This window comes from Panicum virgatum, unplaced genomic scaffold (assembly GCF_016808335.1).
Source record: "Panicum virgatum strain AP13 unplaced genomic scaffold, P.virgatum_v5 scaffold_1235, whole genome shotgun sequence".
NCBI classification, from domain to species: domain Eukaryota; kingdom Viridiplantae; phylum Streptophyta; class Magnoliopsida; order Poales; family Poaceae; genus Panicum; species Panicum virgatum.
Genome location: NW_024376265.1, coordinates 140,831 through 207,773, shown reverse-complemented (window position 1 = coordinate 207,773; position 66,943 = coordinate 140,831). Strand labels below are relative to the sequence as shown.

At 45.5% G+C, this 66,943-nt stretch overlaps 4 protein-coding genes, 3 long non-coding RNA genes, 1 other non-coding gene and 2 pseudogenes across 12 annotated transcripts; 6 read left to right on the top strand and 4 right to left on the bottom strand.

The window, feature by feature from the left end:
- The first annotated feature begins 6,898 nt into the window (after positions 1-6,898).
- Positions 6,899-7,881, top strand: LOC120693966. Its single transcript, XR_005683262.1, has 2 exons — positions 6,899-7,133; positions 7,426-7,881. It is a non-coding gene; the product is annotated as an uncharacterized LOC120693966 (long non-coding RNA).
- A 10,961-nt stretch (positions 7,882-18,842) lies between these two features.
- LOC120693970 (ubiquitin-like-specific protease 1D) lies at positions 18,843-28,710 on the top strand. 4 transcript variants are annotated; one of them, XM_039977134.1, is made up of 11 exons: positions 18,845-19,217; positions 19,323-19,563; positions 20,705-20,745; positions 20,832-20,861; positions 21,308-21,403; positions 21,812-21,920; positions 23,914-24,008; positions 26,039-26,167; positions 27,219-27,291; positions 27,971-28,078; positions 28,186-28,710. In XM_039977134.1, the coding sequence occupies exons 1-11, from the start codon at positions 19,132-19,134 to the stop codon at positions 28,279-28,281; spliced, it is 1,104 nt and encodes a 367-aa protein (XP_039833068.1). In that variant the 5' UTR covers positions 18,845-19,131; the 3' UTR covers positions 28,282-28,710. The 4 variants fall into 4 exon arrangements, with proteins under 4 accessions (XP_039833069.1, XP_039833071.1, XP_039833070.1 ...); XM_039977135.1 differs by lacking the exon at positions 20,832-20,861 and having other exon boundaries at positions 18,843-19,217; positions 28,186-28,606; XM_039977137.1 differs by lacking the exon at positions 27,219-27,291 and having other exon boundaries at positions 18,844-19,217.
- A 3,068-nt stretch (positions 28,711-31,778) lies between these two features.
- Positions 31,779-33,622, bottom strand: LOC120693959 (annotated as a pseudogene).
- Positions 33,623-35,019: 1,397 nt separating this feature from the next.
- Positions 35,020-36,939, bottom strand: LOC120693968. Of its 2 annotated transcripts, none has more exons than XM_039977130.1 (4): positions 36,654-36,939; positions 36,354-36,550; positions 36,082-36,280; positions 35,020-35,597 (listed from the first exon to the last, which is right to left on the bottom strand). In XM_039977130.1, exons 1-4 carry the CDS (start codon positions 36,712-36,714, stop codon positions 35,257-35,259), a joined length of 798 nt encoding a protein of 265 aa, XP_039833064.1. In that variant the 5' UTR covers positions 36,715-36,939; the 3' UTR covers positions 35,020-35,256. The 2 variants fall into 2 exon arrangements, with proteins under 2 accessions (XP_039833064.1, XP_039833065.1); XM_039977131.1 differs by having other exon boundaries at positions 36,354-36,490.
- A 3,811-nt stretch (positions 36,940-40,750) lies between these two features.
- On the bottom strand, positions 40,751-42,281 carry LOC120693958. The gene is made up of 4 exons (XM_039977123.1): positions 41,998-42,281; positions 41,109-41,443; positions 40,873-40,929; positions 40,751-40,777 (listed from the first exon to the last, which is right to left on the bottom strand). The coding sequence occupies exons 2-4, from the start codon at positions 41,433-41,435 to the stop codon at positions 40,751-40,753; spliced, it is 411 nt and encodes a 136-aa protein (XP_039833057.1). The 5' UTR covers positions 41,436-41,443; positions 41,998-42,281.
- Positions 42,282-42,596: 315 nt separating this feature from the next.
- On the top strand, positions 42,597-42,752 carry LOC120693971. Its single transcript, XR_005683263.1, has one exon. It is a non-coding gene; the product is annotated as a 5.8S ribosomal RNA (ribosomal RNA).
- A 1,188-nt stretch (positions 42,753-43,940) lies between these two features.
- LOC120693960 lies at positions 43,941-46,151 on the top strand. Its single transcript, XR_005683258.1, has 4 exons — positions 43,941-44,102; positions 44,183-44,281; positions 44,415-44,456; positions 45,848-46,151. It is a non-coding gene; the product is annotated as an uncharacterized LOC120693960 (long non-coding RNA).
- An 845-nt stretch (positions 46,152-46,996) lies between these two features.
- LOC120693965 lies at positions 46,997-51,805 on the bottom strand (annotated as a pseudogene).
- Positions 51,806-56,691: 4,886 nt separating this feature from the next.
- LOC120693967 (pentatricopeptide repeat-containing protein At3g06430, chloroplastic-like) lies at positions 56,692-59,008 on the top strand. Its single transcript, XM_039977129.1, has 2 exons — positions 56,692-57,363; positions 57,525-59,008. Exons 1-2 carry the CDS (start codon positions 56,848-56,850, stop codon positions 58,632-58,634), a joined length of 1,626 nt encoding a protein of 541 aa, XP_039833063.1. The 5' UTR covers positions 56,692-56,847; the 3' UTR covers positions 58,635-59,008.
- Positions 59,009-61,661: 2,653 nt separating this feature from the next.
- On the top strand, positions 61,662-62,427 carry LOC120693962. The gene is made up of 2 exons (XR_005683260.1): positions 61,662-61,848; positions 62,084-62,427. It is a non-coding gene; the product is annotated as an uncharacterized LOC120693962 (long non-coding RNA).
- Positions 62,428-66,943: the final 4,516 nt, after the last annotated feature.

Below are 66,943 nucleotides of genomic sequence, written 5' to 3'. Positions count from 1 at the left end.
AGCGGCGGCTCTGGGCGCCGGGAACTCACCGGCGTGCGACGTTCTGGTCCCTAGGGTGGTCGATAGTTTCTAAGATCTAGCGCAAAAGAACCGTGAAGGCCTAGAGGTGCTTACCGAGGCTGGGATTCGGACGGGGAGACCATGCAGGGTGATCGGGCGGCGAAGACCGGCGGTGGCGCTCGACGGAGCTCGCGGAGGAGGGTGCTGGGGGTTGCGTCTGGCTCCTGGATCTCCACGGGCAAGTGCGGAGGTGCTCTGCAATCCCAGGAGAAGGGTTAGCATGGCTGGAGGATCACCGGAGTTGGGCAATGGCACGGAGCCAGGCTCACCTGCGGCGGGGTTCGGGCTGAAATTCGGCGCGCACACGGGTCGGGATCGGAGGTGAGGGCTTCGGGGCGCTTCCTGGTGCGAGTCAAAGCCGGACAGAGGTTGGTGGAGGCTGGGATGTCGGGGCGGCGTGGCCACGTCGGCGCAGAGGCGGGCGGCACGGCGGAGCTGCGCAGGCGAGGCGAGCTAGGGTTACGGTGGCCGTGGAGTGGATAGGAGGAGGAGGGGGCAGGGGGTTTAAAGGAGGGGCACCGTAGATCTCGCGTCCACACCCCGGATAAGGAAGCTCGCCGGGATTGTGGTCGGGGATCTCGGGGCCGTTGTGCGAGCGGTGGATGCGGGAGGAGGGAGAAGGGGCCGACATGCGGGCCCGGGGTCAGCAAGAGCGACGCGCGCGGGCGACGCGGGGGAAAACGCTGCGCCGACAGGTGGGGCCGGGCAGTCGGGGGGGCGACGGAGCTGGGGCGGCGGGCGCTGGCTGGCGAGCGGGGGCGGCGGGGTTTTGGGCCGGGGGAGTGGCACTGCTGGGCCAAGCGCGGGGTGAGGGAGGGGGGAAAAGAATGGGCCGGCGGGTTGGGTTGCTGTTGGGCTAGGTTTCTGGGTTTCTTTACTATTCTATTTCTTCTCTCTTTTCTATTTCCAAATCAAACCAAGTTTGAATTCAAATACAAATTTGAATTCAAACCACACTCAAATAATTAAAACTATGCACCAGCATGAATGCAACACCAAAATTTAAACCTATGATAAAATTTTAACTACTTAAGGAACAAAAAGTAGATTAAATGCAAGTCTAACACAATAAACCTTAGAAAATTAAATAAAGCCAATTAAATTTATTATTAAATACTGGAATTTAAATTAGGGTGTTACATACGCGCAACTAGAATTATAGACAAAACCGATAAACGGCACTTTCAAAACTACGGTCCAAAGGAATGGTGTAGTGCTGAGATGGGGTTTCGGTTGCTAATTCCTTTTAGCCTGAAGTGTTTCCTATCAAGCCAAAGTTACTAAACTCGCTTCGAAGAATTTAAACACAACCCTAGCAACATGGATCAAAATAACCAGGACTTGTTTTGTTGCAAAAACACATGCATGAAAGAATTAATTACAACAATTATAAAAGAAAAGAGCCTAGCTAGGAATCAATAAAAGCAAGCACCTAACTTGCAGATATGATCAAGCCACAAGAAATTATCAGAAAACATGATTTTGATAAAGCATGCCACATAAAATTTCCAACATTTACTGACGATCAAAAGTATTTATTTTAACCCTAGAAACGAAATCAAACAACAATAGATCCACAAATATGCACATAGGCTATGTACTTGAAATTTTTCAGTGAACTACACATGCAAAGAGTAGGTTACCATAAAATTTTCAGGATTTTTAGACAAACAAAACAACTGATACAAAACAAACTAGCTTAAACGCAAACTATAATTTTAGCAGGGGCAAAAGTGACATTTCATGCATGACTAGCCCCCGGCTTGCTGATGAGGTCATAAAATGACTCGGCAGTAAGCCTAGCTTGATCGAGTGATGACTATGAGCCAAAGGAGATAAAAACTCGTATGAAGAGGTCAGCAAATTCTCAAGTTCTGAAAAAGAAGTGTACTGAAGAACAGAAATTAAAGGGAGCTGACTTGTTATTCAACACATCTCTAGCTATTATCAAAAAGTATCATAAATATGGACTCTACTTATTAAAAGGCTTAGCTAATAAGAAGATAAAAAGGTACAGAAGCTTGGGGGGCGGTAACCCTCGAGCCCGGAACCAAAGGCAGTCGGCAAGCCCCCGGTCGAGTTAATTTGGCCACTCGGCGATGGAGTAAACCTGTGGTATACTCTATTTCAGCACGGACCGGCCTCTTGGAACGGCATCACCGGGTTAGGGGTAGCAAGGCCGCTAGATATGGCTTCGCTATCTTGCTAGGCGCTTCATCCGAGTTGGGAATAGCAGCAGCAGTAAATGAGCGGTAGTCAAGTTGGCTGCAGCTATTGCCTCATAGCCAGTTCCACGCTTTCCTTGACGCAAGCATAGGCCTTCTTCGGATCACACTTGATGGTGATCGGACCCTTAGGGCCAGGGATCTTCATCATCATGTAAGTGTAGTGTGTGACACCCATGGATTTGGAAATTCCGGGTCGCCTGAGGATTGCGTGATAAGCCATCTCGATGTCGGCGACCTCGAATGTGAGGAACTCGATACGGTAATGGTGATCTCACCAAAGGTAACCGGTAGTTTTGATACACCTGAGTGGCATGACTGACTTTCAAGGAACAATACCATGGAAGGTGTGTCGGAGGGGGACAGTTTGCGCTTGGATCGTCCCATGGCGTCAAGGGTATGGGCGAACAATATGTTCGTCCCTGCTCCTCCATCAATCAAAGTCTCATAAGGACCACCCTGCCAATAGTTGGGTTCAAAACTAGAGGGAACCTGCCGGGGAAAAGTATGTGATGAGGGTGATCCGCCCGACCTAAAGGTGATAGGGTGCTCAGACCACTTCAAGTATTGAGGTGTGTGCTGGCTCGATCGAGTTGACCTGTCGGGCGGTCATCTGATCATCCCGTGGGGGGCCATCCTCTTCCGGTTACCTTCGGTAGCCGGAGAACTTCCGCACGAAGTATATCTCCTTCACCGTCGCCGCCTGAACTTGCCGTACAACGCCATCTTCCGGTGTCCTCTCCTCTATAAATTTATGGCGCGGACCACTACGGGTACCTGTGCATGAAGATGCCAGGGCCCAATGGGGTAATCACCATCCCCGGAGATCGACCGGCGGCTGTCGCCGCCCTCGAGAAGCTGCACGCAATCGCTACGGAGGGGTTCAAGGACTTGCTCTAGGTGAAGAAGCCCGCGACCAGGGGATCCCGACCATCAGTTTCGGGCCCCTGGATGCAAAAAGAAGACGGACAGCCCCGACGCATCTCCGTCAAGCTCCCGCGGTGCCACGAAGCCCGACAACGCCGAGCAGGTCCCGGCGAAGATGGTGCAGATCGGCGCGAAGCCCTCCCAGATCGCCCGCATAGGCGGAGGCCTGGGAGCCAAATAGGAACTCGTGCTCGTCGCTTTCCTCCGGGCGAATGTCGACATGTTTGCCTGGCAACCTTCCGACATGCCCGGGGTCCCTAGGGAAGTGATTGAGCATCACCTCACGATCCGTCCGGGCTCCAAGCCCGTCAAGCAGCAGGTCCGGAAGTAGTCTCTCGAGCGCCAGGAGTTCATCCACCCTCGAGATCGAGAAGCTGCTGTGCGCCGGATTCATGAGGGAGGTCCAGCACCCCGAGTTGGCTGGCCAACCCTATCATCGTTCCGAAGGCCGGAGGCAAGCTACGCATGTGCATCAACTACACCGACTTAAACAAAGCCTGTCCAAAAGATCCTATCCTCTCCCTAGAATAGATCAAATTGTGGACTCCACCTCAGGTTGTGAGCTTTTGTCATTTCTGGATGCATACTCTGGTTTCCACCAGATCCATATGGCTAGGGAAGATGTGGAAAAAACTTCATTTGTCACACCTCATGTCCTGTATTGTTATGTCAACATGCCGTATGGTCTCAAAAATGCTTTAGCGACTGTGTAAGAGCTACACATATAACTCTGAAACCCCACATCGGCAAACCGTGGAGGTATATGTAGATGACATTGTTGTAAAATCTCACCAGAGCGATTTGTTCCTCCAGGACTTGGATGGCGTTTTTCAAAGCCTCCGCGCACACAAGATGATGTGAACCCCGAGAAGTGCGTGTTGGGGTCGCTGCAGGCAAGCTCCTCGGTTTCCTGGTATCACACCGGGGGATTGAGGCCAACCTGGAGAAAATCCGGGCCATCGAGAACATGCGTCCCACAACCAACATCAAGCAAGTTCAGCGCCTTACGTGGTGTCTAGCGGCACTCAGCCGCTCATCTCCAAGCTCGGGCACCGGGCTCTCCCATTCTTCAAAATTTTGAGATGGGCAAACCCGATCGAGTGGACAGAGGAAGCAGAGGCGGCATTCAACGACTTGAAGAAGTATCTGACCTCCCCCTTCGGTGCTTGTTGCTTCCAGAGCAGGGGGAAGCCCCCTGCTCCTCTACATTGCTGCTACGGACGATGTCGTCAGCATGGTCCTTGTTGTAAAGCGCCTGGAGCTATCCCCCAGAAGGAGGATCCTCCGCTTGGGGGCCGCCAGGGGACACCTCCAGGCGGGCGAGAGTTTTGGGGATCAAGTCCCACCACCACGGGGGAGGGGGGGGGGTGCAACGGCCCATGTACTTTGTCAGCAAAGTCCTACGGGAGGCTCCGAGCAGGTACCCAGAGGTCCAGAAGTGTTGTACGCGGTCCTCGTTGCATCAAAGAAGCTCCACCGCTACTTCCAAGCGCACAAGATCTCCGTTACCATGACATTTCCACTCGGATCTATCCTTCGCAACCGCCACTCAATTGGGCGCATCGCCAAGTGGGCTGCAGAGTTGGAGTTTTGAAATTGAATTTGTCCCCCCGCAACATGATCAAGAGCCAAGTCCTGGCTGACTTCATCGCGGAGGGGACCCCCGGGCAGTACCACCTTGACAGGCTTCCGATGCCGGAAGGTGCACCTCCCCGGGGCTATCCTCCCACATTCACAGGGAAGCCCTGAGAGCTATACTTTGATGGCTCCAGCCGGCACCACGTTGCCGGTGCACGCGTGGTACTAAACTCCCCCATTGGAGAGCAGCTCTGGTACATTGTCTACCTCTTCTTCCAAGCCTCCAACAATATTGCGGAGTACGAAGGCTTGGTGACGGGGCTTACCCTGGTGCTCAGCCTTGGCGTTCGAGAACTCCTGTGGCCAGCTACTGTGATATTCATGCTCAAGAGCGCACTCTATTATCACATCTCATCCATGCTTCCGAGTAGTTGGCCTGGACAGCAGAATCATGGCCGGTGTGATTGATTGCCCTTATCGCTGTGGTGCAAACTTAACTCCAGCTAACTATATGAAACATACCCGGTCTTGCAATCTCTGGGAACTCATGTGTCCGATGGCTATGTGTAGACAGAAGCCGTTTTTTCTGGAATACGCTGGCCTCTTATCTGATAAACCATCATGGGGTTTTTTATGAGAATATATCTTATGAAGGTTACAAAGAAGATATCCCCTTGATCCGTTGTGGAACAGGCGTTGTTTTAGAGGGTCAAGAGGAATACTTTGTTTTCTTCGTTACAGAATAGACCTATACTTCATTTGGCTCGGTGATGCTGAGGCTAAACCTGATCTTCCAAGTTTCTTGCTCAAGGTGTTCTTATATCAGGCTGGTCCGGATGGGCGACCACGGGAGGAACTTGGGCACTACTTAAGTCCACATCCAGCTAGGATTATGGACGTTATTCATCTCTGTGTGATCCCAAGTGTCGCCAATATCAATATTACACAACAAAGCTTCTACTTGCGGGTGTGATAGAGGATAGAGCCTGAGGCCTGATGGATTATGAACTCTAGTTGGTTGTGAGGATGTTTTGTGGTGCGTGTGCTAATGGACTATGATGGACTATTATGTTTGTGTAATTTGAACAACAATATTGTGTAATTTATTGTAACCTACTAATCTTCTACAAGAAGATTTTTTTTAGCCATCCGTGGAGCTCAGCTGTTGTTTTTGGGTTTTAAAAAAAAAGAGAACGTGCGGAGGATGGATTCGGATATTTATTGGAATGTCAGATTTTTGGTCATTTTTCTTCGATTATGGACAAATAAGATATAGAATTTACTATGTAAATTCATAGCCTTATATTTAACATTGATCTTGTAAAGATTCATAAAAACTTAACCTCAAATTTATCATATATATTCTCAAATAATAGATATAAAAATTCGAATACGGATCGGATACGGATTCAAATATTTTTTCACCTTTTTAATTGTAGGGAGCAAATAATGCATAAAAAAATCTATACAAAATTTTATTTTTATGTGTAATAATATGCTTGATAATATAAAAAAGATTAATATAAAATTTCAAGTATATGTATTTAAAATATCAAATTTGGATGTTTAGATCCACCCTGTGGGCCCTTGCATACCCTTCTGCTGATAGCTGTCCGGCTGCTCATCCGTCCCCGGCTTCTCGGCAGTCCGCATCCATCCGCCGCCGCTCTCTCCTCCGCTCGCCCTCGCTCGGCGCATCCTCCTCCCCAAGCCCAGCGCGAGCCGCCGCCGCGAGGATGGATGTCTGCTGTGATTTGTGCGGGCGCAATTTCTCCGACTTAGTTCAAAATTTTCAGGCTCATTTGCGCGACAAAAAAACCCGGGTATATACTAATCGCAATCGCAATAGTCTTTTTTTTATGGTTTTTTGGTTGTGTCGTAGCGCTAATAGTTTCCTCTAATCCATTCCTTTATCTCCTGCTTCAACAGGCGCGCGCAGGAAGCGGCTGCAAATGGATGTCATCAATGTGAGCATCGTCTGGGCCGCATGCCGCTATCATCATCAAGCGCCGGACCATCAACACGGACATCAACAAGGCGGTCAACAGGTCCAATCTCCGGGACATCAACAATGTCGCAAGACAACGAGCCATTAACAATGCCTTATTGACCTCTTTTCCTCTTTTAAGAATCGAAAAGGTAGGCTGCCAAACACGAGCGAGAGAAGGAAGATCATTACTCATGCTGTTTTTCAAGATCAAAGATGTTATGAAGATGGGAGAGTTTTAAACAAAGTGAAGTCATTAAAAAGACAAGGCAAAGATCTGCACAAGAAGAGAAGACGTCTTACTCCCTCTGAATCTCGTCTCTATGAACGTCTGAACCAAATCTGGCCAGCCTAAAGTATGTATCTTTTCTCCCCCTTGTTGCACCTTGAATTAAGCACAACAAAGAAATATATATTACTTAGGTGGCAAATTAAAAAGCTCTATTTTTGGCATAAAAAAAGAAGTGAGATGGACATAGACTAGATCCTGAGTCGTACTACTCAAAAGTATGACCCTTCATGCTTTAGTAATTTATGCATTGTTCACTACTGCTCTTATTTCCCTTTTAGCTCATTCGCCTTTTAGTATCTGTTTCGTGTACTATTAGGAGTTTTGAACAGTGCATTCTTAACTGTTTACTTGAACAGGTTTATTGGACGAATTGGAGCAACTTCTTAAAGGAATTGGCTATGATGATAGCCGGCCCATCAATTGCATTGATGAAGGAGGGCTAATCAACATAGCAGGTTTATTTTGGGTGCTGGGCTTCTTTGGAAACACCGAAACGCTTGTGTGTTTGAAGGAGACCGCCCAAATTTGGACAGGTTACTGCAGGCGTTCAAGGATGAACACCACTTGTGGTGTCTGGCAGGGGCTCGAAGCCTCAGCTCCTTGAGTGCTGGTCAAGTGTTCGGACTAGGCTAGTTCCTAGTCCTTGTTAGTGGTCTCGGGTCAAGCTTTTGTTTTTTTCTTAGGCAACAACATCATAGTGTATCACAGCCCCTCACAGCTCGGCTCGGAGTGAGGTGTGCTAGTTTGTAAGGGGCCGGTTTATTCTCTCTATTAATACAAAGACACGCAGCTCTCCTGCGTATTCGAGAAAACATAGCAGTCACAACTTTAGAAGGTAGCATCATGAGGTGCTCAGTTTTTCTTGAGAGCAATAATTAAATGTTTTGATAATTGATACAACACACTTCTACATGGTTTGACTATACTTTACCTACTGTATAAATATTCCAGTAGAGCTATTGTAAGTCCTTACGATTTTCCAGTAATATTGTTGCTATTCATGGTTAGGATGGAGTAGCGGGTTGAAATTCCTTATACCATGCCTATACTGATATTTTGTTTAATCATATGGAACTTTATGATGTATTTACCATTATATGTGGCATCTTAAAGAATTAGTTTCAGAAAATATCTGTATTTTAAAATTTTAATGTAAGCAACCTCACTAGCTTCTTCAGTTTTCATTCAGCAAGACCTCTCTCTTCTTAACTGATTTACCCTGATAATGTTCCCTGTCATATCTCTTTCTGTTTACAAATTTATGCGATGTTGGTACATATATATTTTTCTCATATTGCCTTTTGTGTACATTTTACCCTTAGTTCTAAAAAATGGAAGTGTGCCTAGTTAGATTCCTGAACTTGATCCATTGTGAGTAGGTCCCACCAGTTAATTGAACTAACTGGCACATGACAAATCTGGTGCACCTGATGAAAATGAGACACCTTGTCAGACATCTTGTTAACTTTCGTACAGTCTTGTTGCAAATAATGTTTGATTTGATGAAGCTTTCTAGCAAGTATTATTCTGTCCCACTACAGTCACATTATGTCCACAAAATGCCTGCCATTGGTAATATGGCTCATTTGGACCAGTTGTATTCACCATTTTGGATCCTTAGAAGTAGTATGTACATTTGTGATTTTGCTGTTCTATACATGACGCTTATGCTTAGGACTCTTCCTGATTATAGATACAGAACTTCAGTCCTGTTCATATAGAGATGTGGACCAGGTGATTGACCATATAATTTCAGTAATGAAAAATACAGGGCCATTTTGCTTATTTCACAGTAACTAATTCAAAGACGATGCCATAATCGTAACAATAACAAGATATTATAGTTTGTGAACCCGAGACTTCGGCATCATACCAGCCCAAGGTGTCCGCAACCTTGTAAAGAGCCTTGAGGTTGTGAACCCGAGACTTCGGTAGCATCGCCATAGTCCAGGCACGGAGGTGCGAGCTTGACGACATGGCGATGCAAGAAAAGGTTCAAGCTAGCAGGAAGAAGAAGGGGAGGCAAGAAAGCGCTCAAAGAAGAAGAAGGCGAGAAGATGATGAATGAGCAAATGGCAAGGAAGGCATAATGGGGGGAAATAGCATTTGGAGGATTTAAGGGTCACCTCGATCCACTCCCCCATGTGCTATGGTTGAAGCGATGTGACGCCACTGAACAGGCGCAGCGGTTCCGCTCCCCGAGGAGGAAACGGTTCCTTCTTGGGGAAGATTCAGGCAACCGGGGCAACATGGCGGCTGAGAGGTGGGCCTACCGCGCCGAAAACTCCGCCACGTCAGTCCCGGGGGCCACTGTCAGCGCCCCGGGGGTAGGGTACCCCTGGCTCTGTTAGAAATCTAGGCAATTTTCGGTATATTTTAATTCCAAAATTAAATGTATAAACTAGCAATATTTCTATGACTTTAAGGAGTAAAATAAAACATGTGAACATGTTTATACTTATCACACATATAAGCATAAACAATATAAATAACCAAAGTTTCAGGGAGTACCCTAAAGCGGGGCCGTTGCCGGAGGCATTGGCTGCGCTGTTACCAACTGGAGTAGACATCTACTCGGTTGGCCTCAGTCGAAGTAGTCGAACTAAATCGGTGCAGGAAGAAGTTCGCAGTGCAGTCCCACGAACGGTCACCAAGATGTAGTCGACGTAGTCGTTCGGCCACCAGAATGTAGTCGACGTAGTCGTTCGGCTCGTCCACCAGGAAGTAGTCGTACAATCGGGCAAAGCCTTAGTATTTTTGAGCAGTCACGCTAAAGCGTTACCCAAAAACCTGATTGCCCGCCTATCCCGTGCAGGATCTCAAGGCGAGCAAGGTTTCGGAGGCCTGCTCACGCTAATTCTGTGCGCGCAGAAATTAGCGTTGGGGAACTCAGTTGTTGCAACTGGAGAGGGAGAAGAGAGGAGCCGAGTTGCCTCAGTGCTCTGGTGCAGGATGGATGAGGGGAATGGCACTCCTTATATAGTGACTCAGGTGCTCAGGATCGTTGAACCTGGACACCATCAGAGTCATTTAGGTGATGCGGTTATGGCCATTAATTACAGATTTAATTGCATGTTTAATCGCACGATTAATTGCTGTCAACGGCAAAATAGCCATCACATCGCACCGCGCCTCGGCCACGGCCACGGCCACGGCCACGGCCACGGCCACGGCCACGGCCCGGCCCGGCCCGGCCCGGCCGGCGAGGCGAGCGAGCGCGCGCGCGCGTGTGGTTCACCGTCCTCCTCTTACCGGCTTCACAAGTGGTGTACAAGAAGTCCACCTTTTAAGTCGGTTGAGATCCTCCTCAATTCCCGGTACGGAATTAAACATTGATTCCCTAGCATTAATAGTGGGCTTTAAATTCTTTTAATGCTTTAGAATAAATGGGCCAAGCCCATTACTCCAACAATCCCCACCAAGAAATTCAAGCCACACTAGAAATACCCTCATTCTCTCATTGATATACCAGTATTCGACAGAGACTGTTAAGTTGAACTTCCATCTAGGACAAAGGCTACACTTACTCACAACTATGCAATGGACTATGCCTTGAATTGCCAGTTTTGTGCAAACAAGTTTGACCAGAGCCCTACACTGGTACTAGGCTGCAAAAGCATCCCCGCGGTTTGGAGCTTATAAGTCATACTCCAGGCCCTTCATGAGTTTCTATAGAATACCCAATTCTCATAGACCATGACCAGTGGTCAAACTCATATAGGTGTGTTCCTTTCAGATGTTCTGTAGGACAACATCTTTGTTTCAAGAAAACAACTCATTTGTTTAAAAGAAACCACCTGGCACACATTAAGGTATAGACCAACCTGCCATACAGATTAGAAGAGAAATGCACCTTATACACGGAATGAGCCCTTTTCACAAAGGTTCTCTTCTCACAGTCAGACTTTAGTTTGTTTCACCATCCTAATTCACGGGATCTCCGATCACATAGGACAGGTTTCCACTATAGAATGACTCACGTGGGTCTCAAGCCCAATTCCATAGATGCATTGTCTATCACATTTCGTGAAAGACCCTTTGTAAACTGATCTGCCAGATTTTTAGCCGTCTGAACATAGTCCAGGGCTATAACTCCGGAGTTTCTCAATTTTCTGACAGATTTCAACCGCCTTTTCACATGTCTAGATGACTTCATGTTATCCTTTGAACTATTCACCTTGACAATTACCGTTTGATTGTCACAGTTCATTAGGATTGCCGGTAACGGTTTTTCAACTATCGGCAAGTCCATAAGGAGCTCACGAAGCCACTCAGCCTCAACAGTGGCGGTATCTAATGCTGTGAGTTCTGCTTCCATAGTTGACCTTGTTAAGATGGTCTGCTTGCAAGACTTCCAGGAAACAGCTCCACCAGCAAGTGTAAACACATATCCACTTGTGGCCTTTATCTCATCAGCATCAGAAATCCAATTTGAATCACTATACCCTTCTAGTACCCTTGGGTACCCGGTGTAGTGAATTCCATAGTTCATTGTCCCCTTCAGATAGCGCATTACTCTTTCAAGACCCTTCCAATGATCATCTCCCGGGTTTGAAACAAACCGGCTCAGTTTGCTTACAGCAAACGAGATGTCAGGTCTTGTAGCGCTCGCTAAATACATTAATGAACCAATGATCTGAGAATATCTCAGCTGATCTCGCATTATCCTTTTGTTCTTTCTAAGAATTAAACTGGCATCATATGGTGTTGAGACAGGTTTATAGTCACTATAACCAAAGCGACTTAACACCTTCTCCACATAGTGAGACTGTGTAAGAATCACCCCACCATTGATCTCTTTTACCAGCTTTATATTAAGGATAACATCAGCTTCTCCCAGATCCTTCATCTCAAAATTTTGAGATAAAAACTCTTTGACTTCCTTAATCACATTAAGGCTAGTGCCAAAGATCAGTATGTCATCCACATACAAGCACAAAATCACTCCTTCAGCCCCACCATAGCGATAGTACACACATCTGTCAGCTTCGTTCACAACAAAGCCGGCAGAGGTCAAAGTTCTATCAAACTTTTCATGCCACTGCTTAGGTGCTTGCTTGAGACCATATAAAGATTTTAACAACTTACAAACCATTCCTTCTTGACCCTTTGATACAAACCCATCCGGCTGATCCATATAGATCTCCTCTTCTAACTCTCCATTGAGGAAAGCCGTCTTAACGTCCATCTGATGAACGAGAAGACCATAAGAGGCTGCCAAGGAAAGTAACACTCGAATTGTGGTCAATCGGGCAACTGGTGAATAAGTGTCAAAGAAATCTTCTCCTTCTTTTTGTGTATAACCCTTGGCCACAAGCCTAGCCTTGTACTTTTTAATAGTACCATCTGGCCTAAGCTTTTTCTTGAACACCCACTTGCATCCAACCGGTTTACATCCATAAGGACGTTCAACGACCTCCCAGGTTCCATTAGACATAATAGAATCTATCTCACTCCTTATTGCTTCCTTCCAATAGTCAGCATCAGGAGATGAATATGCCTCTTCAATGGTTCTGGGTGTATCATCTATGAGGTATACAATGAAATCATCACCAAAAGACTTTACAGTCCTTTGTCTCTTGCTCTTTCTCGGAGCATCATTGTTATCCTCCTCAGGATTTTCTACAAGTGTATGTTCATTGTGTTCTATCGGCTCAGCAGAGCCATCATCCTTGATGAACTCTTGCCTAGATGAACTTGTTTCATCTCTCATGGGAAAAATGTTTTCAAAAAATGTAGCATCTCTGGACTCCATTATAGTACCAACATGCATGTCAGGTACTCCAGATTTCACTATTAAAAATCTATATCCAACGCTGTGAATAGCATAACCTAGAAAGATACAATCCACAGTTTTAGGTCCAAGCTTACGTTTCTTGGTTATTGGCACACTCACTTTTGCCAAACAACCCCATGTACGTAAGTATGACAGTGTTGGCCTTTTCTTCTCCCATTCCTCGAAAGGAGTTATCTCTTTATTCTTTGTAGGAACACGGTTTAGGACATGACATGCAGTCAATATAGCCTCACCCCACCATTCCTTGGAAAGTCCCGCTGTATCTAACATGGCGTTAACCAAATCCGTTAGAGTGCGGTTCTTTCTTTCGGCAACCCCATTTGACTGAGGTGAATAGGGAGGCGTCCTCTCATGAATAATACCATGTTCCTCGCAGAATAAAGTAAATAAATTTGAGAAATACTCGCCACCACGATCTGACCTAACTCTTTTGATCTTTCTCTCAAGTTGGTTTTCTACTTCAGCTTTATAGATTTTAAAGTAGTGTAAAGCTTCATCTTTTGACTTCAACAAATAGATGTAACAAAATCTAGTACTATCATCAATCAAAGTCATGAAATATTTTTTACCACCTTTTGTCAACACTCCATTCATTTCGCACAAATCGGAATGAATTAATTCTAAGGGTGCCAAGCTCCTTGCCTCCGCAGTCTTATGAGGCTTACGAGTTTGTTTTGATTCAACACATACATGACACTTATAATTTTTGACAAAAGTGAACTTTGGAATTAAGCTCAAATTAGCTAAGCGCATCATACAACCAAAATTAACGTGACAAAGCCTCGAATGCCAAACATTTGTTTCATCAACGTTAATAACATTGTATGCAATTTTATTACAAACATCTGACAAAGAAAGACGGAACAAACCTCCGCTTTCATAACCTTTTCCAACAAAAGTACCAAACTTAGACAAGATACATTTATTGGACTCAAAGATTAATTTGAAACCATCTCTACACAGTAGAGAGCCGCTGACTAAATTCTTCTTGATGGTGGGGACATGCTGCACGTTCTTCAGCTGCACGGTCTTCCCCGAAGTAAACTTCAGATTTACCGTACCAACACCAAGAACACGCGCATGTGATCCGTTCCCCATCAGCAAGGAGGAAGTCCCGCCGGTCTGGTAAGAAGAGAACAAAGAAGCATCAGCACAAACATGAATATTAGCACCAGTGTCAACCCACCACTCGGGTGAACCAAAGACTGAAAGAACAGTAGGTAATAAATTACCGTACCCCGAAGTTCCTCCAGGCTCGCTAATAACCATGTTGGCGGAGTCGTTGTCTTTGCGGTTCGGACACTTTGCAGCAAAGTGATCCGTACTAGCACACACATAGCAAGCTCCCGTCTTCTTCTTCTTCTTAAAAGTGGTTGTCTTCTTAGTCTTTGGTTGGTTCTGCGGTGGCTTTTTCTTGTTCTTATGAGAGTTGTTCTTCTGAACAAGATTGGCACTTGAAGCACCAACAACTCCTTTCCCACGTATGTCCTTTGCTCTCGCCTTCTCCTCAACATCAAGAGTCCCTATGAGTCCATCTATTGTGAACTCCTGTCTCTTATGTTTTAGAGAAGTAGCAAAGTCCCTCCAAGAAGGTGGCAGCTTAGAGATTATACCTCCAGCCACAAACTTATTGGGTAACACACATGGGGACTCTTTGCTGCAATTTTTGAGATCTTTTGCCAGAGTATGTATTTCATGAGCCTGTTCCACTACAGAACGGTCTTCGACCATCCTGTACTCAAGGAACTGCTCCATGATATACAACTCACTCCCGGCGTCAGATACTCCATATTGAGCCTCAAGAGCATCCCACAAAGCTTTGCCAGTTGGCAGCCGGATATAAGAATCCACCAGGTTATCACCAAGAACACTAATGATCAAGCCTCGAAAGAGGATATCAGCCTCATCGAACGCACTCCCTTCCTCTGGAGAGAATTGTTCAGGCTTACCCTCTTTCACATGGATCACTCTCGATAGTGTTAACCACAGTATAAGCCGCTCTTGCCAACGTTTATAATTTGAACCATCAAAAGGTGATGGTTTGATTGATGCAGCAAAGCTAGATACCGAAAGCCTATTAACAAAATCAGGTTTTTGGATTGTTAGAAATCTAGGCAATTTTCGGTATATTTTAATTCCAAAATTAAATGTATAAACTAGCAATATTTCTATGACTTTAAGGAGTAAAATAAAACATGTGAACATGTTTATACTTATCACACATATAAGCATAAACAATATAAATAACCAAAGTTTCAGGGAGTACCCTAAAGCGGGGCCGTTGCCGGAGGCATTGGCTGCGCTGTTACCAACTGGAGTAGACATCTACTCGGTTGGCCTCAGTCGAAGTAGTCGAACTAAATCGGTGCAGGAAGAAGTTCGCAGTGCAGTCCCACGAACGGTCACCAAGATGTAGTCGACGTAGTCGTTCGGCCACCAGAATGTAGTCGACGTAGTCGTTCGGCTCGTCCACCAGGAAGTAGTCGTACAATCGGGCAAAGCCTTAGTATTTTTGAGCAGTCACGCTAAAGCGTTACCCAAAAACCTGATTGCCCGCCTATCCCGTGCAGGATCTCAAGGCGAGCAAGGTTTCGGAGGCCTGCTCACGCTAATTCTGTGCGCGCAGAAATTAGCGTTGGGGAACTCAGTTGTTGCAACTGGAGAGGGAGAAGAGAGGAGCCGAGTTGCCTCAGTGCTCTGGTGCAGGATGGATGAGGGGAATGGCACTCCTTATATAGTGACTCAGGTGCTCAGGATCGTTGAACCTGGACACCATCAGAGTCATTTAGGTGATGCGGTTATGGCCATTAATTACAGATTTAATTGCACGTTTAATCGCACGATTAATTGCTGTCAACGGCAAAATAGCCATCACATCGCACCGCGCCTCGGCCACGGCCACGGCCACGGCCACGGCCACGGCCACGGCCACGGCCACGGCCACGGCCCGGCCCGGCCCGGCCCGGCCCGGCCCGGCGAGGCGAGCGAGCGCGCGCGCGCGTGTGGTTCACCGTCCTCCTCTTACCGGCTTCACAAGTGGTGTACAAGAAGTCCACCTTTTAAGTCGGTTGAGATCCTCCTCAATTCCCGGTACGGAATTAAACATTGATTCCCTAGCATTAATAGTGGGCTTTAAATTCTTTTAATGCTTTAGAATAAATGGGCCAAGCCCATTACTCCAACAGGCTCGCTAGATAAGCCACCACATCACATTAGACGAGGCTAGAAGCTGGGCCATCCCTTGCGCAGCCCGAAGCGCAAGATGGGCCGAAACATGGTCATTTCAAGCCCAACCTTGAAGTCCACTCCCGCAGGTGAGCCGCAGCGGCGGGGACCCCCCGGAAGTAGGCGTGACGAAGGCTCGGGGCCGGAGCTTACGTAAGCTCCGACGACCCAGGTTCCGCCAAGACGACCTGGGCTTACGTAAGCCCGGAGGGAAGCCGCGCGGGAGAGCAGCCCAAGCTTTTGTAAGCTCGGGGCTCCTCCGTGCGTTAGCCATGACGCCAACCACTGTAGGGATGCTAAGGTCAAAAAGGGGGACGTGGCTCTCCTGCGCCATGTCGCGCCCTGTAGAGACGTACGCCACCTACCCCACGCCGCTCGCTGTGCACGCATGTCCCACGAATCGTGCGACGTGTATCAACAGTTAGAAAAGACATAGCGCTGTACCCACGATCATGACGTGGTCTAATTGTACTTCCTACCTGCCCCAGCATGGTCTGATTGTACCTCCCACCTGCCCCTTGCTCTATAAAAGGGGAAGGTGGGCAACCTTAGAACAAGCTGAACCCATAGGTCCAACAGGTCGGTCTCATATAGAGTCGGTCGAACTCATCGAAGTCTGGGCAGTTCACCTAGAGCTCTCAGCACTTGTAACCGTTTCTCGTCCATAGTCAAGAACACTCCAAGAGGACGTAGAATGTTACACTCCGGTGGTCCGAGCCTCTCTAAACCTCCGTGTGCTTTGTGCTTGAGTCGCTACCATCCTGCTTGTTAGCGAGCACCAGTCCCTACGCTCTTCAGTATTCTACTCTAACTTTCTTGGTACTTGCATACCACTGTGTCGCACCCGTCGACATGTATGAAAAGATATGGTACAGGGAGCATTATTAGAGAAGATTTTGATATGGAAGATGAAATTGATTTAGAGGGCAAAATCTGCTTGTTCTTTGAATTAATTACTCCGTTGTGGTAAAAATATAGAGTAAATTCCCTCCATGCCACTGTAAAATACAACTCATCCCTTACATACCATTGAAAAATATTTAATCCCTTCAATGCCATCGTTTATAATTTTTGATCCCCTCAGTGCCACTGCCGTTTGTTTTCACCGTCAAAGTACTGTAGCGCAGTTAAAAACACCCTCGCCTTACCGTACCAGGGAGAAGCTACTGGAGGGCGTCAGAACGTCGGCGTGAGCAGGTTGAGCAGGAGACCCTGGCGCTCACGAGCGCGCGGTACAGCTCCTCAGCCGGCCTCGGCGGCGTCGACGCACGCCTCGAGCCCGCACACCCTGCCCATGGCCGCTTTCCACTCCTCCTCCTCCTCGTTACACGAGTCCTCGAACGACACGGCCCGCCGCCGCTGGAGTAGGTCGGTCACCTGCCACTGTGCCACATCGGGCTGGCAGGCGTGCAGACCGGGGTGTAGGCGTCGGCGTCCGCAGGGACGGCGCGACGCTGGCGGCGGACTCGGCAGACGCGGCCGACACGCCGGCGAAGACCGCGGATGAGGCCCCGGACACGGCGGCCGTCGCGGCTGCGAAGACGTCGGCGAGCGTGGCCTCGTCGGCCGCCGCGCAGATCCTTCAACCTTCACCCCTTCGGATCCTTCCACCGCGGCGCGCGCGGGGGAGGCCTGTGCTGCCCCTCCGCCGCACCACAGCCGCGGCCGCCATCGCGCGAGCCGCCGCGTGCGCTGTGCCCTCCGCCGGGCCCCTGCCGCCGCCGCTGTCGCGCGGGCCGCCCCGCCCGCTGCGTCCTCCGCCACTGGCCGCACCCTCTGCCACACCCCTACTCCGGCCACCGTCTCGCTGGCCGTCGCGCGGGCCGCCGTGCGCGCCGCGTCCTTCGTTGCGGGCCACGCCCTCCGCTGCAGCATGCCCCAGCCGCCGTCATGTCGGCCGCCGCGCGTCGCGCGGGCCGCCGTTGCGCAGGCCGTGCCCTCCGCCATAGCATGCCCCGACCGCCGTCGTGCTGGCCGCCGTGCGCCGCGTGGGCCGCGCCCTTGCCGCGGCCGCCGTCACGCGCGCCGTGCCCTCTGCCACCTAGGCAGGTTCCAGCGCGCGGCGCGGGGTCCAGCCTGCCGCGGCCGCCCATGCTGCCCCTCCGCCTGCATGCGAGCCATGCTTGCTGCCCGATGGCAGCCGGCTGAGGGCGCGTGCGGGCACGGGTCGGCGCTCGCACGTGGTGGCCGGCGCGACGGAGCCACGGCAGGGGCGCTGCGAAGGGCGGCCGACGGAGGTGCAGCATGGCACGGACGGCGTGCGACGGAGGCGCAGTGTGGCAGCTGGCGGAGGGGGTGTGCGGGCCATGGGTCGGCGGCGCGACGGGGCCACGGCAGGAGGAAGGAATTTGGCGCGGTTAACTGCCTTTTGACGGCAATGGCATAGAGAGAATTGGAAATTAAAAACGATTGTATTGAAGGGATATGTTAATTTTTAATGGCACATAAAGGATGAGTTACATTTTCCAGTAGCACACAGGGAATTTACTCAAAAATATACCCACTCCGTTGATGTGAAAGGGGCACGTGAAACAGTAGGAATCATTGAACCTCTTGATTTTAGGTTGGTTGAGGACGTGCCGTTGAAGAAGATTTTTTTAGCCATCCGTGGGGCTCAGTTGTTGTTTTTGGGTTAAAAAAAAAAGAGAACGTGGGCCCTTGCATCCCCTCCTGCTGAGATAGCTAGCCGGCTGCTCATCCGTTTATTTTACAGAGCCGTTGTCGCCTCTCTCCCCGGCTTGGACACCACACCACCTCTTCCGTCCCGTTCCGTTTCTCCTTCCCCCTCCCATCTCCAAACAAATCCCCAGCGCACAAGCACGGAGCGTCTCCACCCACACCCCGCCCCGCCGCGAATTCCGAGGCGCCCCTCCGATCCGCCCTCCCTGCCGCGTCCCTGGAATACTCTCGAGTAGAGATAGCATCAGTGGTTTCCCCGGCTTCTCGGCAGTCCGCATCCATCCGCCGCCGCTCTCTCCTCCGCTCGCCCTTGCTCGGCGCATCCTCCTCCCCAAGCCCAGCGCGAGCCGCCGCCGCGAGGATGGATGTCCGCTGTGATTTGTGCGGGCGCAATTTCTCCGACTTAGTTCAAAATTTTCAGGCTCATTTGCGCGACAAAAAACCCGGGTATATACTAATCGCAATCGCAATAGTCTTTTTTTATGGTTTTTTGGTTGTGTCGTAGCGCTAATAGTTTCCTCTAATCCATTCCTTTATCTCCTGCTTCAACAGGCGCGCGCAGGAAGCGGCTGCAAATGGATGTCATCAATGTGAGCATCGTCTGGGCCGCATGCCGCTATCATCATCAAGCGCCGGACCATCAACACGGACATCAACAAGGCGGTCAACAGGTCCAATCTCCGGGACATCAACAACACGGTCGCCACGTCAATGGGCCTATCAAATGTCGAGTACTAGTGCTCCTGAGCCATCAACAGCTTCTAGACGAAGCACCTCATCAAGAGGCAAAAATGTATGTTCCCTAAGGTCCCTCTTATAAGAAAATGACATGGCATATTAAACTTTTGTAGTATATAGCAGAATGCCCATGCATTACTATTGTGTTGCATTTTTTCCTATTCCATTCGTAGTTCTTAAAATTTCTATCATTATATTTTTTATCGGGCCCAACGAATATTCTCTACATTTTTTACTAAAGAACTCGTCAAAGTTAGAGAGGTTTGGCTGTATGAGATATAATTTGGAACAAGCTGAATTATCAAATAACATGTCCAAAAGTTAAGTGTTAAATAAAAAAGAACAGGTTAATGAGAGCAATAATCTCTCAATATACACACTATCATTATTGTAAAATATAAGTCATGTTTGGTAATTCTTGTTATTCCCAATTCCCCGCTAGGCGCTGCCGCCGCACTATGTGGCATTGAGCGTGATGACTGGCTAGGGCCTCATTCCACAGGTGGCGGTGCATGAGATTGAGAAGTCATGATTTGACTAAGGCTGTTTTTTTTCTTGAGCATGCGGGAGAGCTGCGTATCATTGTATTAAGAAGAAAAAGGATGGAGAACCCAAAAAAACACATCCTAAGGCATGCAGACAGACAGTACCGAGTAAAAAAAAAGTATGAAGGACAGTAACTAAAAACAACCTCGACTAGCCAAGCTTAACTTGGCTCAGGCTCAAGGCCCAATGTCATGATTCGACCGAGGCTGTAGCTACTGCCTCCACGTCCCAAATCTGTCAGGAAGGTCTGCCCAGAGCCCACTAGCCACTAGGCCACTGACCTCGCGCCTACACGGTCGTCGCCACATGCTGGTGACACAATTTCATGTCCCTTATTAATCCTCCTTGTGGGCTAGAGCATGGGTTAAATCTTAAAGGTTCAATATTTGCTTTGTTTGCTGCTAATTGGGCCTGGTATGTTAGGGTATTGATTAGAGAACTTGGGGAATTTGGGGGTTTCAATACCCCATTCGATAGAATGAGTTGCCTTAAGAAAACCCACTTCAAACTCCAACCAGTCAATTTTCTCTTTTCTTCTACTATATTCTTGTAATTGATTATAAACACCGTAAACATATTATTTATTCAGTTTTAACCACATTTTTGAGGTGTGTGTGGACCACAAGTGTTGATCTGATTTCATGGTTCAGGTTCAAGTTGTTCTATTGGACACAGATACATCCATTGAAAGGTAAATAAGTTGATGCAGTTCTTCATTTTTCGTATGTGGGAGCTTCCATAAGTTGCCTATGTTTTACTAATTCCATACTTTTTTAGGGATGGAGTGAAGGTACACTATCCTTCAAGGTTAGCATGAGAACTAATAGAATTCTCTGACCTTACTACTTTTACAAAAATAAGCCATTTTTTGTCCCAAGCAATGGACTCCTACAACTTTGGTCCCTACATACCAAATTTGGTCAGATTCAATCCTAACTTACATTGCCGTTTAGGTAGAGATCCTCTGACCAGGAAAAAATGGTTTTTGACCTAGAATACTAGTCTTTTCTGAAACAATCCCGAGATTAATGTTGGTCAACTCTGGTCAAAACAACTGTTTCGGTCATAGTGGATAGTTCTACACAATATTGTAAGTTTAGGACTGTTTCTATGCATTCTAATATTTTAGGGATCAAAAGTTATTGGTATGAAGAAAAGGTTCTTTCCTAATTTTCCAACTTTGGAGCGGTATATATCTAAATGAACTTTTTTATTTGTAAACCATACTTGATGCCTTTTCTTCTTGTTAACAGGGGACATGATGATTCCATAGAACTTTCTAATGAAGATCTATCATGCCTTGAGTCTGAATCACAATTGTCCTCGCCTATAATGAACTTTTACATTAGGCAAGTATTGTTCTTTTGATACTTGTGTTTACAAGAAGCAAGTAGCAAGCACAGTCGATCATATATTTATGCATCATCCAGTAGTAAAGGTTGTTAGCTAGCGTCATTTTTCTCCGTGGCCTTAGCAGGATCGAGATCCTTGGCCATGATGGGTGTTTATGGGTGGTCGGTGGGCAGCCCAGCCAACCCATTTACCTCTCAGGGCAAGGGCTAGGGATAATTGGAGATAAGGACAGTTAGAGATGTTAAAAATAATCCCTGTGTTCTTGCTAGTACTAGTATTAGTTTAATAGCTAGCAACTAGCATGGTTCAGATTCTTAGTTTTAATTTCCATGTTCTTAGCATATGCATCAAATTTCTGAATTCATTTCCAGTGGCCCTGTACAAGTTACAATGACATCTCGTAGGTACCTATGGGAACAAATGCCATCAATTAGTAGAATAAGAGGCAATTACCACATTTTCAACACATACTTCTTCAACAAACTTGAAGACTTTGCATCAAAGGGTTCAGAGGTAACTTTGTATAATTATATTAAATTCCTATATTTTTATTTATAAATTCCTACCATCTTTACTGTGTCTCTGTCCCATGAAGAGTGCAATCCTATAGCTTTTTTTAGGTCAGGTCAGTGCTAAGACCAAATGATGCTTGTGCCCCTCACTTTAAGAGTTGTTGACACGCTTGTTTAGTTTCCTGGATGGATGAGCACTGCATGCCGCCATGCGATGGCCTCAATAGCTAGAATTGCATTCTTTTGGGGAAAAATTTTAAACACTAGGATTGCACTTTCATGGGACTCCATGGGACAGAGGTGATTTTTTTGGATAAGCTTCAAAATCCCATGCTTTGAAGTTTGAACGCTACAGTTGCTATATTGATTTCTCACTATATATTGCACAGTGGTTTCCAAGATGGGCACCTAGGAAGATGAATATGCATGAAATGCACAATACAAATATCTACCACCATAGATGAACACCCATGGATCCAAGCCAATGATGCTGGGAATGGTCTGTTGCCACAGTAACCCATAGAGCTACATTGCTGCTTTTGCAGCTCAGAAACAGGACAATGTTAGAATAATCAGGCTGCTCTTGCCCTGTTTCTAGTCAAGGAGCACCGCTCCATTTACCTTTGGCCTTGCCCTGCACGCTTAAATCTTTGACTGCAGATGAGGTAGAACTAGTACTAGTCATAGTATTATGAACATACTGACTTGCAGCAGCAACCTGCAACCTTGGTGATAGTAGTTGGAAGCATGGCCTGCATGGCCAAGTTATGGCCCAAGCTGCAAACCAGTTCAGCAGCACCTAAATCATTGTGTGCCCAGTTTTCACCCCACTGTAAGTGTGTGCGCACATGAGCCGGTGAGCTCTTTGGGCCAGTGGTGCTCTGTTCTCCCTTCTTCCCTCAGCCGAGTGAGCGAGTGACTGGGAAGGCAGATGCAGAAGCTAACAAACAATAATAGCTAGCTGCTACTACTACAACCACACCTAAAATGTCTCTAGAGAGAACAGCAGCTTGCTTAGTCCATGTAGTTCAGTAGTCAAGACCAAATTTTGTTTAAGAGAAAAATTTACTATCTCCCCCCTTAATTTGTTTTCTTCGCATTTTTGGATCTTCTCTTCACATAGCCCAACTTTCTATTGCACCTCCAAATTGCACTGGTACTGGAGCGAGCCAGCGAGCCAGTTGAACTCATCATGATCTTGTCTTAGTTGAACTTGTCTCACCTACCTAACACCCTGGACTTCCCTGCTAGCAATATGGGGCTGGTGAGGAGGCTGGTAGCTCTCTAACTCACACAAGCTCGCTGGAGCAACTCACACTCACATAGAGAGCCACAATGCAGTAACACACACAGTTTTGAGCTGATAGCTCACTGGTTTTGGGCTGCAATATGCTGCAGCTTCCTGCCCCCTTTGCCTCTTATTTATAGCTGAAAGTGATACAAGAAACAGCCCTGGAGGCTGGCTTACAAACTAAGGAAAAGACTTGACTTGACTCCTAGTTGACTGCTGCTGCTTGCTGTCTACGGCAGCTGCTTCTTGCCTAAGAAAACTTACTGCCTAAGGGACTGTACAGCTAGCTAGTAGCTACTAACTTACACTAGTACTAGCAAGAACACAGGGATTATTTCTAACATTCTCCCCCTAATCCTTGTGTAAACCTCGATTATCCTGGCTTGGTGTGCACACCCTGCCTCTGAGAAGCTCAGAGCACCCTGATTATCATCAGAGTTATTATAACAGGTTGTGCTTTTATTACTGAGGGCTAGAATACCTGGTTTCTAGCTCTGAGTGTTTTTGTGTGTGCGCTTTGGGTGTGGGGGGATGGGGGTGAATAGTTTTTTTCTTGGCCGTTGCAATTGATTATTGTACAGCTCTTTCACTGTAAAATGAATGAAAACTTTATTAGTCACTAGTCACTCAGTGGGATCAACATATATGAATTATCCATACATTTATTTATGCTAGTTGTTGATTTTTATTTCTGGTTCTCAAGGTGGACAGCGCTGATTGTTTCTTAAAGCTGAGAAGATGGTGGAAGGGTGTGGATATATTTAGGAAGGACTATATACTGTTTCCTGTGCATGCAGAGTAAGCCTTTTCACTATATCATTGGTAAAGATAATTATTGTAGATATCCACCTTTTAGTTGATAATTCTTTGCACTAGAAAAGTGTAATTTCGAAAATACATTCACCATGAGGCTGATGAGGACCTTCCTTGACTATTTAGAACTTGGGAAGGGGCTTCAACCATTATTTTGTTCAATGTCTTTTTTAAATATTTTTATGATTTAATCTTTTTGCCTAGCTGCCATCAAGGAATTAAAAATAAAAAGCTCAAGCTAGAATGCAATTAGATCATTGGACACTTCTTGGCAAATAGCATAGAGCTGGATGGATGCACTTGGCAGTTGGCGCAGTTTGTGCAGGCTGGTTGTAAGTCATAACAAACGCAATAGGAAAGTTGTTCCCAGGTTTCAAGATGTTAAGGCTCATATATTATATGGACTTGAAGAATGATGACCACTTGGTGTAGTTAGGGTTCTTCAGGGACAGGGTGACTAGAACGTGGGAACGAACGGTGATGGTGGCGTAAGGGTTGAGAAAAACCGGCATCGTAGAGGAGATGATGGCACCGGAGTTGTCATGGGACTGAGAGGTCATAGAGCTAGTAACGGAGTCTGTCGACATGGCACCGGGAGGGAGAGGGCACAGTGCAGGGGGAGGGGGGTTGGCGGGTGTAGGGGGAGGGGGGCGCCGGTAGCAGGGGGTCCGACGGCGCAGATGGAGGTGCAGCGGAAGGGGGGCTGCATGGAGGTGTAGGGTGCCAGTGGCTGAGGTAGTCAAGAAGGCTGGCGGCTAGGGTAGGGGACTAGGGGTGCCAGCAGCAGGGAGAGGGGGGTGCCGGCGGCTGAGGTAGGGAAAAGGCCGGCAGCTGGGTAGGAGAGAGGGCTGGCGGCTAGGGCAAGGGGGAGCCGGCGGCTAGGGTAGAAAAAGGAACCCTAGTCTCGACGTCTCGTGATACCATGTAGAGAATTGGATAGGAATGGCACACACCCTAGAGGGGGGTGACTTTCATATATATATGGGCAATATGGCTTGGGGTACAAGCCAAGTAAATACAATATGGCTTGGAGTACAAGTCAAGTAAATACAACTTATACAATCTCTAATAGGGTGATTATCTTCTCTAATCCCAAGGTTTGTAGCACAAGAAACTGATAAAACCACCATCTGGTATCTGCCTTGTTATGAGTCACTAGGCTGATATATATACACAGGAAATATGCACAAAACCCCTTATACTATAGAGAAATACAAAGAGACATATCTACATATACATCTAACACCCCCCTCAAACTCAAGATGGATCAAGCACACTGAGTTTAACATGTGCTCGTGCTCGTGTGTAATAGACATCAACACCAATATGCTTAGTAAGCTCGGCATAGAAACATAAACACCAAAATCTGCAAGCAACCACCATAACCAAACCAAACCAAGAGCCGTCACACGTCACAAGAGCCATAGCATGCAACTCAGCCTGTGCACCACGAGAAAGTCACAAAGACGCAAACCACGCATATGCCATCGCATGCAAGGGAACCACGTATATGCCATTGCATGTGAGGGGCCCACACACGATAGTTGGTGCCACCAAAGAGCAGCAGACAGCGCAGAACAGGAACAACATCCCTGTTCGCAGGAGTCGAAGAAGGCGCCATGAGGATATGGCACCAGGGGACAGCAAAAGTGTGAACAAATAGTGGTGGTCGACGGCAAGAGCGCAGTGAGAACAGCGGAACAAGCAGTTTTTTTTCTTTTTCTTTCTTTCTTTCTTTCTTTCTTTCTTTCTTTTCGCACAAGAGCATGTAAGGGATCAAGTCACGGCAGAACATATTTCTTTGCTATAGCATTCACTATTCAGTTGATAGTTGCAGAAAACTGATCTTTTTTACTTGTATTTGCTAGGAGTTGTGCTTAAAATTTATTTTGCATGCATCTTTCCCTTCAGTGATGTAGGGAGTGGGACATGAACAAACCATCTTGTGAGAGATATATGTTGTAATGTTTTATTGTAGGCTGAGCCTTTTTTTTTAATTTCATGTGGTGGTACAGTGCACACTGGAGCTTGGTCATCGTATGTATGCCAGCCAAAGAAGACCACTCAGGACCCATGGTGCTTCATTTGGATTCACTGAAGGGGCAGGTTCACCAGAGCAAAAATATTTTCATCGTCGTTGACAGGTCCATGAATACGAAATCTGCGAACAGCTGTACTTATTGTATTCCTGTGCTTTTTTTGACAAGTAAAACACAAATGCACAAATTTGATAAGGCCTAACATTTTATTTCACTCTGTTCTATATCATTGTTCAAGTCTCACTACCTCCATTTTAAAATATAAGGAATGTTTTGGTTTCAGGTGCCAAACTTTGTAATTTGACTTACAATTAATCAAACTATGTGTAGCTTTATTGTTCAAAAGTTACATCACAACATCAATCGATTAATACTCCTTCCAATCACAAATGTATGGTATGACACGGTTGATTTTTTTCCACAACTTTGATCATCCGTCTTATTGAGTATGATTTGTACTTTTACATATTTAAATAAATTTTAATAAGCTGAGTGATTAATTTTTTTTTTAAAAAGTCAACCGCGTCATACGTTTGGGAACGGAGTGAGTACTTCACATTGCTTTCCATACAACATTATTGAATCAATGTAATATATAATAACTAATAAGAGAAAGTTACTGTCAAAATCCACATTTAACACTTTTTTAGACCAAAACACGCCTTATGAATTGAAATGAGGGAATTTTTTTGCATTTGAATGTAACTGCTGAGTAATATGAGAAATTTGTCCCAAAAAACAAGTCATCTTGTGTATGCAGAACTAATTGATTTGATATATTACCTAAAATAAAGGCCAAGCAATCCATTGCATGCTTTACTTTCTCTTTTTCATGCACAATTCTGATTTCCTATCCTATTTAAGAGGGGTATTGTGGTCATTTTAATGGTCCATTAATTTGTCCAAAAAATTCTAGAATGACTTGTTTTCTGGGACGGAGGGAGTATTATTTAGTGCATCCATTTTTCTCTTCTATATGTGTGACAATGTACACTATGTTGTCAGTGTTTTCGCTTTTTTTGCAATATTATTTCATGCATCCATTTTTGTTGTTGTATATGTCTAATAATGTACACGATACACGATATTGTCAGTGTTTTTGCTTTTCGTTGCAGTATTTTTATGTAATTGATGTAAATGTTGGTTTTTTTTGTAGATTCTTGAAAACGGAATGGATGCACCTGAATGGAAAGAACCTTACTAGAAAAATTGTGAAAAAATCGATCAATGTAACCGTTCTTCATTTGATGCGTAAATACTTGAATAGTTGTTTTTATTTTTGTTTTCAACACATCAAATATTCCTATTTGGTGTATATACTTGAATAGTTATTTTTATTTTACCACATCAAATGTGCCTATTTGGTTCCATCTTCTGACATTACACTATGCCCACTTCAGAAGATTACATAACAAAGCGATTATATATACTTCTGATAAAACAATTATATAACCATCTGCACAAATATACATATATTGCTGACAAAATAGCTTGCAATGATGGGAAGAATGATCTTTTTGGCTATGCAATAGATGCTAAGATTACCACTTGGAGGTTCCATGTGTTGCAGATTGTTGGGTGGTAGAGTCTCTTCTATTTATTTATTGATTTATTTGAATGGATACAAACCACGCATTATGCATGGGTGAATAGATCTAAATCTCTTTAACACATTTCTCTATTACTTATCCCAAAGCCTTTTGGAGGTATTCAGGCATTAGAAATACAAGACAGAATAAATTGCCAAAAATAATTGGAACAGAAGTTTTAGCCATCATAACAAAAATAAAATAGCTTGTGCCATCAATATTTGTTGGAAGTCGCTATCCTCTTTGCATATGTGCTGTTTTGAACACGTGGATTGAAAGTGATTTTAATTGCTCTTGCATTCTTACCCTTTGTTACTAGGTTCCACAACAGGAAAATGGATATGACTGTGGTCTGTTTGCTTTATTCTATATGGAGCGTTTTATCCAGGAGGCACCTGACAGGTTTTGCAGGAAAGACCTTTCTATGGTTAGATACTATTTGTTGCTTTCTTTATTTTTTATATGTATGCTTCACTGCATTCTAGAACACACTCGCCGGATCTGGCCATCTTATTGTGTCTTATTTTCTACTAGTTTGGCAAAAGATGGTTTCGACCAGAAGAGGCTTCAGAGTTGAGAAAGAAAATGTTTGATCTGCTGCTTCAGTTGTTCGAGAAAGACAACCTATAATGTAAACCTTGTGTACTCGAATCATCTCGTAGTAACAATCAGGGCAAGATCTTACAAAATCCATTCATAGCCATGGAATGTGTTGATTCATCTGATCTCTCTGTTCTGCATTTCGACCAGAAGAGGCTTCAGAGCTGAGAAAGAAAAAATGTTGGATCTGCTGCTTCAGTTGTTCGAGAAAGAAACTATAATGTAAACCTTGCGTACTCGAATCATCTTGTAGGCACAATCAGGGCAAGATCTTACACAATCCATTCATAGCCATGGAATGCGTTGTTCCTAGGGATGCAAGTGGGTACCCATTAGTATTTTTGGGTTTCTTATTTTAGTTTATTTTCTCTCCCAAACTAATTACATAGCATGTTATTCTAGTTTATTTTATTAAATTTTGGGTCGACCTAATGACCCAAAAAAACGTGGGAATTGCAACCCTAGTTGTTCCATGGGCTTTCTGTTTTGCATTATTTGAATGGTAGAACATGAAAGAGACTTGTGGATATATTCCATTTGGCCCTAAGTATGTCGTACTCGGTGGATGCAAAAGGGATTCAGGTGGGCTGACCTAACCGCTGTAGCTTACCATAGTTGTGCCTTCAGGCGGGGGTGGACAGAGTTTGCCCACAAAATTTGCTGCGCGAGGGGTTGTTTGCAAAAATAACGATAATATCAAATTTTCTCTTCTCATAGAAATATATTTTTGATTAAGGGTCTCAACATAAATTGTTTTAACGAAACATAAATTGTTCGTCTGGGATTTTGCTTGCAAGTGGTGCACCTGACTTAGACTCTGGCGGTGCTAGAAGGGGTGGTACAACACCAGGGCCAAGATCTGATAACCAAGAGCTGCTGCTCAGAACAGGAATAAACATATGAGGATCCATTTGTATTCTGGATCCCCATCCTACTATCCTTGCAAAAGAGCCCATGAGGATTCATTTGTACTCTGGGATTACCATAGACCGGAGTTGCTTGGTGCATACAAAGTGTGTCCTTCGATTAGCTCGGAGCTAGAGAAGTTGAACGCAGACCTTTGGACTTCGGAGAAGTCTAAGGAAGCTAGCCCACCTACTGTTGACTGTTCTTTTTGCCCTTCTTTGATTGCTAATCTTGATGAGTTATGCATAGAGAAAACCAACCTAGAGAATGGCGCGGACATGTTAGATCGAAAAGGCTGGGTCACGTTGCCGCTGTGGCACAGTAGAGACACGCATGGTGTACGCCATGGCAGCTACGACGCGATAGGGGTAGTTGCGCCTCTGCATGGCGGGGCCCGCCGTGCAGACAACATTGTAGCGCTCACTACATTCTGGTCTGTAAATTGATTGCAAATTGTAATCGTAGCACTGAATTTCTTTAATGGTACTATGATTACATATCTGGTCGGTCTCTGTAATCGTTCGCGGAGCTAGAGGTGGACGTGGTGGCCGCGCTCCCCGGCGTGACGCTGCACCCGCCGGAGCTTATCCCCGTGGGGCCGCTCATCGAGCTCCAGCAGTAGCAGAGGCAGGAGGACGACGAGGTGCGCGGGGACCTGATCAAGGCCGCCGACGACTGCGTGGAGTAGCTGGACGAGCAGCCACCGCGGTCCGTGGTGTACGCGTCGGTGGGCAGCGTGGTGGTGCTGTCCCCCGGCGAGGTCGTGGAGATGGCGCACGGGCTGGCGTCGATGGGGCGGCCATTCCGGTGGGCTGCCTTGGGCCCCACCTTGGGCGCCCCTTTTGGGCCTAAAAGGCCCATTAGTGCACTTAAGCTCAGTCTAATTCGGATCTCATCCTTATCAGGCTTCTTTCCCTTAAGTGTGTGACCCTATGGGCTCACATGCGAATAGACATGGCCCGAGTACTCTTACTCGGCCCAATAGTAGACAGTAGCCTCTAGCAAGACATGTCAACTCCTATACGCACACAAAGATCGTATCAGACGAGCCGCCACAATATCATATACATGTTGTTCCCTTTGCCTCACGATATTTGGTCTAGTTTAAAGCCGACCACTCTTTCTCCATCCTATGATTCGGAATCCTTGGTTAACTCTTAACCCTAGCATGGCCATGCATTTCCTGATCCGAATCACTCGAGGGGCCCAGAGATATCTCTCTCTTGTAGAGAGGGGCAAATCCCGTCTTGACCGATCATGTCTCACAACATGCTTCTTGACAGACCCAAAAGCCACCTTTATAACTACCCAGTTACGGTGCAGCGTTTGATGGCTCCTAAGTAAGTCGGTTCACATCTTGAGTACATACGATGATCTCAGGTCTTAGGACACAGCGTACATATTGTGTAATAAGAAGTCATCATCTCGTGTTGGATCAGTTCAATCTCATGTCTCACATGAGCCCACATTATTAGTTTGACATCCCCATGTCCATGACTTGTGAAACGTAGTCAATCAACTAATACATGTGCTAGTCTAATATTCATGTGTGTCCTCACATGAACTCCAACTAGGAACACTTTAGAATATCCATACAAGTAAAGAGTTTCACAAATACTTCATATAAGTATTAATCAATACAAGTTGTCATCCATGGATATTCAAGGAACACTTTACTAATCATGAATACAAGGAAATATGATTGTCTCTAGGGTATATTTCCAACAGAATGGCCATTCGGTATGACCCCTTGGCAAAAATGTGGGATCGGACCAAAACACCAGAATTCGGTGGAAAAGGTTATACACGGCACCCACACATGGAACCACATCCAACCCGGTGCAAATGGTTCATGTCGGAATGGAAACGGTCGAGAAACGTGTGCCATAGGGCACAGGATGCGAAAACATAGGCCGAACGACCATTCAGTATGACCCCTTGGCAAAAATGTGGGATCGGACCAAAATACCAAAATTCGGTAGGAAAGGTTATACACAACACCCACACTTGGAACCGCGTCCAACCCGGTGCAAACGGTTCGTGTCGGAGTGGAAATGGTTGAGAAATGTGTGCCATAGGGTACGGGAGGCGAAAATATAGGCTGAACGGCCATTCGGTATGGCCCCTTGGCAAAAAAATTGGATTAGACCAAAACAGCCGTAGAACATGGATTCAGGTTCAGCACGGACAAAAAGGCTCAAGAACGAACGAAATCAGCCTCCGGTGACGGGGGCTGAGTTTATGAACTCTCATGTGACCCCAAACTGAAAATAGCCCAGTTTTTTAGACCAGACATGTTATCTCGCCCAATCACAGGCCTTCTAGGGCAAAATCCAAAACTGTGCGCCCAGTAGGCTAAAAAACTGCTAGAACTTCTGGGTGGGGGGATGTCCTTGGGTACGGACGTGGTGTTTGGCTCCCCGTGCCGCGTGGTATGGTGGGCTGAAGTTGAGGCTGTCGTCTTACTATGTCGGGCACCTGGATGTGGTGGGCGACATAATTTGTTCTCGGTGCGGTGTCTCGGCTCGCAGCTAGCTCCATGGCCTAGAGGACCCATTTACAACCGTAGCGCCTTGGTGCTCGGACCGTGACCCCAGGTCAGACGGGATTACCCGCCGAGTTTAAGCATATAAATAAGCTGAGGAGAAGAAACTAACAAGGATTCCCTTAGTAACAGTGAGCGAACCGGGAGTAGCCCAGCTTGAGAATCGGGTAGCCTCACTATCCGAATTGTTGTCTGGGGAGGCATCCTCTGAGACGGACCGGACCCAAGTTTCCTGGAAAGGGACGCCTGGGAGGGTGAGAGCCCCATCCGGCCCGGACCCTGTCTCACCACGAGGCGTCGTCAACGAGTCGGGTTGTTTGGGAATGCAGCCCAAATCGGGCAGTAAACTCCATCCAAGGCTAAATACAGGTGAGAGACCGATAATGAACAAGTACTGCGAGGGAAAGATGAAAAGGACTTTGAAAAGAGAGTCAAAGAGTGCTTGAAATTGCCGGGAGGGAAGCGGATGGGGGCCGGCGATGTCCCCTGGTCGTATGAGGAATGGCTTCTGCTGGTTCGCCGATTGGCTCGGGGTGTGGACTGTTGTCGGCTGCGCCGGCGACCTAAGCCCAGGGGCCTTAGGTGCCTCTGGAAGCCGGCGGCGGCACGGCCGGTTCTTGCGTGCCGCAAGGTGCGTCCCTCGGGACGCTGCGCTGCAACAGCCTGCGGGCTCCCCATCTGACCCGTCTTGAAACACGGACCAAGGAGTCTGAAATCCGTGCGAGTTGATGGTTCTTAAGCCTAGGAAGCGCAAGGAAACTGACGAGCGGGAGGCCCTCACTTTCAGGACTTGGTTTGTAATAAATAAATTTTCGCTGCAAACTCTGAGATGTATGAAATGTTTTGTGTTGTAATCTCTGGGCTCACCTTCGTATGAGTGTGGTTTGTGCAATCTTGTCAACGTGGCTTTAATCGAGGCTTCACTCGAGGAACTGCTGGTGAGTGCAATTTTTGTATCATCGTTGCTTAGCAACTTTGAATCGTGCACCCGAGCCCAGTTTGTTAGCGGGGCAACTAATCGAGTAAAAGAACCGGGGAGCAATACATAGGTACCTAAGGGCATGGAACTACAATTTCAATCGACTCCTAAGAACGTAAATGCACAGAAGAAATTATTACAACAGATATATAATACACGAATGATATTATGTGCGAAAATAATGGGGGATGCACCGGGGCTTGCCTTCTTGGGCACTATCAGAAATAGCCTTGGGCTCTTCCGGACGTTAGTCCGGGTCTTGATTCAGTTCGGTTAGATTCAAAGTACTGACGTCCGCAACGTTCTCGTCAGCCGGAGTTAACTTGTGTACGCCGTCCGATAAATTGACCGTTTCTATATAAATGCAAGAATGGGTTGTTACAAAAGGTGTTTTTAATATGTATAGCTTTCCTTCACTATATAGTTGTAACCCAAACTTATGTGTTTTAAGCGATGAACTTCTTTTAACTAAATCTTACTGGGCAATTATTTATAGAGTAGTTTTAGTTTCATTTACTTTCATAAAGTGAATGGGGTTGGGTTTCTCTTTTAAAATTTATTATTCATAAAGGTATTTTTTCTTTTTATTCCATGAGCTAGGATTACTTTCGGGTGTTACAAAAATTACCCAATGCAGAAAATTTACTTAGGCATTCATGATAAAATTTGTAGCCAAAAACAGTAAATATAGCAAGCATGGAAAAAGATTAAAACCTACTATGTTGCTATCAACCACAAATTATAGAGAATGATTCCGAAGGTTTCTGTAGCTCAAATTTTTACAGGGACTACGAAAAAGTATACTATTCTTACTATAATTTTTCCAGGATTTTACTTAGCGTATAACAGCAGTAAAAAAATTAACAAAATAGGCATATGCATAATTAAGTTAATTTCTACCGATAGTTCCTTAGTGTTTTTGTGTACCAAAATTTTACCATGGCTCATTCTACACCAAAACATGTTCCAGTAAAAATACCATCATTTATTTCATTTTATAACTCCAGTATAGCATTTACTCATTTAATAACATGTATAATTATTCAAACTAGATTTTATTAAGAACACATGCTCAAACATTTTTTACAGCATCTTTGCCAACTTAGTATTATTGTGTATGATTTTCAGGGACAAAAACGTATTATATATACTAGGAGAAAATACACAATCAAATTAATGTGATAGCAAGAGTAATTCATTTCTCATGTTCTGTTCAAGATCTGGTTCCCAAACTTTTCAGGCATGATTATATACTCAATAAAAAACTTTGGTATAAATTTCATATTTTTATAACTATTCTAACTATATTCCATGATTTATGGCTATTTAGCAAGGATTTAAACACATAAACAGTTCTAGAAATACCCAAACTAGGGCATTGAAGTTCATTTACCAAATCAGAAAGGTAGTAGAACTATCACAACAAAAATGTGAAGCTTCCTAGTAGATTTACAAAAGTGAAAGGTTTCATTCAGTTCCAAGGATGCATTGTTGTTCAAATTTTTACCAGGCAATAGATCTAGCAAGAGGAACATTTTGGTAAAAAATATTCAAAAACTCTAAGCCGGGTACTGACAGTGGCCCCGGGCCCACCTTGGGAGAGGTACGAACCCGCAGGTGGGGCCACCACCCTGACGTGATTCTGTGCAACTTGGTTGCAACGGGCGCACGGTGGCGTGCGTAGCGGGAGTCTTGCCCCATGCTTCCCATCAGTCGGTCACTGCTTCATCACGCCTCTACGGCTTAATGACTTGTGGCCCCCACGCGTAGTGCGTGTCACGCATCATACCTCTTACCCTCTTCTCTGAAGCAACACGTACTGCAACCCAGGCTGGCACGTCCCGTCTCTTCCAAGCAGCCCACAACAGGAATAGGGGTAAGTTGTTGTATCATGAACTTGTTTTAAATTTGATTTAAAAATTTTAAGGTGATAAAATGGGCTCTCTTGTGATTGATAGCTTATAACCTACAAAGCAGGTTAGCAACGGACCAAATGTGAAGATCCCAAAATCTAGTCGTGGGGGTAAAACAGGCGCCCCCTGTGAACAATCATAAATCTTATGAGGTAGTTGTGCGTAGCTTGTACCATGAAAAAGCAACTATACCATGTTGTAAGCTTGCTTAACTTAAGAGATGTTCTTAGCGTTGATTTAACTTGTGAGATGATCTTAATGCTGATTTATCATTCCAACTGCATCGTGTTGTAAGCTTGCTTAACTTGAGAGAAGTTCTGATCATTGATTTATCATTCTAACATGATATTGTTTGCCTAGTTTGTAAAATGTCCGCTGGCAGACGACGGGTAGGGCGATTGTTTATGTGCTGATGGCACAATGAATTATGAATAGAGTAATGCATTATTAGACATTGATTAGGGTAGAGATGTCTGACTATAGATCAATAGGACTAAACCTACCTAATTCCACTACTGGTTCATACTACATGAGATGGCATTTCCAGCCAAACGACAAAAGTAAGCTCTGACAGGTACAAGCACAATGCACATTCCAACGCTCAACAAAATACTACATTCCCGTCCCATTGCACAGGCCGGACGCACACGACAGGCAGCGAGCTACAGGTCCCTTGCCGTCTCCACTGCGACTCCCTCGTTGAGCCTCTTCATTGTCAGCTGCTTGTACACGGCGCACAACGCCATCACCACCGCCGTGTCCGAGGACCCGGCCAGCGGAGATGCCACACCCAACGCGTCACCCAACAGCTCCAACACAGCATCCACGACCATGCCGGCACTGGCGTTGCCCGCCTTCTCCTGCTGCACCAGACGCCCAGCCGCCTGCTGCACCAACTCCTCAACTGTTGAAGCCCAGCCAGCACCTGCTACAACAGAGCCTGCGGTCCTCAGCCTCTTCGGGGTCGAGCCACCCAGAGGGTCGGTCACTGCAGCACCGCTCTCTTCACCAGGGGAGGCAGAGTTAGGGTTTACAATTCCAGTAGAAAAACATTCAGACTTCACCGATAAAGAAAAATTTAGAAATATCAGAAATATCATATCAAATTCAAACAAATTCAATTTAAAAAATGGCAGGATTTCCCTAAAATCCATCTCTAAGCCATCATACATGACAATTGCATATAACAATAAAGAAATAAGACTACATATCGCAACAATGTCATTTATTTTTGTTATTGCAGGTTGTAGAAGCCATTAACCATATTCAGTGCCTATTAATATCAAAGGAAGAAAGCTGTCCTTTCCACTTAAGGACTAAAATTGCTACTTCCAAGTTGCATCAGAGGACCTATTGCCACTAAGCCAATTCTAGAAAGGCTTACCTGTTTTATTAACCACCCATTTGCCAGCTCCACAACTAAAATTGCTACTTCCAAGTTGCATCAGAGGACCTATTGCCACTAAGCCAATTCTAGAAAGGCTTACCTGTTTTACTAACCACCCATTTGCCAGCTCCACTGGATGACTCACCAACAGCTACCTCTGTCCCCTTCCCTTTGCCCTTTGTTGCAGCCCCATTGGAGCACTTATCCTGGGTAGATTGCATCTCATCAGCACCAGTTATGGACTTTTTGATTCCCTGTTCAAGCACTCCACTCTCCAGGGAACAAACAGGCACAGCCGGCTGCAAGGAAGTTTCAGACAAATGCATTCAACTCAATGTTGATCACAGAGAGGAGACCAGGCTGTGGATATACCTCACGCACACTTGTAGGAGTCCTGGGATCCTTGTCCACTGCCGCAGCTTCTTGGCCGCTCTGCATGGACACATTCTGCTGCAGCTCTGGAAGCTCCCAGGTACAAGTAAGATCAGACCCAACTGAGTGGAGGCAACCTGTCATGGAGCCATCTCTCATTTCATGGACTGAAAAGAGGCCATCTCTCATTTCATGGACTGAAAAGAGAAGTAGATAGACATTCACAGAAAGAAAATGAGAATTTAGATAGCATTATGTCACTGAACTAGCATGCAGATTCAGATTGCTGCCAACACTTACCTCTCAGAAGGTCTTTGCGCACAGATTCAGTATGCTCTGCATTGATTTTGATGGCCTGCATAATTTAACAGTATTTTGAATTGATAATGACAACATGAGTAGTTGGGTGCTGCACCAAAAGAACAGATTATATCTCAAAAAAAAGGAACACGTTATATCTCAAAAAAAAAACATTATGAATGAGTTGTGTCTTTCAACAAGAACATACTTGTAGCATGGTGGGAAGTCCTCCAGTTGTGAGGCTACCAACCAGGGTTCAAACCCAGGTTCTCAAAAAAAAAAGGCCCCTCACTGTGTTCCCCAAAAGTATTTGACTCAACCTGTGGCAACAGTGTCCCTGTAGGGGCAAGAGACTGCTTCCGGGTGCCTTTTCTCAACTTTCCAAACAATGCCTTCTGGATGTCTCTCTCCTTGGGTCGAGATTTTTATTCTCCTTTTTAGTTCTCTTTCAACAGTGAAACACAGATTGAGCGACAAACAACAGAGTTATTCTTTCCATCCTGGTTGTAGGGGCAGGCGAGTTAGGGGATGTTATGGCTGTGGGGAGATGTGGAGAGGCGAAACAAGGAACCAGCCAAGAAATCAACAATATCAAGGAGAGGATTATAGAGATGATGATGGTGCAGACCCTTGAAGCGCAGATCTGATGACAAAGAGAATAGAGAAGATGAGCTGGGAGAACATGACCTTGAGCACCAAATCGAGAAGAGAGAAGGGGGTAAGAGAAAGAGGGGGTGAAAATGACTATTATGGACAGAAAGATAAGAGCAGAAAATCAAGCTGCTATAGAAGGATGGGTCCAGCAACTGCAGGCAGAGAGGCGGTGTGCTTCATTTGCAATGGTACTGGACATCAACATGGCCAATGCCCTAACCATCCCTTATGTTACAATTGCAAATGTAGTGGGCATAAAGCAATGTTTTGCCCTGCCAAGAAGGGATTGAGGAACTGTGGTTTTGGTATACCTGGAGCAGGTTTCTTTAGTATCCATATACCAACTGACAAAGGCAAGGGAAGGAAAAAAAGCGGGGCCATATTGCCTTTGGTCTAACAATCAGAGTTATTCTTTTTAAAACTGAAATGTACAACAAAAACAACATAGCCTTTTGTCCCAAGCAATTTGGGGTAGGCTAGAGATGAAACCTAAAAGAAACGAGAAACAAGGATAAGAGAAGCATAAAAAAGAAAAAAAAGAAAAACACAAGACAGAAGGTAGTGATAGGGGTAAACAGAAAAAACAATCAAGAGTTATGGTTCCGGCATTAGTTAACTTTACACGTTCTTAAAAATAATTTAAAAGTGTACATTTCAGTTTGAAAGTGTACATTTCAGTTTGAACTGAAATGTACACTTTTAAATTATTTTTAAGAACGTGTAAAGTTAACTAATGCACTGATTGCTGTAATATAAATGGCGTTGGATGATTTGGATCATTATGCAACTGCAGCTAATAGCATCACACATCCAGAATGCTTCCAAAGTAAAATCCAGCAATATAAAGGAAAACATTCCAGGCAAAATGTAAGTGATGGCATATACAAAAAGTATAGGAGAACGAAAACAAGAGTAATCTAATTGGAAATAAACCACACAGTGTTTTCAAGTAAATAAGGCAGCAAAACTTTTATAACGTCAGTGTCTGATTACCAAAAAATATACACCAGTGGCACATAAAAGAATTTGATATTACTATAGCACGGTAGCATAGGCTTAATAAGCTCATATGATTCCCACGACCACACCATACAATTTAAACTCTGTAGAATGGTACAAGGCAATAGCCAATTAGAAACTGTGGAAGAAGAGTTTATGATCCTGAAAACTAATGCAGAAATATGTACTGCTTGGTTGGAACCGAAAGTAGAAATTAAAATGTGTGCTTTTCGGTATTTAGGATCGATTCTACAAAAAGATGGCGACATTGATGAAGATGTTAGGCATAGAATTTCAGTCGGTTGGTTAAAATGGCGGCAAGCTTCGGGCATCCTCTGTGACAGGAAGGTACCACAAAAGCTAAAAGGTAAGTTCTATAGGACGGCGATTCGCCCGGCGATGTTATACGGCGCTGAATGTTGGCCTACAAAAAGGCAACATGTCCAGCAATTGAGTGTAGCAGAGATGCGTATGTTGCGCTGGTTTGTTGGGCACACAAGAAGAGATAGAGTTAGAAACGAAGATATTCGGGATAGAGTCGGGGTGGCACCAATTGAGGAGAAATTGATACAACATCGGTTGAGATGGTTTGGACATGTTCAACGGAGGCCCCCTGAGGCGCCGGTGCGTAGTGGAGTTCTAAAGCGGGTTGATAGCGTAAAGAGAGGTAGAGGTCGACCTAAACTGACTTGGAGCGAGACGATTAAGAGAGACCTCAAGGATTGGAATATCTCCAAGGATTTAGCTACGGATAGGAGCGCTTGGAGACTATCAATCAATGTGCCGGAACCATGACTTGTTTCACTGATAGGAGTGTTTATTTTTCTATTTACCTATTCTCTACTTTCTGTCTTTTTTTATGCTTCGCTTATCCTTAGTTCTCGTTTCTTTTGGGTTTCGTCTTTAGCCTACCCCAACTTGCTTGGGACAAAAGGCTATGTTGTTGTTGTTGTTGTTGCTGCTGCTGCTAGGAACATGGGCAGCTGGCACTGGTACTGTCAAACTCAAATTCAAATAAAAGTGTCTGTTACCATTCAAGTTATATTCAGAAATAAATGTGCCTCTATTCCTCGTGCAAGCAGTGGTGAGAAGGGGAAAAGGTACTAATAAAAAAGTGCTCCTCAAACTCACATAAATTAAGCATGATGGGTATTCAATGGATTGACAATTTTTAGAGGCTCCAGAGAAATGATTATCAGCCACCACAAGTACTAATTTCTCCTAAAAAATTGAAACGACAAAAAAATCATGTATGCAAACCAATCTGTTACAGGAGAACATATATGCATTGCAGCCCGATGAAATCTAAATGCAAATGAACAGGTCCGTACTTCCTCCCAACCAACTCGGAGACGATTTACTGGCTCCAATGTTGAGAATCACCAAGATCAACCAGGCAAGTAGAAATCAACACCGCCATGTATCAGTCCAAGAGCTAGCAATGTTCAAAACTGCAGAAATCAGAGGACAAACAAGGAAAAGTTCTCTCCCAAGTTTTAGACTGAATCCAGCAGTAACCAAGTAGAGAACCCTCTCAGGTGCAATGCTTCCAAATCAGTTAAGGAATTTGAAAAAGGCAAGTAGCGGAAACCCTACCAAATCCATGTGTACTGTCCAAGCAATCCATATGAACAGCCAAACTTATCCATACATTAGAGGGTGTTTCGTGGAGAATTGGGGACCAAATGCAATTTGAGGAATCTAGAAACTACTCCACATGCTTTGAACTGAATGAGAACCATTGGAGGCAGAAACTATCAGAGACCAGAGGGACCCCAAAACCCCACTGCCCAAGCACCCATGTTTTCAAGTCGTCCGATTAATCGCGATTAATCGCGATTAATCGCCCAGGTCGGTTCTCCAAGTCCGACCAGCACCACCGACCCGACCAGAGCGACCAGAAACCTGGTCGTCCGATTAGTCGTCCACTAATCGCGATTAGTCGGTCGACCAGGGCATTTCTCGACCAGGGCAGGATTCAGCAGCAGGGATTCAGCAAGAAGAATATGGAGTTTTGGACAAGAAGCTGGAGTTCTGGAGAGCAAATATCAAAAGTAAGTCACCAAAACCTGCAGAATTGCTTGCTGTATACTATATTGTATATATATAATTATATATACACTATATAGTATATACTGAACATGTAGACATATGGACGATTAGGGAACGACCAGGCTCGACCAGGTCGACCTGGTCGTCGACTAATCGCGATTAATCGCATGGTCGGTCCCTAGGCGACCAGGACCGACCAGCCGATTTGAAAACATTGCCAAGCACCAAGTGCGCTAGAATCTGCACACTTAACTGGTGAAACTGAGACAAGATCCACCAACACCCCCGCAAATGCAGAACAACTCAACACGCAAGCATGGCGATGCTCAAATCGACCCCAATTTGAACGAGGAAGCCCACAGTGAAACCTTGAGGCCTTGTGCAAACACCAGTCAGAAACCTCTGGACAACATCTCAATCTAACAATGTTTCGATCAGTAGGGAGCCGCCCGAAACCAGTGGAATTGCACAGAATTGAAGTGGAGAAGGGCAAGGTGATAGGGAGAAGACTTACTTGAGGCAGCAAATTATGTTCCGTGATCTCTGCCTCCTTTGTCTTCTGAGCCAGCACCTGCATCGGAGCCGCACAACCACATTAAGGGCACAAACATGCCTACAAGCAAAGGATGCAAAGCACCTGCAGACCATTTCACTAGGTCTGCATTGCACACGCAGCGGACGTGTGTGCATGGGAAGAGGGAGTGTGGCGAGGAGGGTGGTAGTGGTGCGGGATTTGGGGGTACTTTACACCTGTAATGTCGCTGTGCCCTGGGCAGCATCGCCTTGCCCATCATCTACAGTAAGTTCTTGCATAGTATTTGTGCTCTGGGCAGCATTGGCTTGTCCATCATATGCTCCAAGTTCTTGCATCTGTAATATCCCTGTGCACTGGGCAGCTTCAGCTTGTCCATCATCTGCAACGAACTCCTGTTTAAGAAATGTTATGCCCTGAGCAGCATCACCTTGTCCATAAGCAAGATGCTCTCTTTCAAAATCGCCCTCGTCACTAGTCAAGTCAACATATTGTGCAACCACCTTATCATCATCACTGGACAGGTCAATAAAGTCCAGTATCATTGCTTAACCTGAAACAGCAAAAGGACGTGAGCAATGGAGCACAGCAGATTCTAAAGTACTCCCATGACATGATAGCCCCAGATACTAACAGTAAAAAAAGACCATTATATCTTGAAAATAAATAAATTCGACAAAAAGCAACACCAATTTTGCTGAAAACTGAAGAGTGCTTTTAATGAACAAACTAAACATGCCGAGTTGCAGCTATGCAGCAGAGAGCAACACGACGATCTGCTACTGCCGGACCTAACAGATCAGATCATACGAGCCTAGCTGCAAATCACTGAGGTTCTGTCAGGCGGAAGGCTGAACTAAAACCAGGAATGACTGCTATTGCAGCTGCTCTGACCGACGGAAACCAAGAAATGAAAAGATAAGCTGCTGCTAAAAAGACCAGACAAGCTGAGTTGCTGCTGCTGCAATCAAACAACAGAACAAAACAGCCAAGAGAAATACGAAGGTAAAGAAAACAAATTGGTCTAGCTGGGATGCAGCTACCGAGCTCAGAACCTGCCGGTCATGGATGGGTGGGCAGTGGATGGAGCCGTGGATGTAAGCTCACCTTCGGTGGGCATTGGACGGAGCCGTTGGGGATGGCAGTCGTCGTAGTCCACGCCAGTCGCCAAGATGGAGGTCGCCGTAGAGGGGAGGGAGGAGGAGGATGCGAAGGCTGCCCTCGCGCTGGGGAGGGGAGCGACGGGCGGATTTGAGGAGCAGCAGCAGAAGGGTGAGGAGAGGGAGAGAGAGGTGAACAGTCGGGCGTGGTAGGGTTTCGGGAGTGGCTGGCGACGGGATATTATTCAAAGCACAGAGCATGTTAGCCGTCCAATTCGATCCAACAGCTAGAAGCGACGTGCGTTCTGATTTGGGCTGTGTGGGCCAAATCAGTTAGATGGGCCAAAACAGGTCTTGTCTCATGCTGTCGTACCTTCACTGTTTAATGTTTTTCTTTTTCATATTTATTTTAAGACTTGCAAAAACAAATATCATATATACCCCAATACAATTTTTACATGTAATAGACTACGGTTGTCAGGTAGGAGTTTGAATAATTTTCTAACAAAATTACTATTATTATCTATAATTTAAATGAATTTATGCGTGCTTATTGGAAGTAATTCCAGTTCGAACTATGGTAATGTTGCTATCTTAATACAACACGACTCTCAGCAAAGGATATTTCGGCTCTCGCATCGATGAAGAATGTAGCAAAATGTGATACCTGGTGTGAATTCCATAATCCCGTGAACCATCAAGTTTTTTAATACAAGTTGCGTCCGAGACCTTTTGGTTGAGGGCATGCCTGCCTGGGCGTCAAGCCAAAAGACACTCCTAACCCATACATGGGTACGGATGTGGTTTTGGCACCCCGTGACTCGTGGCGTGGTGGGCTGAAGTTGGGGCTGCTAGCATACCATGCCGGGCACCAACATGTGGTGGCGACATTAGTTGTTCTCGATGTGGCGTCCCGTCACAAAGCTAGCTCCTCGACCTAAATGACCCATTTACATTCGTAGCACCTCGGTGCTCGGACCGCGACCCCAGGTCAGGCGGGACTACCCGCTGAGTTTAAGCATATAAATAAGCGAAGGAGAAGAAATTTACAAGGATTCCCCTAGTAACGGTGAGCGAACCTGGAGTAGCCCATCTTGAGAATCGGGTAGTCTCACTACCCGAATTATAGTCTGGAGAGGCGTCCTCAGAGATGGACTGGGCCCAATTTCGCTAGAAAGGGACACCTGGGAGGGTGAGAGCCCCGTCCGGCCCGGACCCTATCTCACCACAAGGTGCCATCAAGGAGTAGGGTTGTTTGGGAATGTAGCCCAAATCGGGCGGTAAACTTCGTCCAAGGTTAAATACAGGCGCGAGACAGATAGCGAACAAGTACCGCGTGGGAAAGATAAAAAGAACTTTAAAAAGAGAGTCAAAGAGTGATTGAAATACCCGGGAGGGAAATGGATGGGGGCAAGCGATGCACCCCGGTCGAATGCGGAACGGCTTCTGCTGGTCCGCCGATCAGCTTGGGGCGTGGGCTGTTGCCGGCCGTGCCGGCGGCGTCGGGCGAAAGACTAATCGAACCATCTAGTAGCTGGTTCCCTCAAAGACTAATCGAATCATCTAGTAGCTAGTTCCCTCCAAAGTTTCTTTCAGGATAGCTGGAGCCCATTATGAGTTCTATCGGGTAAAGCCAATGATTAGAGGGGTCAAGGGCGCAACACCCTCTGTAACACCCAGTTTATAAAGGACATAAACCGAGCAATTAGTACACATCTGATGATGATTTCTATGCCATGTGTAAGATTCATAGGACATAGCATTATAGTCTTATAGATTTATAGCAATTAAGTTCAACATTGGCTGTATGGAAATTTCCTTGTTAAGTAATCAGTACGCAATATGCACTATGCATCATATTAAAGAATTTTTTAATACTGTCAGCTACTTGAGTTTTTGACTGCTGAGTCACTTACTAGTTGTACTACTGTAGTGTCATCTACTTTTGATTTGATTGGATTTTTAATCCACCTCTTGTGAAATTTATGTCCTTTCAATTAGTAATAGTTTCATAATCTTTCTTTGATATCTCATTTATTTTGACACTTAAAATGTGAACAGAAACAGATTGAGTTGCTGACAAAAGTGAAGATGCCACTATCAGATTTGGTGGTAAGAATGAGGACCGTACAAAGATATGGTATCTGACTATTTATAATCTCTGATACATTATAAATGACTGATATATTCAGAGTGCGGCTCTGGCGCTGGATCAATCTATCTTGGATGTTGATCAAGTGGAGAATCTTATAAAGTTCTGCCCTACGAAAGTAGAAATGGAACTTCTCAAGGTACCTCACCAGTACATTGTTTTTTTACTTCCCTGGTGATCTCATTTTATAAATCTACCATCTTACTTTTTTTTGTCAGAATTACACTTGGTGATCCTGTTACATAAATTTACCATCTTATTTTTTTATTCAGAATTACACCGGAGACAAGGAAACTCTTGGGAAGTGTGAACAGGTAATGGCTATACTCTTGTTACTACTTGATTACCTTTGGTCTGTATGCTATGTAAGGGAAAAATTGAAGGTATGTGCATGAAAGATCACATTTAGCATTGGATGCACTCAAATTGCTCATAAATTTATTAGTTAGATATATGACTACGTGGTTAGGTATGTTTACAAGAGACTATGGTTCTCCTGGTTCAGTTCTTCTTAGAATTGATGAAAGTACCTCGAATGGAGTCAAAACTGCGAGTGCTCTCCTTCAAGATCCAGTTTGGACTGGAACTGCAACTTTGCAATAAGCACTGCTGTCTAATCCATTATTGTGATACAGATAAAATGATTAACTATCCCCACCACTCCAGAATTAGGTCTGTAGTTCATCCAATAGTTCAATGTCATTGGAAGTTGCACAACTTCGATGTATGCAGTCTGATATCTGACTTGAAACCATGGTTAATAATCATAGCCTTGTGCCATCAAGATTCTGAATATACCCAATACTAATTTAATCTAATAATGCGTGACCGTACAATCAGCTGACAGTTGTTTAGAACGAAAAAAGATTGTCTACTAAATTTTCTTGCTGCGTTCTTGAATTACCATTGCCTTTAACCTAGATTTGGCTGGGCGTGGTTTTCTGTAATACAAGTTAAATGATTTTCACAATATTTATCACACATATATGTCCTATTGTTCGGACAACAATTTATTGGCATCAGCTACTTGCTTCTTGAACTCAGTGCGCGATCACAACAAGAACGCTTCAGACAACTCTGGTGATGTTTGGAGTATAGAGGAGGTCAACTTCTGCTGATTATTTTCATAACCAGTTTCGGCCTATACTTTGATTTAACCTGATTATTTAGTTGTCTATCTTTGCTTTGCAATTATTTGAAATGGCCGGAAACAATTGAGAACTTATTATTTGCAAATGTTTAGTGATATAATGAAATTCAAGAAGTTGTACCATTAAGATGCTCGATAGTTTTAGATGCTCTCTAGATTTTATACTTGAAAAATAGAAAGACGTACCATTGTGTACTACTTTAAATCAGATAAGACACTATTTCATATGGATGTTCTTATAAAGAAGTTTAGAATATATCAGATAAGACACTATAGATAAGACACTACGTAACTGTACAAACACGTATGTGAGTTCGCATTTTGGTACGCATCAGGATGCAGTGCTTAGATTTTAGGTTTTTTGTTAACAGTTTTTATGTTTAAGTGTAAGGTTTAGTGTAGGGTTCAAGGGTTAAATTTCTGGTTTTAGTGTTTACGGTTCGTGGTTTGAGATGTAACAGTTTAGGGTATAGACTTTTAGATTTATGGTTCATTATTCAGTGGTGATCATTTCTGTATGCATGATGACAACCTTGCGTTAATTGTCTTTTGCAGCAGCATCTGTTCCTGCGCATCCACACCTAATCATTCCAGCCCACTCACCTCAGTTTAAACAAGCAAGTGGTTCAAACCAAGACCAAGAACAAGCGATGCCGGGACAGGTTCGTACTCGCCAATGTGCGGACGGCAAGGAGACGTTCAAGCCAGAGATGGTGCTGAGGGATAGTTTAATTGGATTCTATGCAATTATTTTTGTTAATTGGCTGCAGAAAAATATGTTCTAAGCAGTCACATGTCCTCTAATGAAAATAAGAGATGTAATGCATGGTGCATCTTTAATATGTCTACTTATATACCATCTCCTGCAAGGATCATCATCAGCACGTCTGCAACATGGCCAGAAAGCACCACAAACATCTGCACAATTGTAAGAAAAGTTTAGAAAATAAAAAAATAAGTCTGAAATTTTGACTCAAAAGAAGCTTACATGCTAAATCATTTTAGTTTCGCATTGTTGGCTACACATATATACATCTACCATGTACTTGTCTAGAGAAAATATGCAGATTGACTATAGCAATGATTTCACATAATTCTTGGCCACCACAGAAAAGCATCACCTCGCAATATTATTTTGACAATCAAATCATGCTTATATGATACTGCTATAATCTGATCATTTTGAACGCCAAGCCAGGACACTGGGCAACAAATTGGATGCACTGCACAATCGGAATTACCTTTACTTGCATTCGTGTATAAGATCATAGCGAGGAAGCGATCTGATACTGAAACAAAAATCAAATCCTCACATCCAGCCAGTCAGGGATCTTCGATCTGCATGCCGCGGGAAAATTGGATTGAAATAAAATGATTTGTTCACTCGACAAGATCAAATAGATCGTAGAAGGAATAGCTCACTTTTTGGGTGGTAGTGCTGCCTCCTCGACGGATCCGGAGGCCGAAGCAGAGGCCAAGAGGATGCGTCCCCAGTTGAAACTCGGGCGGCGGCATGGGCGGGCACTCGGGAGTTCAGGAGGCGGCGTGGGCTTAGGTATGACTTGGGCCACAATGAGCCCTCCGCCCCTGCTTGGCCGAGTCGTGCGGTGCGTGTGTGTTTACTTAACTCCTGTACTCCGTGGCGTACTAGTAGAATGCCCGTGCATTTCCACGGCGGCGTAAAATATTTGTAGGAAACATAGATACATAAACAATATCATAGTTTATAATTTTTAAAAGTGGTGCACGTTAGTATATCGTACGGAGATAATACTTGGAGCCAACAATAGTCGCACAATGCTTAAAAACAAATTTGCCGCCACCATCAAACAATTCTTGCTGCGGCGCCAGCCACCTACTGCTGGGCGCACTGCACCCTCTAGGCGCCGCCAGGCATGTCTGCCTCCTCGTCGTAGGCCTCCTGGTGCTATTGCTGCCGACTCCGCATCTATTCCTCAATACGTCATACGGCATTTTCTCCACTCGTCCAGCTCCATGTCGGTGTATTGTGTTTTAGGCTTCGGCAGGAGCACGGCCTACAGCTCCAGGGCCTTGCACTGCTCCGGGTTCAAGGAGTCCGGGAACTCAACCGAGGAGTGGATGTACGGCTTGCCCTTCATGAAGGGCCTCTGGTACATGGGCATGCCCTCGTCATTAATCGCCTTGAAAGAATCTGCACAATTTTGCATCAAAATTGAGCATCGGTCAAACGTACATACAAGGCAGAATGACACGATTTTGCAGTCTTGTGTTAAGAAACACCTACCAGGCCTCACAACTTCACCAGGATTTGATTTGATCAGCAGCTGCCTGTTATCGAAGTGAGTCAGAACAAATTGGAAGCCACATAGAGATTCAGTCAAGGTCAGGGTGTGGATGGCCGAACAACCTATGTCAGTCTCACCATCGAACTTCTTCAATATGTTAGATAATGGTACCAGAACAGTATGATAGATTTAGAATATTCAGTAGCAGATCAAAAATGTGTGCAGAAATATTTAGTATAGGTGAAAAGCTTGCTCTGCCCTGCAGCGGCAGTGCTTCATAAAGAAACAACCATTTAGAGCGGAGAGAGAGAGAGCTATAGTGGGTGACTTGTTTAGCTACCATTTAGTGCAGATTTGGGGCATCAAATAATTCAAAGTAAGTGCTCAGCCATGACTGTTTTCACCAAGCAGAAAATGGAGGTAAGGTGGGGCATGCCTCACGATACCGCCAAATTGGTTGGCGTTCTGATGACCGCTGAACAATAGTTATGAAAGGTGAGTTATTTTTTAGCAAAATACATTAATTATTATTTTTAGCAATCTGCCTAAATCCCGACTGGATGTTGTCATACCCCAATACTTTTTAGTAGCTTAGCCATTGCATATACACCACAATTTGTCGCTTTTTCACTGAGCGCGCAGAGAATATACATTGTACAAACTGAAACTTGTACATGGCTCATCAGATAGCCAGAAAAGAATACATTTGCATGAGATAGGGTTCCAGATTGATATTACATACAATGTTCAGGCTAGTGATTTGTTTGAATACAACTTGAGCAGAGAATATTTCTTTCTGGAATGGCGTTCACCTTTAAGATGGTACAGACTGAGACTTGCTGAGCTACATCCGGAAGGAATAAAAATGACCACATATTTCTATAAGAGATCACTACTTTGGCCAGGCTAATTTTTAATCAAACAAGCAGTTAATTTAATCAGAATATCTGATCGATCGGTAATTTCATTGTAAGGAAGTCCAGCCCAGTAGCAGAAAAGAGAGAAATCCTAGTGCAGTTGATGAGTTCATCTGCAGGATCAAAGAAAATTTTGATATGTGCGTGATTCGCATTGAATCATCGTTCACGTGTCTACAAATCTAACCACAAAAAGAACAATTTTCCTTTCTTTCACGTATTTACTTTCTATGACCACCCACCAATCATTTATGTGCTAAGTGATTGAGTATCCAGCTACTAATTTTAGCCAGTGGGAGTGTTTCATCAGGACTACAATTAGGAAGTATCATATCGATAATTCTTGCATCTCAATGCTTCAGTCCCAAGATTAGGAATTATACTCTAATTTCATTAGACATTATACTCTAATCTCAATTCCATCACCAGAGATCAGCAGGAGTATTTATTGCTGTATTAACAGCCATAGAGTTGGCCGAGCATTTTTTAAGTGAGATATGATGGCATTTCGGTGTCCATTCCTTCCCAAAGGATAGGACCACCTAGAATCCATGAGCCCCATTAATCACTGTCCTACATGCCCAAGGTTATACTTGGTAGGATTTTTAGCGCTTTGTGTACCAATGCAACGCATGGAAATATTAAGAGAAAATGGTTATTCTTAGTGTGCAAACGTATGTGCCATGGCATTCCAAACTCATTCAGGGCTTCATTAAGTTATTTATCCACTTTGTTTCAGGTTTCAATACTGCCTAAATACTTATCTGTTCTCTGAAAAGATGGCATCATGATAAGGTTAGAGTAACAACTAAGAACCATGATACTGTCAGAACACAAAGGTTATCAGCACAATATTTGATTGCAAGTTAAGGACCCATATAAGCTAGTAGATAACATGAAGAGGAAATCATTTCTCCAGAAAAATGAAATTAAGGGCACCACATTGCATATTTCTCAGTAAAAGAATATCATAATAAGATTATGTCTTCAGCAATATCTATAGGGCTAACTGCGAATTGTTCATAACTTTTGTAAAAGAGATTTGTATTACTTGCCTTTCTTTCAGCATTGGGTGTCAAGAGATGAGCACATCATGTAAGTCTATATCCTTATCTCTTGCAGAAACCGAATGTCTATAGCATACTTCCCCCATAAGCTATCTGCAGTGTAAGAAAATCAATGTAACCCTACTGCAGCAAAGGAGTTCTTGGGAAATTAGAAGGGCTGTGTAAATCATAGCATGCTGTCTTGGGACACAAAGAGAAACATGTAAACCTACTGTAAAAGTGGTTCTTCCAAGTCCAACAGTTCACAAGATTTTGCAATCTGCTAACAGATATACGTTGGAACAAATGACACGAATCCAAGCTGTACTTATAATATGTTATTTCATCTTGGACACCCATTTCTGATAACCTGCGCATTATTATACCCACTACCAAGACCAAATGGGCTCCATGTGGAATATTACATCAAGGGATGTATTCCCTTAAAAAATTCAATATACATCTTTTTTGCCATTAACGAAACGTTTGTGCTCATGTGGAATATTAAATCAAGGGCATCATATAGGATTTCTACCGAGAAACTAAAAGAAAGGGGCAGGTATTGCAATCATCATTTGGTATGAAAGGATTAGCTGCAGGAATATAGCAATATATTCAATTAACAGAGACCCAATCCAATTCACAAGAGAGGAATAAAGCATTCCATATATTGTTCCTCATATACCTCCATGTGAGAGGAGTAAATGGACAGTCTCGTTGAGCCTTTCTTGGCAGCATGGTGCGATGCAGTCCCACAATGTGACCCTACCCAATGGATAAAATGTGGTGATTACGAATGCGACAAGCAGAGCAAATCTCTTCAATTAACCAATGTTTCTTGATTTGATTTTGCTGAGCATATAGTACTCAAAACTATCTAAAGGGGCTGCAGAGGTCAACCTTACCTTGCTTGCCCGAAATCTACCCTAATTGGCTACTCAAGTGAGCAGTTTAACCACCCCCACCCCCTTCTCCCAAAATGCTTGGTAGTATTTAAATAAATTACTTCAGCTTGAGTGAGCATAATAACCTGGCTTCAGCTGATTTCATACCACCGAAACAAAAAGTAACAAATCACTAAACTTGTGCAGACCCAATTTCTATGCCACATGGCCGAGTAACAAGCAGCAGAAGGCATGACAAGAACTGCGTCCATACCAGGGCGGTAGGCATTCACATTGGCTCTGAACTCGATGAGCACCTGGCCACGTTGAGTAGGTCAGGCCTCATGCAGGCGACCATCAGGGGTGTCTTGCCTTCCTTGTCAATCCACTGCAATCAAGCCAACATTTGCCCCGCCAACAGCAGCACATCAGTAAAACCGATTCGTTCATAGGGGCACAAATTTCACATCAGTAACTCAACCGATTCGTTCACAGGGGCACAAATTTATCACCCAGACTGAGAGACTGAGTGACATACCTTGAGAGCCAATCCCGTCGACGTTGCCGTAGTTGACCTGCTGGTACAACAGCACCTCCTAGGACTGCTGCAGCCCCATCCCCCCGAGTCACCAAACGAAGCCAATCGTCGGAGGAAAGGGGGAAGCGAGGGTCCTCTCAATCGAAACCGTCTCCCCCGCAAAAATCGAAGCAAAATCGAAGCGTCGGGCCACCCCCAACCACCAGAGGTTCTTGCGGGCGGTCGCAGCAAGGCTATGCCACGCGCGTGGGGGGCATTCGGTGGCGGCGATTGGAACCCCGGCGGGGAAGGGAACCAGCCCGGAGATCCCGCAGTTATAGGGAAGAGAGGAGGAGCGCGACGACACGAGTGCGGAGGGCGGCGGCGGCGGCATGGTCCATCGGCGGCGGCGTCCAGCGAGCGACGGAGGGCGAGGACGGGCGAGGGAAGGCGTGGGACGGCTCCTGGCGTCCGGGCTGCGGATGGGACTGGAGCGGACGCGCTGGACGGCACCCGGCGGCGGGGTGGGAGCGGAGGCGCGGGACGGCGTTCGGCAGCCTGGCGTGAATGGAGCGGAAGCAGAGGCGAGCAGCAGCGCCCGGCTTCCGGACGGAGAGCGGAGAGCGGAAGCGCGGGTGGAGCGCGAGCGGAGGCGCAGGGCGGAGACCGGCAGCCGGGCGGAGACGCGAGAAGGCAGCGGCAGCTCACCGGACGACATGGATGGGGCGGAGAGCGAGGCGCTAGGTGCCGAGCCGAGGCCAGAGAGCGAGTCTGTTTGGGGTTGGGCGACGTGGGGACGTGGGAGGAAGTACGGGCGACTTTCTTTTGTCGGCGGGGGCCGAGATTTTGACCGCGACGCACGAACCACTGTCTCTTTAAAGGAGTAGAGATGAAGAGCGCGTGATTAGTGAAATACAAGTGCATGTGTTTTGTGCGCTGGTGTGCGGTGCAGAAATTCCCTTGCGTGCTATTTATCTGCTTCCTCCGTCAGTTCTCTTCTCTCTATGTGTGAGTGAGAGAGAGAGAGAATTGTGTGTGCAAGTGAGGGGAGGGTGATCAGTGCCAACAGGATATAAGCTCCTTTGAATCTTTGGTGTAAGGAGTAGTTAGGAGTCGCTGATAGCTCTAAAGTTTATAAGGCTGGTTCCAACGGGGTCGGTACCGACCCCCGGCGGTCGGTAAGCGCGGAAATCGAGAGCGCGGGGCGGTAGCGCTACCGACCGGCCGGGCGGTCGGTACCGACCGGCGTTGGAGCCGTGCGCGGTCGGTACCGACTGGTCGGTACCGACCCGGCCGGTCGGGACCGACCCCGCGTCCGGTCGGCTGCCACGCGGCGCTCTGTGATTGGCCAACGGCTGCCACGTCAGCGCCACGTCAGCTAGCCGTTGCAATTAGCCGTTTTTGACCGTTTGGACTCCAAAAAATTCGAAAAAAATTCCAAAAAATCACAAATTTCATCCCCAACTCATCTATAAATAGAGAGGGCTGGTTGGAGCTCATTCCACACCTCTCACTCCCCATTTTGCTGTGTCAATTTAAATCATAGAGCAACGCGTTCTGAAATGGTTAAGTCTGGAATGGAGAAGCTGACGTGGCGCTGATGTGGCTGTGGGCTGAGGCTGCAGGCTGACTGATGGAGCGCTGGGGTCGAGTGGGCTGGCGAGAACTGACGTGGCGCTGACGTGGCTGTGGCTGTGGGCTGGGGCTGCAGACCCGCTGTTGGAACCAGCCTAACTTCCTTCCTAGTCGGTTTACAGGTCTAAAGTTTGTAGCTTCCTAGACACTCCTTAGGCATGCCTGCAACAGATGTGAACAGAAGCTATAAGCTGGGTAACTGTAAACCTGTGTGTTCGTCCTGTGCATTTTGCAGGCAGAAACGCATGATCGACAATGGCAATTTTCTCCATAACCGTTGAAAACTTCTTGGGTCAAACTTTTTTCATGCTCTTCATTTCTAACAAGAATAAACTCTTATGCGCCAAAAAACAAAAGGCAAGAACAAGCTCTGAATTCTGAACATTTGTGAAAAATGAAAAGTTTAGTGAACGGTATTTGGATTGCATTAGTGGCACATGATTCACCCAACCTTCCCGATAGGACGTCATTAAAACGCGACAGTGTAACACCCGGTTTATAAGAGGACATAAACCGAGCAATCATATACGTGCCAGGATCAAGTCACACGTATATACAACAGAATGAACAGTATATCACAGCACATATCACGTAAAAAGATATAATAAACCAAGTACGAATGTATTTATTACATTAATGATAAAATGTCTGATACAAGCGGAAGCGATATAAGGCAGGTACGAAACTCTCGGAAGCTGGGCGCCACAGAGACGTTGACTGGGAGACGACCGCCTAGAAGTCCTCGTACTCCTGCTAGCTCTGGGTGAACTCCTCCTCGCCGGGAACTGAGCAGCAGTAGAGTATCCCAAAAAGAGAGCGAGAGGAAAAAGAGTAGAGTAGGCAAGAGTGAGTACACAACTTGTACTCAACAAATATAACACAAACTATGAGGCTCTAAGGTTGGCTGACTCAACTGCATTAGCTTTTAATCTTGGTAAAATTTTATTAAAGCTAGTTATTACAAGTTGATGAATTACCATAAACCCAGTTACATAGTAATTAATTAAAATTAATTATGAACTACTGAGAACCAAACAAAACCACCAAGGGAACCCCCTAATCAAAATCAAAAGGAGGTAACCCCACTAATCAAAAGGAGGATCTGAGCCGCTCATGACCGTGAGCACGGCTAGTATACTAATTTTACACTCTGCAGAGGTTGCACATCTTTACCCACAAGTCGTGAGCTACAGTAGTTGTTCATCACACTTCCTTAGGTGAGATGACTAGCAAGCGCACTACGAGGCCGTTACAAAGAATCTCATTGGTAAGGTGTAACCGCTGAGGTTTCCGGATTACTACTACAGAGCAGGTCCGACTGGGGAACAAGCACACATCACAGTCAACCCACATGGTACGAGGGCCGTAGCAGCTCTCCGCCCCCCTTGCCCGCGCAGGTAAGTTACTCCCGAACCAAAAAGACCTAATTAGTAAGCCAAGACCGTCCCATTCTAGTCTTGTGGTAGCACTGTTGTCCCAGGTTGTCGCTCTATGAACCGGTCATTAGGGAGAGTGGCCAACCAAGCACTAAGCACCGTGTTGGCCCCCTAAACCATGTTTCTAAAAACAAATTTTAATGAGACATGTACCACTCAAGCACACAGCACAGAGGGTCATGCTCAGAGATTAAGTTGCATAGAACCATTAACAAAATTAATTAAAAAGGACTATTATTTATGTGAGAGCGCAGCACCTAGCACGACTAACCAAAATGCAACCCAAGGATATATATATAAAGGAATAAAGTGGCTAGGAAGATCCTTACAGGCATACATTATTAAAATACAGTATGAAAATGTTTTTGAAAGTAATAGGAATGTCCATGTTATACTTGCCTTCCTCAAAGTGCTCCTGCTGCTCAAAGTGTCCCGCGGAAGATGGTTCCTGGTACTCCTCTGACGGATCAATGTCTACTCACGATCGCAACGCCAAACAAGTCTAGCACATACACATACATGCAAACAAAAAAAACTCTAAGAAACAGTACAACAATACATAAAAACAGCAAACAAAAGTGAGCTAAGACTATTCTACGCGTTACAACGATCGTGTGGACGTAAAAACCAACTAAAACAGAGCTAGAATGTGAAAACTAGAGTTAAAACTGGGTCCAGGGGCTAAACTACGAGAAAACTGAAAACTACAGGGGTTCTGTGCAAAAACTAGGGACCTAAACATAATTAACCCATAGACTCAGGGGCTAACGCGCAAAAAGTCTGGGCCAGCGCTGGGTTTGGACCGCGGGTTCGAAACTGGGAAAACTCAGGGGTTTAAGTGATAAAAACAGAGCCTGGATAGAATTATTTTTATACCGTCATGGACTGCGGGTTCATTTTGGGAAAGGCGGGGGTCTCTTTAGAAAAAGTTACCGGCGCTGACCGGTACGCTGCTCCTTTGACTCGCGTGCGGGACTGATTTGGGCCACTGGATCTACATCGGACGGTTCAGATCAGGCGCACTCGCGGAACAGCGGCGAGACTCGCCGGGGAAGATGCGCCCGCAGCAGCGCTTCGCCGGAGTTGGCCGTTCGGGCGCTACAGGGGCTCATTTGGGTTGCTGTTTGGTGCAAAAGAACGAGAGCGACACGTGTAGTCCACTGGGGCCTCGTGCGCGGGTCGGGGATGGCCGGAGCGTGGAGCACGGTGTGAAGGCGGCGCTACGGCCACGGAGTTCGCCGGAGTTCGCGCATACGCGACATCGGGCCTCCTTTCTGGGCCAAAAGGGATCAGTGAGCTAAGGCAGGTGTGCGCAAGACCAAAGCGTTGCACGGGAAGGACTGGGCTGCGCTGTAGAGCATCCGCCACAGCAGGGCTGTGGCGGCGAGGCGCTGGCGTGCGGTGCCCGGCCCACTGAGGGATCTACGGTCTAGAACATCTAGCGCAAAATAACCAGAGCGGAGAGTGGAAGCTTACCGAGGCTAGGATTCGGACGGGGAGGCCGTGTAGGGTGGTCGGCAGCGAAGACCGGTGGCGAGGTCGACTCGGGGCTCATGGAGGAGGTCGCTGCAGAGGGAGTCCGGGCCTGCTGATCCACTGGGAAGATCCACGCAGGTCCTGCGGAGGTGCAGAGGGGGTGAGTAAGGTTCGGGGATCTCCGGCGTCCTGGAATCGCACAATGTATATGAAGCTAGGAAGCTCACCGGAGTTGGTCCTGGTTGATTCTGGCAGCTGCAGGTGATGGGGGGGGGGGGGGGGGGCGAAATTGGAGCTCCAGAAAGCTTCCTGGTGTCGAGGCGGAATCGGGCGGTGGCTGGTGGGGGCTGGAACGCAGCAGGGCGCCCGATTCACGAAAAAATCTATTTGCTCACGTATGGGTGAGCGTCCTCACGTGTCGACGAGCGTGAGTATGCAAATAGCAGCGTCCTCACGTCCTCTGACATACTAGGATGATGTTGACGGGCGACTGCTAGCTGGTTAGATTTTTCCTTCTAGATAATAATAACAAGTGGTTGGAGCTGCAACTCAATGACAAGTGGGCCATGATCCAATAGATTTTTTTCATTACTAAAATAAAAGACCACTGACATGTAGGCCCACTATGTCAGAGGGTGCAACCCCACCGATCTCTTTGACTGTTTGACCCTTGTCTAGAGAGATGACAATGGGTACCTGATACCTGGATACCCGACGGGTTTTACCCGATATAAAAGCGGATATGGAATGAATTCTTCACCGTGGGTATATTAATGAAAACAATTATCTACCCGTCGGTAGGCGGGTACGGGTACGAGTGTGAACTACCCATACCCACGTACCCATAAGTAATTTATACTCGCAACAATCATACATAGAATATAATAAATTAAATCCATATAGGTATATATATTTAAAAAATTGATTAATTTGTTTGTTGCTATGTTATTAATTATTGTATTCCTCTTATTTACTTATATTTGATGATTTATGATTGTATTTATATCATATATTTATTAGTTTTGTATTATTTAATATGTGCATAGCGGGTATCTAATTGGGTATGGGTTACCCATCGGGTTTACTTTACCCAACGGGTATGGGTATGAGAACGATTTTGTACTCGCACGAAGGTATGAGTATTGCAGGGGGTATAATTTTTTCGTGATTATGAATATTGGATAGAACTAATTGACGGCTGTCATCCTACTTGCCTTATCCCCTTCTCCCCTATGTCCATCGTCCTCCCCACTCCCAGCTTCATATACCTGTCAATGGCGCGCTCGGTGCGGCGGCCAGCACCCTTCTGTGGACGGCGCCGGCGCGCGGCCTGCTATCCGCCCTCCCTTCTCTCTTCAATCTGGTACACGCCTCGCAATGGGTCCGCCGGCCTACACCGCTTCCCTTTCTCCTGGTTCTGCTCTCTTCTCCAACTCCCGAATGCCGCCGCTGCCGCCGCGTCTTCTCCGGCCGGGCCTCGGGGTGCCGGGGAGAGGGGAGGTGGGGGTGTCTTCGGCCGCCGGAAGGTACGGCGGCGGCCGCCTCACCCCGCCGCAGGAGAAGCGCCGCCCCGCACCGCTGCAGGAGAAGCGCCGGCCCTCGGAGTCATCCCAACTCACGGAACGGAAGCGGCATTGGAAGGCGGGGGAGTTCCCGGGGTCCTCCGCCGGCAGGGACGGCGGCCGCCCCGCCCCACCGCCGGAGAAGCGGCACTGGAAGGCGGGAGAGTTCCTGGGCACCGCCGCGCCCCCCGACTCGAAAGCGTCGAGGACGCCCCTGAAGAACATCAAGAAGCGGCTGGACGCCCGCGCGGACGCCAAGGCGTGGGCGTGCACCGCCACCGAGGCCCTCGCCGACAGCATCAACTCAAAGAACTGGCGAGAGGCGCTGCAGGTGCACACCACCCCTTTACATTTGGTTTCCCTTGCTTGAATTGCTCCATCATCTCCAACAACCCACAGCTCCCCTCAATTTCTAGTTTGTATCAATTTCTTGTTTGAGGAAAGGAATTCGCAATGCTGATGCTGACGCCAATGGTAAATTGGTATTTGCAGGTCTTCGAGATGCTCAAGGAGCAGCCTTTCTACCATCCGAAAGAGGGCACCTACATGAAGCTCATCGTGCTGCTTGGCAGATCAGGCCACGCCGCCCAAGCGCGCCAGCTATTCGACGAGATGCTGCAACAAGGATGCCAACCCACCCCTGAGCTCTACACCGCCTTGATTGGGGCCTACTGCCGCTGCGGCCTACTGGATGAGTCACTCCAGCTCCTCACAGACATGAAGGCCTCTCCACTGTGCCAGCCTGACGTCTACACCTACAGCACCATCATCAAGGCCTGTGTCGATGCCAGCAGATTTGACCTTGTTGAAGCTATGTACAAAGACATGGCTGAGCGCTCGATATCACCCAACACGGTCATGCAGAACATTGTCCTCAGTGGGTATGGAAAGGCTGGACGGTTGGATGACATGGAAAGAATGCTCTCTAACATGCTCGACAGCACAACCTGCAAGCCGGATGTCTGGACAATGAACATTATCTTAAGCCTGTTTGGAAACAGGGGCCAGGTGGAAGCGATGGAGGAATGGTATGAGAAATTCCGAAGCTATGGCATCGAACCGGAAACTCGCACACTGAACATTCTCATTGGCGCCTATGGGAAGAAGCGGATGTACGATAAGATGTCTGCAGTCATGGAGTACATGCGCAAGCTAGCATTTCCATGGACCACTGCCACATACAACAATGTGATTGAGGCATTTGCTGAGGCGGGTGATGCCAAAAACATGGAACACACATTTAACCAGATGCGCTCTGAGGGGATGAAACCAGATACAAAGACCTTCTGTTGTCTAATAAATGGGTTTAGCAAAGCAGGCTTTTTCCATAAGGTTGTGGGCATGGATAAGCTTGCTGAGAGACTTGGTGTGCCCACAGATACATCTTTCCACAATGCTATTCTTGGTGCATGTGCAAAAGCAGATGATCTGATGGAGATGGAGAGGGTCTTCATGCACATGAAGCATAAGCAGTGTGATCCGGATGCCATGACATACTCTATCTTGGTGGAAGCTTATCGGAAGGAAGGAATGACTGACAAGATTTATGCTTTGCATCAGGAGAACCCAACTTTGGTTCCAACTGATCTTGTCATGGTGTAACTGACTTGCTGACCGAATAATGGTTCAGACATTTAAGCCTGTCTGCATTGGTGGAAAACTTCCCTCCTGTCCCAGTTTGGAGTTGATAATGCAACCAAGTAGAGTGGCAGCCATTCTCCAACTCCATTTTGTCTGTTGGCCTGCAGAGTTAGTATCTATATCTCCTGGCAACTGTATTTCTGTGAACTCTGGGGGCTTCACTGTATCAATTGAAATGTGACGGTAATGTGTGTAGCTCTGAAGTCACACGGCTTGAAAGCTCCCAGCTTTTTAGAACTGTCTAGCTATATTTGTGATTTAAACCACCTTAAATAGCCATAAAATGGGGAATATAGTTGTTGTAGCTAGAAAAATATGAAATTTTTACCAGCTTATGTTCTTGAGTAGATAAACTAGCATACAAAGTTTGGGAACCAAATCTTGAGTAAAATAGGAGATATGATTTAAGTTTGATATCACATGTTTTATTTGTGTATTTTCTCCTGGTAATTATGGTGTGTTTTTATTTCTAAAAATCACACACAAGCTTGCTAGTAGACATAGATGCTGCACAAAAAAGTTTGAACAGTTTTGCTTAACAACATCTACCCTGAATATTTATGCATGTTTAAAAAGAAGTAAATGCAAAACTAAATATCCTGAGGTAGAAAAATGCTGATATTTTTACTGAAGCACTATCATACAAAGAATAGGTTATGGTAAAATTTTGAAACCCAGAAACACTACAGAACTCTTAGAAAAATTTAATCTTGTTATATTGACTTGATACTTGTCGAATTTATTACCACTGTTATATGTGTAGGAAAAATCTGAAAAATTTACAGTACGTTAATAATTAGGTGTAGAACACGTTGTAAAATTTTGAGCTTCAAAACTAATATAGTTCTTTCTGTACAAATTCATATTGATATCGATATGGATGCTTTTAAGTAAATTTTTATGAGCAAATGCTTTACTGGTTTTTTCTGAAAATTTTACTATAAACTCATGTCTTAGTTTGCTTCCTTGTGCAAAATTTGTAGCACCAGAACATGATCATAACTCATGTAATAAAAAGATCAAAATCCTTCATAAATAATAATCTCCTTAATAACAAAATCCAACCAAGCACATTTGTAAACATAAGTTTAATTAAAACTACGCCCAGTAAACTTTAGATAAAAGAAATTTCATCAATAAAAACTCTAAGTTTGGATTACAACTTTATAGTGAGGGAAAGCTATACTCAAATCTTTTTAGTAATAAAACGTCCATTGCATTTCATATAGACACCACCAAGTCTTGGACGGAACATACGAGTTGGTGCCGACGAACGAAAATACATCCACCGAGTTGCAGCTGAACTCGAGTGAACTCATTCAAGACCCGAACCAAAGTTCGGAAGAACCGATTGCTGACAGTGCCCTAGAAGGCAAGCCCCGATGCATTTAAATTTTCCCTAATTGCAAATTTATGTAACCTATGTTGTAATCTATTATTTGTGCATTTAAGTTTCTAGGAGATGCTTGAAACCTTAAATGCATAATTCTAGGTACCCATGGATGGTTTCCTACTAGACAAGATCGAGTAGATGCTCTGCTAATTAGGATCGGTAAAAGTCGAGTAGTTCCTGCTACTCGCGAGATTACAGGCTCTGAAATGCTCTACCACCACTTTGAAATAATAAGGTTTATAGACAGGGTCAACGGTCGTTACTTGGGATGGAGACCCCGTCAGCTTAGTGAAATAGCATAAGGATGAAATGTGTGGTAGCTTTGTTAAGCGTTTGAACATACTAGCCACGTGCTGAGAAATATGGTAATCGGTAAGCAGATTACTCGATTGGACTAGGGAGTGGACTTTACTTTCACCTCTTTTGGACGAAGTCCAGGATGAGCGTTTTACTTTCACCCTCTTTTGGACGAAATCCAGGATGAGCGCAACATTCGGGTGCGGAGTAGTTGTACTATGTAGTCGAGGGGGTGACCCTGTTCCACAAGCCGGGAAGAAAGGGAAAATGTTGCGTGGATGACTGGGCTCCCCATGCGTGGGAGTTAGATTTACCTTGCAAGGTTAAGAACTCGATTCGAATCGGCCACCGCTCACGGTCAATGAGACTGCTTAACACACTTGCCACATCGAGTAACATCTGAAAGATGTTAATGACAAAATGAATAGTTGGATGATTAAAGTCAACATGCTTGATTAGCAATAGGTGCTCACCTAGACTGGTTTAATCAACATAGAATTCGGAAAATAAAAGATGAACGTAAGGACTTACTCTTATCGCTTTTTCAGCAAAAGAAAACCAAGAGCTTCACAGCCGTGCATGTCTAGTTAGTGGGCTAAGGTATATCCATAAATGGATAAGCCTTAATGAGTATTAGTATATTCAGGCTTACTTGTTGCATTGTTTTCCGGTGAGGCTTTTGAAGAGATGATCGCTGGTTTGACTTGGCCTTATAACTTGCCCCCAGGTTGGTCTGTAGTGTGGGATGAACCTTCAGTTGGTGCGGATTTCGATCTGAAAGAATGATGTCTCGTATGGACTTTATCGAGATGTCTAGTTATCGTTAGATGGTATATTTTCTGCTTCCGCTGAACAATGAACTTGGAAGAACTGTAATAATAAAGACCTACTGTAAACATATCTCACTTTCATAATGGTTTTGTAATAACTATGTGATGAGGAGGAGAAAGGAAGAAACATGCGCGCGCTCGGCTCGCCGGGCCGGGCGTGGCGAAGGGCGCGCGACATGCGCGTGAATGGTCCGCCGAAATCCGGCCTCAAGCCTTGCGGGTGCGCGGCTTCCTTTTGCAGTTTATTTTTGCTGCAGATTTGTTTCATATTTAATAGAGAAAACGACTCGGTTACGGGACGCCCTAACCCTACGCGGTTCTCCCTATAAATGCGACGGCCACCGCATGACTCGAATAGCTCACAAACGCATCTAGGTTTTGCTTTCTCTCCGCCGAGCCTACTTCCCCCCGATCGTTGGCGTGCAACTGCGATCGGGAGAGCAGGTCTCTAGAACCGTCGTCCTCAGCGATCCTGCACCGGGAGAGGGCGAATAAGGTTTTTGGAAAGCGCTCTGCGCGACTGCTCGATCGCTTCCATTCGTCTTCGCTGCATCAACAACACGGCGCGTCTTCTTCTTCGTCGGGCGTGCGCCGCGCGTCGTCGCCAGAAATGAAAGAACAGGCTGGTCTGTCCCATCGTCATAAAAAAGGAAACGTACGTGCATCTTGCCTTAATCATGTGTTGTATACTATTTTTGTTTACATGTTTAGATATGATTCTGCTAGATAGTCAGGTTCAAGTTTTTTTGGTAGGACTGTCTAGGTCTGTTTCCTTTGTGATACTGTTCATGATTTATTATCGGATTGAATCAAAACTAAAAGTGCTAATTATTCCAACACATTGATTCCTAACGTTGTTGATATTACTTTCAAAATTTGTGCTCCTACAGCACTGGGAGCAGCCTCTACAGATGAGGAGCCAAGTAGCAGCGCTTCCGCTTCAAGTGCATGAAAAAGTCAAGTTGCTAGTGCAAGGTCTCTAAGATGAAGGAAATATATACTGGTGATCACAGTTCCCAGATGGCATATATATGTTTTGTGGCTTGCAGCACTTTGCATAAATGTATTTGCAGTTCTGCTTGCCATCATGCTCTCTGGATCTTTTTCTAATGGCGTAATGGATAGTTAGTAGTCTCTCTTAGCTCTGATGTGTTTAGATTACTAGTTAGTGACTTAGTGTAAAGTGTCTCTTGGACTTGTCTCTTGGACTTTTATGCAATTTTGTCCGGTGAAATCTTCAGGCAGCCTTGGTGGCTAGCTTTGGCAGTTTCGTACGGTGATCGGTCTTGCTGAGGGTGTCGGTGTTGTGTTTGTGTGGGTAGATACTAGCACCTTGATGATTGAGTTGAAATCAGGGCAGGTGAGCAAGGTGAGCGACTCTGGAGTATTTTACAGCGCCTTGCCCTTCATGAGCTTCCATGCTTCAGGTACCGTATCAACCGTCTTATCTGCAAATCTGAAACTGACATTAAAAAACACGAGCCCTTTAAACTTGATTTGGAAAAGTTCACAGCGGTCGAGATGATTTGCTTGTGGCCTTTTGTATCTTTATGTATGTAGATTATTCATTCCACTCGTGCCTTGTTTGTAAACATTACCCAGCTGTCAGGCACTAATTAATTAATTATGATTTGTACTTGTCAGGTCCTGCTAGCAGTGTATCGCCATTGCCAGCGGAGGGAAAGTAACCACACCTGAGCCCAAATATGCTAGTTCATGGCCATTTGCAAATCCAACAAGTTGAATATGCGGCGCGGCGGCGGCGGCGGCTGACATGTTGCAGGGCTGATGCTTTGGATGCCTACCAATATTCTGTTCGACAGCTGGTAGTTAAATTTCTTTGTAGTTTAAGCCACCGTGACCACACACCAGTTATCGATCGGACCTTTTAATCTTCCTCGGTAGTTGGTTAATATGATCATGACTATGAAGAGTATGTTTGAGGTTTAGTTTTCTTTGATGGTCGACGAATCCGCTTGGAACCAAACGTCCAAACGTATATTGTGGTTCTTTTGCCTGAAAAACGGATCTGATCTGCTCAGTTTAGTTTTTCACTTCCGGAACGAGGATTGTTGTCAGTGGCATCGTGACTATGAAAAGTAGGTTTCAGTTTATATATGTTCAGCTTGGAACTGAAAAGATTAAAATCTACTAGAGTATCTTACTCTCTATATGCAAGGATGGTTGTCAGTGGCATCGTGTATTGACTTGAGCTTTTCTTTGTTGCTTCGTTCTTTGCTAGTGTGCTGCCTGCCTTGCTTTGTTCTGAGTGGGGAAAATGGCCTGACTAACTGCTTTACATCCACACATGCATTCCCCATTGATGTTGAGCACTGACAACAGAAGAGACCGTGAACTCCTGCTGTCCTGCACTCTGTTTCTTTCAACAAGGCGGTTTTCCAATTCTCTCAAGATTTGTGAACCATAAATCTCAAGCAGAAGATTCTTTTTCGGTGAAAGATCTCAAACAGAAGATGGACACACGCTTTATCGAGCTTTCATGTGTAGGCCTAATAATCGCAAAAGGAAAAAAAAAGAAGTTTATGGCATTGGCCATGCTTGCCGTGTGACCTGAATGTCTGAAACTCTGAATCGATGGCTACAAATGTGTAGTGCCACTGCACTGCCTCCCGGGCTCCACCCCACATAAAAGGTCCAACGGAAAACATTCCCCACCCCTGTCGCTGTCGCATTTCGCCCTTCGCGATCCCCAAATCCCCCCCCCCCCCGCCGATGGTCTCAGTGCCGTTGGGAGGGGGCGGAGACCGCCGGCCTCTTGCCGGTGGGTGGAGGCTGTAGGGTATTAGGTCCTAGTACTTCTAGGTTTAGGTTTCCGGGCGTCGACGACGAGGCGGTGGCGGCGGCGATGCTGCGACGGAATAAGTCCTCTCGGGCTCTTCCTCGCCCTTGTGGTGTTTCTCTCCGGCGCCATCGGCGAGCTCGTGGAGGTTGTGCTCCTGCTGTGGAGCTCATGTACAGGAGATCTTCACCGTCGGCTCGTCGACCCGTGCGGCAGGTGTCTACTGCGGCTCTTCAAAGCTTCGTTGCGATGGAGTTCCGACTGATCTGGGGTCGGAGGTAATCGTGCTGGGCGTTCGCCGGAGGTGCAGACGACGACGGAATCTGGCGCCCAAAGATTCTAGGGGCTTGTTTGTAATTGTATTCTTTTACAAGGGCCTTTATGCAAGTAGTCTGGTGGTACAGCTGCTCTCTGTATTCTACCAGAATGTATCTGTAAGCATACTCGTCTTTGTACGGTATCTTTATGTTTAATACAGGTATGTTTTATCAAAAAAAATAAAATCCTCCCGCCGCTGCTCGCCGTGGGCGCTCCGGGTCCGGTCAAGCAAGCAGTATGGCGGAGGGGCTGATGGACGAGCTCGTCGAGGAGATCCTCCTCCGCCTGCCGCCGGACGACCCGTGCCGCCACCGTGTGTATGCGGTGGTGCCGCATCGTCTCCGCTCCAGGCTTCCGCCGCGGCTTCACCGAGCGCCACTGTGTGGCCCCATGCTCGGCTTCTTGGCCAACCTCAGGGACGGAGGCGAGGACGACGACTGCGCATACGACTTCGTCGCCCGCTTCGTCCCCGCCAACCCCTTCCGCCCGAGCCACGCTGACCGCCTCGACCGCCGCGTTGATGCAGTTGCCATCATAAATGATTATGTTGGTTTTGCCCATGGCGCTGGGGTCTTTTTGTGGGGACAGAGGATGCTTGGTTCAGTATTGCTCTAGAGTCCGGACATGTGAGGGAAGAGGACTGTGGTGATGGTCACACCCACGGTGTTGTTCCATACACGAGCTTCTACATCCCAGGTACAACTTTGCGTAGTCCATGGTTTTTCAGTTTCTAGAATTTAGTCCATGAAAATATGGAAAAGTGAATTTGTCAAAGTGAAGTAACTGTAGAAATTTTCTACTCCCACCTATTTTTTGTTGCAGGGTCCTTGAAATTGGTTAGAGATGCCTAGGAACTTATTCATCTTGTATACATGTTATGGATGGATGACGACATCTTGGCAATTAGTCTTAATCTGAGCCAAGCTAGGAACTTATCTGGCAAACCCAAGAAAGTCAGATATCTGGGTTTACGATCATCTATGCTTTCTGTTTAGCACTTTGAGCGAATAATGTTACCCATCTGTTCCCAAATGTCGTTTGTCCTGTCAATTGCTTCGTGCGCACATGTAAAAAAATATTTTATTATCATACTTAAAGTGGGCACTTGGAACTGAATATACATATATTCACTCTGTTTCTCTGTTCTGCAGATTTTCATCAGTATGGATTAGCTCCTCTCTGAACCGAATAAGTGCTGAGCAAGTAATAAGTTTTCATGCTCAATTATGGGTCTTGAAACTCCTGCTCATGAATTGTAAACATATGTTTGGTCTTGTTGGAGCTTTTGTTAAGATTAGCCTTAGCAGGGTTCTTGAATGATATTATGTTGGATATGTGCTTTGCTTTGCTGAAAAGTACTCTGTAGTTCAATTTGAGTTTGATATGAGCAAAATTACCCAATAAGTACTTTGAACATTTGATCAAGCATCTCTGAAACCTTATGGTTCAGTTGCGGTAAACAAGTCTGCATGCTAGATTGTTTCAAAAGAAAGCTTTCCTGTGTTCTGAACAAACTGATAAGCATCTTGAATAAAAGTGATATTTCCATGTTATTATTTGTGCGAAGCTATCTGATATTTGTACTTTTGTAGCAGCCATTTCATTGCAATTATTACTACATTTTATTTAGTAATATTAAACAGTGATTCTGCAAAAGTCTAGTAAACATAGAACTTTGCTACTCCTACCTATTTTTTGTTGTGGGTCCTTGAAACTGGTTATTGATTCATAGGAGTTTATTCATCCATTATACATGTTATTGATGGATGATAAGATCTTGGCAATTGATCTAAATTTAAGCCGAGCTAATATATCTGCTAAACCCAAGCAACGCAGATATCTGTGTCTTAACCACTTATGCATTCTTCTGAGCATTTTGAGTGAGAATAGTGGTACTCATCTGGGTCAAAATATCGTTTCAACTTGACGGTTTATTTGTATGAGATGATCACACTTCCTGAAAATTCATACTTACATGGTTTCAACTTGGGCTGCTCAAGGTGGTTTAAGATGGTTTCAGGTAGGTTTGCAAACCAACCAGTATTTTATTGGAAAAAATTCACTGAATAAACAAACTAAATAGCGATGAATTTTTTTTTCTAATTTTATTGTGAATTGCCCTACTAATGAAGATCATGCAAACTCATCATGCACCGAACATAATGATGCACAGTCAATATCAGATTTTATTGTGAACTATCACTGCCCTCATGTACCTTCCTCACCTGGTCAGACGTCAGATCCATACTAAACAACCTTTAGCCGCAATGGCAAAAAGGACTTTAACACCAGATGCAAAGCCCACCAAACAAGGTGAGGAGATATCAGCATCAGTAAAGATCATTGTCTTGAGCTCAATGGTTCTACGTCATGACCACTGATGACCATCGAGCGTCTCTGTCCGGATCTGACTCCCTAGAACTAACACAAATTGTGTATGGAGCCCTTCCTGAAAAGTTAAAAAGATGGCTCTGTACTTCAGTCAGTTTCAGACATTCAGTTTGATCTCAATACGATTGCCCAACCAATAGATTTGGCCATTCTTAGTACATCTTTGGAACTGAAAAGCAGTAGCTAAAGGTTCAGTTTCTGAAAACGAGATAACCATACACTGAATCTCCTTCCTCTGCAC

Excerpts from the sequence above, each read along its gene's own strand:
- LOC120693967 (XM_039977129.1), top strand. The coding sequence starts at position 56,848 with ATGGGTCCGCCGGCCTACACCGCTTCCCTTTCTCCTGGTTCTGCTCTC. Across the intron at positions 57,364-57,524 it reads ACTGGCGAGAGGCGCTGCAG|GTCTTCGAGATGCTCAAGGA; the intron begins GTGCACACCACC and ends TGGTATTTGCAG.
- LOC120693968 (XM_039977130.1), bottom strand. The coding sequence starts at position 36,714 with ATGCAGGCCATCAAAATCAATGCAGAGCATACTGAATCTGTGCGCAAA. Across the intron at positions 36,281-36,353 it reads CTCCTACAAGTGTGCGTGAG|CCGGCTGTGCCTGTTTGTTC; the intron begins GTATATCCACAG and ends ACTTCCTTGCAG. Across the intron at positions 35,598-36,081 it reads ATGGGTGGTTAGTAAAACAG|AGAGCGGTGCTGCAGTGACC; the intron begins GTAAGCCTTTCT and ends CCCCTGGTGAAG.
- LOC120693970 (XM_039977134.1), top strand. The coding sequence starts at position 19,132 with ATGGATGTCCGCTGTGATTTGTGCGGGCGCAATTTCTCCGACTTAGTT. Across the intron at positions 20,862-21,307 it reads AAGGTACACTATCCTTCAAG|GGGACATGATGATTCCATAG; the intron begins GTTAGCATGAGA and ends TCTTGTTAACAG. Across the intron at positions 27,292-27,970 it reads TTGTGAAAAAATCGATCAAT|GTTCCACAACAGGAAAATGG; the intron begins GTAACCGTTCTT and ends CTTTGTTACTAG.
- LOC120693958 (XM_039977123.1), bottom strand. The coding sequence starts at position 41,435 with ATGATACTGGACTTTATTGACCTGTCCAGTGATGATGATAAGGTGGTT. Across the intron at positions 40,930-41,108 it reads AGGGCACAGCGACATTACAG|GTGCTGGCTCAGAAGACAAA; the intron begins GTGTAAAGTACC and ends GCTCCGATGCAG. Across the intron at positions 40,778-40,872 it reads AACATAATTTGCTGCCTCAA|ATTGAGATGTTGTCCAGAGG; the intron begins GTAAGTCTTCTC and ends AAACATTGTTAG.